Source organism: Eutrigla gurnardus, assembly GCF_963514095.1.
Source record: "Eutrigla gurnardus genome assembly, chromosome: 9".
Lineage (NCBI taxonomy): Eukaryota > Metazoa > Chordata > Actinopteri > Perciformes > Triglidae > Eutrigla > Eutrigla gurnardus.
Window position 1 is genome coordinate 28,604,277 of NC_139923.1, and position 72,089 is coordinate 28,676,365.

Genomic DNA, 72,089 nt, shown 5'->3' on the forward strand with positions numbered 1-72,089 from the left:
TGTGTGTGTGTGTGTGTGTGTGTGTGTGTGTGTGTGTGTGTTTGTGTTTGTTTTAATTACCGCCTGGCTGCGTACTTATCGTCCTGTACTGATATTATTGTGTCTCTCAGATCACAACACAGATTCTATGAATTATTATTAAAAGCATATTATAGTTCACATTAGTCCAGAGACCAGACCAGACTATGTGGAGAACCAGAGACTGTCTGTGGTCCCCAGAGGTCTAGATAGTAGCCCACATTAGTCCAGAGACCAGACCAGACTATGTGGAGGAACCAGAGACTGTCTGTGGTCCCCAGAGGTCTGGATAGTAGCCCACATTAGTCCAGAGACCAGACCAGACTATGTGGAGGAACCAGAGACTGTCTGTGGTCCCCTAGAGGTCTAGATAGTAGACCACATTAGTCCAGAGACCAGACCAGACTATGTGGAGGAACCAGAGACTGTCTGTGGTCCCCCAGAGGTCTAGATAGTAGCTCACATTAGTCCAGAGACCAGACCAGACTATGTGGAGGAACCAGAGACTGTCTGTGGTCCCCTAGAGGTCTAGATAGTAGCTCACATTAGTCCAGAGACCAGACCAGAGTATGTGGAGGAACCAGAGACTGTCTGTGGTCCCCCAGAGGTCTAGATAGTAGCCCACATTAGTCCAGAGACCAGACCAGACTATGACCCCCCCAACACTTAACAAGCAGCTTGTTCGATTCGTCTTCCTCGTGTCATGTGACCCCAGCAGGAAGTGTGTCAGTGTGAATGTTACTGTATGGGAGGCCATACAGCAGCTCCACAATATTCAAATATATTCACTTATTTACAGGCGTTTTAGTTTTGCTTTCATCACCTCGACCCCTCCTGTAAACACAGAGTCACAATATGAATCAATTATTGCTTTTTAAAATTCTGTTTCGCCAACTAAGTCCTCCTAATTCCTCCAGTGATCATCATTTTATGATGACGGATTAATATTCATGGTTCCATTCATCATTCATCGTTGAACTGTTGCCACGGTGTGTCTAATGCCTGTTATGGTAATCCGTGTGAATCAAACACGGTAATTATCAGATTTCTGATTGTTTAACGTTTCCCTCGTTTTATCAGCAGAATGTTTCCTCGCTCCACAGAACCCCTTGTTGGTGACTCTCTGCGTTTTTCTGAAAATGACGATGTAATTTTGCGCCCGACTCGCTCTCAGAAAGAAGTCGTGTCTTCGCTGCGATAGCATCGCAGAACATCATTACCTCTCCTCGCCGCCACAGCTGTGTGTCAGACGTCACTCTGTTTTCCTTTCCCCTCTTCCCCATGGTGATGGTTACCCTGGAGACAGCATCCCTGCGGTTGCCGTGGAGACAGGCTGTCAGGCTGAACGGGGCGGTGATCTGCTGTTACTTCAAATAGGTTGAGACTGCGTTGTTTCCTTTCATGTGCTGATGCGTCTGTTTGATGTGTTTGAGGTCGAAGACGGGAATCCGAATAATACCTCTCTCTCTTCTTCTGGTGCTGGAAACCCTTGAAAACCCTTGCATTTTAGTGTAGAAGGTTTGAAAAGTGCTTGGATTTAGAATAAAGGTCTATAAATGTGTGTTGTATGTGATGACATCTATGATAGAACAGAGAAAAGAAGATCTCCATATCTGAGGGACTGAAAACAGCATTTCCTGACATTTCTTTATGAAAAATGACTTTTGATGATGAACAGATGATGAAAATAGTTGGTGTTTATATTTCTGTGGATCTGTTAGTGGAATTAGTTTTCCTTTCATTTGTGGTCCTTCTGTAAAAAGCTGTCTCCAAACATCATGTTGGTTGTTTAGAGGACAATAACATCTCATTTAATGTGATGAACAAGTGACATAATAAGTAGACTGAATACTGACCATTGGATTGGTACAAAGATGGAGTTTACCACAGCTGGAAGGGGCTGGAAAAGCATGGAAATGCACCTGGAAATGCTTGGAAAGTGCTTGAATGTGACTTTGGAGAAGCTGTAGGAACCCTGATGAATGCATTCTTGGATGGCTGGGTTCAAATCGATTTTCCGATTCGTATCGATCTTTTAATATTGTATGTCTTGAATCCGCCGCTGAAAGCAGCGTGATGCTCGACGTCTGCATTCAGGATCTAAAGGGTCTGAGGAACCTCTCTGCAGACAACCTTCATTCCCGTGACCATCACAAGGTGCATTAATGTAACTGCTTTAGTGTGCATGTTTAATGCAAACCTTCATGTTGAATAATGCACCGGTTTGACAGTTTCATCCTTGTACTATGTGCAGTAATAATTCAGTGAAAATCACTTTCATAGGAAAAATTGAAATGAAAATGACATTGAAATCAAGAAATCGGTGATCCCGAGCCGTAGCCGAGAGGCAGAAAGGAGGAAATATTCCTTACTTCTTACGTTCTTCCAGCAATTACCATGGAGGCATCGGCACAAACTGCAGGTCACGGAGCATGACTCAGCGATTCTTCTATGTTCGGGGAGCAGAATTGACCCAAACGCCCAGAATGTTGGACTTAAACAGCTGTGAAAAATGGCATTTCAGCTTGACATTCTGTGACTTTTTGTGTTCCAACACCCCCAGACCAATCCAAAGTACACACACACACACACACACACACACACACGCACACACAGAGGTAAAATATTCAGCACGGAGCTGCAGGATTAACCGATTTAATGACTTTAAAGCCGAATACGTTTTTAAAAATACCAATCTTTCCTTTCATGGCATTAAGTGGAATTATTCAGGAACATTTCTCCCCATGTAAGTTATATTTATGCAAATTAACATACTGGGGTATGATATGTGTGACGATTATTCTTGTCGCTGTAATTTGGTGTCAAGTTGAGCTCCGTTGAATGAAATACATATATATATACAATATATACACACACACACACATAGTGAAGTTAAACATAGGGCACCTTTAAAGAACAGTAAAAACAACAATTGAATAACTAAAAGTGAAATGAAATGAACAGATAATAGGGTAAAATAAATAATATATAAAAATAATAATAGATATTATATAAGAAATATATGAATAAATAAATACACATATATATATGATCACATAAAAACTATAAAATGTGAGATTTAAAATAATTCACTGATAACATCGGACCCACATCAGACCAACATCAGACCAACATCAGACCAACATCAGACCAACATTAGACCAACATGAGACCAACATGAGACCAACATCAGACCAACATTAGACCAACATGAGACCAACATGAGACCAACATGAGACCAACATCAGACCAACATGAGACCAACATCAGACCAACATGAGACCAACATGAGACCAACATCAGACCAACATTAGACCAACATGAGACCAACATCAGACCAACATGAGACCAACATCAGACCAACATGAGACCAACATGAGACCAACATCAGACCAACATTAGACCAACATGAGACCAACATTAGACCAACATGAGACCAACATCAGACCAACATGAGACCAACATCAGACCAACATTAGACCAACATGAGACCAACATCAGACCAACATGAGACCAACATGAGACCAACATCGGACCAACATGAGACCAACATCAGACCAACATGAGACCAACATCAGACCAACATTAGACCAACATGAGACCAACATCAGACCAACATGAGACCAACATGAGACCAACATGAGACCAACATTAGACCAACATGAGACCAACATCAGACCAACATGAGACCAACATCAGACCAACATCAGACCAACATGAGACCAACATCAGACCAACATTAGACCAACATGAGACCAACATCAGACCAACATGAGACCAACATGAGACCAACATCGGACCAACATGAGGCCAACATCAGACCAACATGAGACCAACATCAGACCAACATTAGACCAACATGAGACCAACATCAGACCAACATGAGACCAACATGAGACCAACATGAGACCAACATTAGACCAACATGAGACCAACATTAGACCAACATGAGACCAACATCAGACCAACATGAGACCAACATGAGACCAACATCGGACCAACATGAGACCAACATGAGACCAACATCGGACCAACATGAGACCAACATCAGACCAACATGAGACCAACATCAGACCAACATCAGACCAACATGAGACCAACATCGGACCAACATGAGACCAACATGAGACCAACATGAGAACAACATGAGAACAACATGAGACCAACATGAGACCAACATCGGACGAACATGAGACCAACATGAGACCAACATGAGACCAACATCAGACCAACATGAGAACAACATCGGACCAACATCAGACCAACATCAGACCTCGTCCTGAGATGAACCACATAGAGTCACGTAGAGGAGGACGAGTCCGAGCCGAGGTAGAGACGAGGAAGCGTCCCGGGAGGCAGAGCGGAGTAGTTCGAGTCCTCATCACAATTTAATGCAGGAACGTTCGAGGCCTTGTTGTCGATTTACTTTTTCTCATGAAATATAGATAAAAAAACACATCACTAGAAAACTGGTTCTGAGATAAAATCCTATATGTGTGTTTTTCCCTTTAACTGCATTATTGAGTTGGTGACAGTGTACGGATATCTACTGTGTGTGTGTGTGTGTGTGTGTGTGTGTGTGTGTGTGTGTGTGTGTGTGAGTGTGTGTGTTGAGCTTGTGATGCAACCAACAGAAACAGAGGAGCTTTATCGTTATCGTCGTTAGCCGTCAGCTGATCCCTCGGTGCGTGAAAGCGGATAAATTGGCCGTGATGAGTGTGTCAGTTATCACATCTTGGTTTGGCTTCGTGTTTCTCTGTCTTCGTCTCTATTAAACCTGAAAAGCCCTTTTAGTTGATACGACGCTCTGCTACCTGCTAGCATCCCTTCAGAGAATAACAACAATTCAATTAGAGCAACGGATCAATTAACAGAGATGTAATAGCAGCGACCCCATGGTCTGGTCTGCAGAGGGTTTGATGCTAGAATAGAAATGTATTTAAATACAAAGAATGCATCTGTGCTGTACAAAGAGAATCACATAAATATATATATAAATAAAACTACATTACACATTAATACAATCCATGATCAGCATAATGGGATATAAAACCTACATTACACAGTACACTAATATACTGTACATACCACAGAATCAGTCCTGTGTATTATTAAATACATTACTCCAAGTTAAATCAGAGTTAATGGGCACAGCTTTGTTTTTCCGCCGTTGCTCATGTTTAATTATTTTTATTACATATCATGATGGATACGCTTCATGATCTCATCTCTCTCCCCTGCTGATTCGCTCGTAGACGCTGTTACTGGCACGCTATGAATCTTGGGATACGTTGGGTCCCTGAAGGATCCAGTTGGATCCAGGAAAGGAAGGCCGTGTTCCTCGGCTGCATTTGAAGGATTCTCGGAAACATGTCCAAAGGATGGTCACAGCTGCTATCATCATCATCATCATCATAATAATAATAAGTTTATTTGATAAAGTAGCTTTTACAGACAAGAGCTTCACATGATAGAATTGTTAAAATAAGACACAAATAGTAAAATGAGCAACACAATGAAGCAACATTCCTGGTCACAAATATGGAAAAAAGCCCACCATAGACTCTGATGAGTGATTCCCCTCCCATCGTTTTACCTTCACCTCCATCCAAGTAGTAGTTTCCTGTTCCCGACAGATGGAGGCCCTCCACCAGCTCCAGGAAACGGTTTCATGTCGGTCCTGTTGGACTAAACCCTCCTGGCTCGGGAGCATCCAGACTCCCACTGAGTCTCGTACTACATCCACGACGTCAGCGCTTTGACTCGTTACCAACACTCCCACTCCAACACAAAGGATTTATTTTAAGGGGAAAAACAGCCATTTAAACACGCTGGCACTGAAAAGCAAAAAAGAAAATCCTGTTTCCTCCAACGACTCGTCTGACAGATGACCTTAATTCATCCAGCCTTTCAGAGACGACCTCAAATAGAAGCTCAACACCAATAACTGAACCTGAATGCATCGGCAAGAATGTAATGTTAAAAATATACATATTTATTGTCAGTGAATTAAACAGATTACCAGGAAATATTACAACTACAAACTCACTGTAGAGAGAGTCAAAGTAATAATATCTAGAAAGACACTTCGGCTGGTTTACTAAAGCTGGAGGAACCCCAAATAAACTATTGAGCTGTGATTTGAAAAATGCTAGTTTTCTGAATGGAGTTTTGCATTGATGTGAGATAGGCTACGCTACCATGTTAGCAGCTCAGTGAGCTAGTTGTTAACGTTAGCATGCTGTCGGGATTGTTCCTCTCGCTAGCGGGAAACGTCGGCATTGTATGTTTCTGCAAATCATCGGGTATGCTGAACATTCCGATCCGATCCACTTTATTTTATTGATACAGGATGATTTTAACAAACACAATGAATAGTAAACAATAGAAGCACAATAAAAAAGATGAAGTAGATTATAGAAAGATAAAAGTAATACAATAAAATGAATGGGTCATGTGACACTCCTCAGTCCTGCATAGTTTTACAGAAAGAGCTCGCCCAGTACGGCTCTAAGACGGTGTTTGATAATGACCACGATGAAAACCAGACTCCTCCTGCTCACTATTTTTCCCCGTGAGTTTTCACGGAGCCGAGGACCAGCTGGCTCGGCACCGTCCTCTCACACTTCCTCGCCACCTGTGCTGCTCGCAGTCAGGGTGGCGGCGTGGATCCACTCTCGCCAACGCCACGGCCCAGTGCCGTTATATTACCACGTCACCCGGGACGGACTGGAAAGATGGCGGTGACCTGGCGAGGCTTTAAAGTGGTTGTGTTGGCATCGACCAGGGGATCCAGCAGGGCACCAGTGGGCGCCACGCCGGCGGGCGCCACGCCAGCTGGCAGCGGCACTACGGTCAATACATAACATGACACTCGGCCAAAGCCTGGTAAACGGCCCAGTGGCGCTCTGCAGCGTTCCATGTGATGATGCTCGTAATCTACCGTAAGGTGAATGTTCTCACAGGCAAAGAAACGTCCAAATACATAAAACAGCTCTGATCCACATTCATCCATCTTTAATCCACTGTGTGCTGCTAGCGTCCATCCTAACATCCATCCATCTATACATCCATCTTTAATCCACTGTGTGTGCTGCTAGCATCCATCCTAACATCCATCCATCTATACATCCATCTTTAATCCACTGTGTGCTGCTAGCATCCATCCTAACATCCATCCATCTATACATCCATCTTTAATCCACTGTGTGCTGCTAGCATCCATCCTAACATCCATCCATCCTTACATCCATCTATATACATCCGTCCTTCTACATCCATCCATTTATACATCATCTTTAATCCACTCTGTGTGCTGCTAACATCCATCCTTACATCCATCCATCCTTACATCCTTCTATACATCCATATTTAATCCACACTGTGTGCTGCTAGCATCCATCCTAACATCCATCCATCTATACATCCATCCATCCATCCATCTATACATCCATCTATATACATCCATCCATCCATACTTCCGTCCATCCATCCATCTTTAATCCACTCTGTGTGCTGCTAACATCCATCCTTACATCCATCCATCCTTACATCCTTCTATACATCCATATTTAATCCACACTGTGTGCTGCTAGCATCCATCCTAACATCCATCCATCTATACATCCATCTATATACATCCATCCATCTATACATCCATCTATATACATCCATCCATCCATACTTCCGTCCATCCATCCATCTTTAATCCACTCTGTGTGCTGCTAGCATCCATCCATCTATCCATCCATCTATCCATACTTCCGTCCATCCATCCTTCCATCCATCCATCCATCCATCCATCCATCCATCCATCCATCCATCCATCCATCTTTCTTCCCAGGGTTCTCAGAGGTCTGATGGTGGAGTCACATATGTTGCTCTCAGTCAGAGCAGGTGGTTAGCTGTCGGAGGAGAGAAACCCCCAAACAGTTCTGCATATGGTGCATTCCTCTCCATCATTCCCCTCTATCCATTCATCCCTCCATCCATCCATTCATCCCTCCATCTATCCATTCATCCCTCCATCTATCCATTCATCCATCTGTCCATCCATTTATCCCTCCGTCCATCCATTCATCCCTCCGTCTATCCATTCATCCCTCCATCTATCCATTCATCCCTCCATCTATCCATTCATCCCTCCATCTATCCATTCATCCATCTGTCCATCCATTTATCCCTCCGTCCATCCATTCATCCCTCCATCTATCCATTCATCCCTCCATCTATCCATTCATCCCTCCGTCGATCCATTCATCCCTCCGTCGATCCATTCATCCCTCCATCTATCCATTCATCCATCCATTCATCCCTCCATCCCTCCATCCATCCATTCATCCCTCCATCCATCCATTCATCCCTCCGTCTCCACCGACTCCTGAGGGAAATATCTTCATCTCCAGCTGAAAGCTCCGTTATGTTTCCCAGTTCGTCCCAACCTTCATTAGTAGTATTAGTATTTGTGTTCATCAAGGATTTCTTGCTGATTACACCTTTTATAGAAAACCAAAACAATGTGCTAAAAGATGCTAAAATGCCCTGTAGAGATGATGGGAACCGCAGTAAATATGTAGGATTATAACCTCTTATGACTTTTACACGACATATTGGCCCATTATTTATATACAAATATTGACTCCAGCTGTAATATTCCACTGATCTTGGTAATTGGAGGTCGACAGCATGTCCATTGTTTTAAGGTCCAAGTTAAAGTCTCCATCTGTTTAGAGCAAAAAAGAGACGCTCCACAGCGAAGAAATACGACGTTCCAGTGAGGTTTAACGAGCGGCCACTTCCACGTCCGTCGTTTACCTCCTTCCCGTCTCAGACAACACAAACACTGACCCCCGAAGAAGAAGATGAAATACAAACTGTCAGCGGATTAATTCCCGTCTTTTATGACACCGTGATACGACACCTGAGGAGCAGCTTGCTCGGCGGCGGTCGTTAATGGCCGGGTGGTGGGATGCTTCATAGCGGGGATGTAGGGCAGCTGAGTCCCGTAAAGCCCCGCTCGCTCACAATCACTGTCTTTTAATTAACCAACCCTCCATGGAGACGTGTGGGAAACACACACTCAACAGCTTTTTAAAGGCTTTACATTACAGTCTCTTCTTCTTTCTTGAAATACTCCGCCTGGCTCTCGCTTCCCGATCTCCCACCAGGAAAACAGAAACCCCAACCTTTCTGCCTCTGAAAGCTACGACTGTGTATTAAATCCACTGTAATAAAATAAAAACAGAGCCGAGAGAGGGGGGCAAAATTCAGAGTAAACAAGTCACATTTGAGAGTTTCAAAAGTGGCAAGCTTTCACTCGTTGTCATAGCAACATACAGTACGTTAACCTACATTAAACTTAAGTGAAAGCTACTGCTAGCATCTTAGCCCAGCCTCCAAATCAATAAACACCCATAAGATGACAGTTTGTCTTCATATGAATAAAAGCAACAATAAGCATCATCACCCTGAGGACCTTAACGGGACGGGGTTTTTTGTTGTTTTTTGGTGTTTTTTGGTGTTTTTTGGTGTTTTTTGGTGTTTTTGTTCCGACAGTGGCCCTAGCATGCAGACAGACGGTCAGCCTCGTTTTGATCTGTGTTTTTTTTCTCCTCGTCTCTCAGTTCCACTAAGGCAAGGTGCCTTTGAGACTGAATGCATTCGGTGGGATAATCGCCTCCGTCTGCCAAACCTTCAGCTTTTGTCGAGGCTGCAGAGAAGAAGATGAAGACGGTTCACAGAATAGAGATAAAGGCCAACGCTAAATGCTTTGACTGTGTGTTATCTCCGCTTGCTCCATTTTTCCATGTGTCACATGACTCATTTCACGTCAAACTGATGAATAACACAAACATAAACGACTCGCTGCTGGAAAAAATACATATTCAGTCTCATCAGGGTGGGTCTGAGTGGTGGTGTATGTTCTAGGAATAGTACATCCAGGGGGCTAGCACGGCTAAGCTAACAGATCAGATTAGTATCGCACAGCTGATTAGGCTGTGTGTGTGTGTGTGTGTGTGTGTGCCCTAATTTAAGCACTCTGGAACATCTAAATTAATTCCCTATGCTTTATCCTCCAAAACATAACTGACCTACTTTACACATTATTACTATTTTTCCACAAACGCATTTTTTAAAATATATTGTTTAATCCTTCCGGGTCTGTGTGTGTGTGTGTGTGTGTGTGTGTGTGCGTGTGTGTGTGTGTGTGTGTGTGTGTGTGTGTGTGTGTGTGTGTGTGTGTGTGTGCGTGTGTGTGTGTGCGTGTGTTACAGAGAGGAAGATAAAGTGTGTATCCTCTCATAACGAGTGTGTGATGATCTGTTTTAAATCCCCTGGCGGTTGGACAGCGGCGGCGGCATCATGAGGACTGTGTGTGTGTGTGTGTGTGTGTGTGTGTGTGCGTGTGTGTGTGTGTGTGTGTGTGTGTGTGTGCGCGTGTGTGTGTGTGTGTGTGTGTGTGTGTGTGTGTGTGTGTTTGCATGCCACATGCTCGATGAGTTACTGCAGGAACAAACTGAAGTCCTTGTCTGGCCCGTTGGACAGATGCTCACCATGTTTCTGCTTCCCAGATCTAATTAAATCACTCTTTCTGCTCTTCCTTCACCCTCCCTCCCCCTCCTCCCCCCTCTGTCTCCCCCGTCCCTCATGTGTCCTGCAGCTGAGGGCGGTCACCATGAGTCAATGAGACGAGCTGTCCTGCCTCCGGACCTCACGGTGCCCTACGACCTCTCGGCCATCCCCAGGACCGGAGACAGACCCGGGGCTGAAGGGACAGCTGCGATGCATGGGACCGATGCTGGACCCAGACCCAGACCTGGAGCTTGGCCTGAGGGTGAAGTGTTTGAGGCCCGAGCAGCGGTTTGGACTGAGACGGAAGCAGGAGTGCGTGCCGAGCTGGATGGGAAGGTTTTTGCGGGGGCTGGGATGATGGCGGGAGCCGGCGCCTGGGCTGAGGTCGGAGCTGAATGGCGTCCGGTAGACGTGGAGGAGGGGGGTCTGCCGAGTCCGGCCAGGGAGCCGGCCGCCTGGCTAGACCGGCAGAGGCTGCAGACGCCTGGAGGCGGCCAACGACCACGCTCTTTGGCCCCCACCGCACCGGCAGCGCTGGGAAAACCTTTAGCACTGCTGTCTAAAGCTGCTTGGACCAAAGCATCCTCTTCATCGTCATCCAAGGCCTCCTCCTCCTCCTCCTCATCGATGACAAAAGCATCCTCTTTGCCTTCCTCCTCGTCTCCAGTCAGTGAGAGAGACAGTCAGACAGCGAGACCAGACAACGTCTCCCTGGTTGTCGTCAACAGCAACTCCTCCCTCAGCAACATCAGCTCAGGTTATTTACTTTGACTCTTTGATTCATGACGGTCTCAGGTCATTTTCTCTGTGCCGCTAAAAAAGTTTGTAGTTTAAGTTCCTGAGGGAAGCAGTGGTGCCGCGATTATATATCATCACCATCATGTCCCGTCCCTCCCACTTCCATGTGTCCCCACTTCCTGCCACGCCATCGTCACAGTAACAATGACATCATCGACAAAGGTAATTCAACCACGTCATCGATCGCCTCCCTCTTGTTTGATCCCGCCCCCTTAACCCTCTCATCCACCATCGTCTAATTTCACCATCCACCAGGGGGCGACTCCTCTCTGGTTGTATAGAAGTTTAAGAGAAAATGGTCCTACTTCTCTCTGCTGGCCACCAGGGGGCGACTCCCCTCTGGTTGTATAGAAGTCTATGAGAAAATGGTCCTACTTCTCTCTGCTGGCCACCAGGGGGCGACTCCTCTCTGGTTGTTTAGAAGTCTACTAGAAAATGGTCCTACTTCTCTCTGCTGGCCACCAGGGGGCGACTCCTCTCTGGTTGTTTAGAAGTCTACTAGAAAATGGTCCTACTTCTCTCTGCTGGCCACCAGGGGGCGACTCCTCTCTGGTTGTATAGAAGTCTATGAGAAAATGGTCCTACTTCTCTCTGCTGGCCACCAGGGGGCGACTCCTCTCTGGTTGTATAGAAGTCTATGAGAAAATGGTCCTACTTCTCTCTGCTGGCCACCAGGGGGCGACTCCTCTCTGGTTGTATAGAAGTCTATGAGAAAATTGTCCTACTTCTCTCTGCTGGCCACCAGGGGGCGACTCCTCTCTGGTTGTATAGAAGTCTATGAGAAAATGGTCCTACTTCTCTCTGCTGGCCACCAGGGGGCGACTCCTCTCTGGTTGTATAGAAGTCTATGAGAAAATGGTCCTACTTCTCTCTGCTGGCCACCAGGGGGCGACTCCTCTCTGGTTGTATAGAAGTCTATGAGAAAATGGTCCTACTTCTCTGTGCTGGCCACCAGGGGGCGACTCCTCTCTGATTGTATAGAAGTCTATGAGAAAATGGTCCTACTTCTCTCTGCTGGCCACCAGGGGGCGACTCCTCTCTGGTTGTATAGAAGTCTATGAGAAAATGGTCCTACTTCTCTCTGCTGGCCACCAGGGGGCGACTCCTCTCTGGTTGTATAGAAGTCTATGAGAAAATGGTCCTACTTCTCTCTTGATGTATTATCTCAGTAAACATTGTAAACATGAGTTTATGGTCTCAATCTCTAGTTTCAAGTCTTCTTCAATCCAGCATGATGTTCATTTAGTACATTATGGTCCATTTAGAGTCCACCAGGTGATGAAGCAACAGTGTTGCCCGTTGCTCGTTTCATCATTGCCGGTAGTTTGTGGCGGAGCGACACAGATGGTCGTCTGTTGGAAAAGGATTTTCCTTGTTGGTTTTGGTTTTTCCGAGGGATCAGCTGACAAGCAGATGAATGTGAGAATATGTGTCGACATCCGTTTTGATTTACCGACGTCTTCCTCCCTGCAGACGAGTCGGCGAGCGGCCCGCCAGCGTGGGATCTGCCCACCGTCTCCGAGTCGCTGCTGTCCACGGCGGGCGACCACGACATCATGCTCCCCGCCAACATCACCAGCCCCTTCTCCACCCATCACTGGAACACCACCACGCCCGCACGCACCGGCAACGCCTCACGGATTACCACCACCGCCGTAAACACATCACCCACCGCCACCACCGCCGCCTCCACCTCAGCTTCACCGCCGTCCACCACAGCGAGAGCACAAACGCCGTCCACGACGGTTTCTCTCACCACGAGCCGGGACACTGTGACCGATGACGGCCTTCAGCTGACGACGGTAACCACGACGACACCCTCCACGACCACTCTGACTGCAACCGCCGCCGCCGAGACGACAACGATGCAGGCGATGACCACCGGGGGCGCTGCGACGGAATCGCTGGACGCCACCGCCGCTACAACCGTGCAGCAAAGCACGAGCCTCGAACCGACCTCCGCGGCTACGACTCAGCCAACGACCACGACGACAACCACGCCCGCCACGACCACCACCACCACGGTCCCCCCGACCACCACCACGACTCCTCCGACCACCACTACGACCACCACACCTGCACCTACCACCACCTCCACCACGACAACCACCACCACTAAGGAGCCCGCCACCACGCCGTTCATCCCCACCACGACCAGGCTGCCTCCCACCACGACCACGCCGCCTCCGTCCAGCACCGGCGCCGCGGAGAGTCCTCTACCGTGTAACGTGACCGAGAAGTTCTGGCTCAGAACCGGTACGAGACTAGAATAATAATCATAATAATACATTTATAACCGCTTTGAACACTAAAACACTGTCATTGAACACAACATAGTATATATTATATAATAATAATAACAATAATAATACATTTATGACCACCTTTCTAAACAAGCAATACAGTTAAAACAATGAAAATAAAATAATAGATAACATTAAATGAAACATATTCATTTTTTAAATGTATTTATTTACATTACATTTTAGATGTGGGGGAGATGAATTGCAAAGATTCAAGATGAATAAAACTCCATCTAAATGGAGATTTTTCCCCCATGTTTCTGGAAATATAATAACGAAGTGCTGCTACCTCCTCGCTGAACCACAATGTACTTATTATTATGTCTGAGATGTAATTACATGCACAGAAATTAATTAGATTTTCCTGCAGCATAGTTAGATGAATAGGAATCTGGAGAATCTGCAGCCTTTGACTACATTTAGCAGAGATGGTGTTCAACACTGAGGGTAATTATATATTTGATATATAAACCATGTTCTCCTTCACAGTTCTGTCCATTGAGCTGCGTAGGAACCGCCTGGATCTGATCCTCAAACAGAACCTCTCTAAAGGACTCAGCCACGCCCTGCAGAGAGCCCTGAACGACTCCACGGCCCAGGCACAGGTCAGTGTCTCTCTCTCTCTCTATATATATACACACACACTTGAACGAGTCACCTGGCGAGGACTCGTCACATGGCGAGGACTCGTCCCATGGCGAGGACTCGTCACATGGCGAGGACTCGTCACCTGGCGAGGACTCGTCACATGGCGAGGACTCGTCACATGGCGAGGACTCGTCACCTGGCGAGGACTCGTCCCATGGCGAGGACTCGTCACCTGGCGAGGACTCGTCACCTGGCGAGGACTCGTCACATGGCGAGGACTCGTCCCATGGCGAGGACTCGTCACATGGCGAGGACTCGTCACCTGGCGAGGACTCGTCACCTGGCGAGGACTCGTCACCTGGCGAGGACTCGTCACCTGACTCGTCGGAGGTGTGGAGCAGAGCGTGGAGGTTCTCCTGCTCTCTGTCAGGGTAATGGAGAATAGAGCCAGAATAAAAGACTTGACAGCGGTCGAGTGATCCTTCTAATCCGTCGCAGATCTTCTTCTTTCTCTTTGAGTCTTTGTTTTGATTTGTCTATTTCTATTCTAGTCGTCTCTTCTCCAGCGATCACTCTCTCTGCTCCGACTGCTCCTCCTCTGTCTGATTGCTCCCCCGGTTTAACTCCATTGATTTTCTGCCTCTCCCGTCTGTCTTGCCCGCCTGTCTTGCCTGTCTGTTGGCCTGCCTGTCTTGCTTGCCTGCTCTGTCTGTCCAACCTGCCTCTCTTCATCTCGCTGTCTTCCGTCTTCATCCGGCCTGCTTTTTTTCTATTTTTATCCAGTTGTTTGTGAGGCTGCACCAGGAGTGACTCAGTGTCTCTAAGCTCCAGTCCACTTTCATCTAAACCCCCTCCCTCCCTCCCTCCCCCCCACCACCACCACCACAAACAAGCACACACTCCTCACTCCTCATCCCCTCCATCACATATCCGACACTTTGATTTGGCAATCTGGATCAGCGAGGCGACAGTGAGCTCCACGACTGGCCAGCGTCTGTTGGGAACAAATATTAGCTTTCGGTTTCGGGGGTTGTCACACGGCGTGACAAATTAGCGTGGTTTAACCGTAATTGCTCGGGAAAAAAAATTAAAAATGACGGCTTCCAAAGGATGTTGGCAGGGAGAAAAGATGTGACAGCGGAGGGCGAGGGCCGATCTGGTTGGCTGCTTCCTGAGATACAAAGCTGCCCCCCCCCTCACCCTCCTTAGACTATCATACACCCAGGAGGAAACAGAAGGGCAGGGCTCGGAGGGAAAAGTTGCCGCTGCAAATCCATCTGCTCCTTCAGCACCACGGACAGCACCAGGAGTTATTAATGCACAGCTGTGGCTGATTTACACTCGTCATGCAGCCTAATTCTTCCTGCTTTGATTCATTTGGTTCGATCCTTCTAACACATAAATGTCTCCCAACACTCCGTGGATTTAATAAGGCTCTTCTTCTCACCTCCCTCCTCTAATTTGCCGTTCTGCTGCTGTATTTCACAGCGACGGTCATTAAACTCTACAGAAACCTCCGTCAGATTAAATCTACCGGTTCTTAAATGGCCGGTGGTGAATTTGTAAAAACAAAAAGTGTATTTCTAATAACTTACACTGTCTGTACATGACACTAATTTAAACTATAATTGTTAGTATGATTGTGTTCGTCTCAGAGATTAACAGGTGGAGGGTGGGTGAAGCTGGAGGGTGGAGGCAGTCTTTGCCGTGGATTTCTCCTCGTCTGAGTGTTTCCAGGACGGTTAGTCAGATTCATGACTGTCGAAGTCTCCAGCTAAGAAACGGCCTGAAGGCAGATTTACTGTGAGAATCAGAATCATAAATATCCTTTGTGTGATGCGTTCGGATCCCAAAAGCCCTGAAGCTGGTAACAAAGATGCACCTCGTTCTCGGGTACGTTCACCTGGTGGCGCCGATTTCATCTCCGATACGGTTTGAACACAAATCCTCTTCGACGCGCTTGAGTTGAGGAAACACAGTGAAGTGAATAAAGGCGTTCTCTCCGTCTCAGGTGGAGCGAGACGACTGCAGCCCCCACAACGCCACGCTGGCCTACTACGTCACCAGCGGCAAGGCGGTCTACGTGTCCTCGCTGGTGGTGGAGGCGCTGCACGTCTACGGCTTCGACAAGCTGCTGGCGGACGTCCGGCAGCACGCCCCGGCCGTCAGGGCCGTCCTGGTTCCCGTGGCAACCTGGCTGCCCGCCCCCAGCATCCACCTGCAGCTGAAAACAGGTGACTAAATTACATTTCTACACAACGAGGGGTTGGTAATTCTGGAGGTGGAGGGTAAACGGATGAAGGAGGAGGAGGAGGGAGACTCCAGGGGAGACAAAATTAGAAAATTCTGATTACATGTCTGCTCTTTGATACCCTAAATCCCATACAAACTCCCACGATTGCAGAGCAAAGGCAAATTGGTCCATTCATTTAGTCGGCCTCTTAAGCCTCTTAAAAAAAACACATTTCAACACACACACACACACACACACACACACACACACACACACACACACACACACACACACACTCAAGTCTTGTGGGAAAAGTGCAGGGAAATCACTGCACTTCACACGTTGCTATTTAGGAGATTCATTGTGCAGATTGGAAACCCATTACGTTTAGAAAAATTACAAAAATGACATGTTTGTTTGTTTTTTTACATAATCAATCAATTTCTTTTCATTTCAAGCTGCACTCTTACGTTTCTGTGTGGATTAAAGAGATCCTCCTTTTTATGGTGCATACTTGTATTTTCCTACTAGAACATGCGCTGCCCCTCCCTCCCAAAAAGCCCAGTCTGCTCTGATTGGTCAGCTGGTTTCTAACATTAATTCCAGCCTCTCGTTCTTCGGCTCCTCTTCCTCCAGAAGTCCGTTTGTCTTCAGTACTCGTGTGTTGTTTTGGTTTCATGGTCTGCAGCACCAAACAACACACAGGTGGTGGAGACCAAAAACAGAGCTAAAAACACTGCAAATGAATACTTATGTCACATGAATCCTAATAAAGGAGACAGTCGTTGGCGTCATAGTTGGAAATCTTCAAATCCCCCAAACAAAGTGGCTTTAATCACCAAATGGGGAAACAACAATCCGTGGGAACCGTCTTCTTCTTTGTCTTCCTCTTCTTCTTCGTCTTCCTCTTCGTGTGGAACGGAGGCGCTTAAGGCGAGAATAAAAAATAACTAAATAAATCCATTCCTCGTTCAGCTCATAAACCACGGGACAGATTTGCATACGATTATGAACTGGGTCGACACTGAGAGAGAGACGGGTGGAGACTCGTCTTCTTCTCTGCTTTGTCTTTGGAGACGTCGTCATGGGAACCACGAGATATACCGCTCCACCTTTTGTCCTTTTTAGAGTGGATTTAGGAGAGAGAGAGAGTGGAGGGCGACCGAGACAACATTAATAACCATTGTTTGCCCCAGTCCTCCTTCTAGACCAGACTAGACCAGACTAGACCAGACTAGACCAGACTAGACCAGACTAGACCAGACTAGGCACTATTTTAGTTCTCCTCATTCTCCATAGTGGCGATAATTCTCTCTCTCTCTCTCTCTCTCTCTCTCACAGCAGTAAATAATAATAATAATGTAGGGTTCATACGGGTGCTGGAAATCCTTGAAAACACTTGAATTTTGGTGTGGTGTTTTCAAGGAATAAAGGTCTTGAAATATGTGTTGTATGTGATGGAAAAACATGGAGATGCACCTTGAAGTGCTTGGAAAGTGCTTGAATGTGACTTTGGAGAAGGTGACACACATTCAGGGATTCATGGATAATTTATTTGTCAGAAAAACATGACGTAACAAACCAAAAGCAGCAGAGCGGATTCCTGCAGCGTGTTCCTCTTGAATCAGAAGGAACGGCAGAATCATCACATTAAATATTCAGGGAAACATCTGCATCACTGCTGTAAACACAGAGTCTGCCGGGTCCTGGATCCAGGATGGACCAGGTCTCTGTGAAGATGTGGACCAACACTCCGATTGTATTTTCCATTTTATCTTCCTGGACAGATCCATGAGTAGTGGATTCAGTTTAGCTTCCCTCTCCTCCCGATCCAGTCCTCCTGGGGCGATCCGGTCCTGCAGGTCTGGCTGGGGGGGGTCCATCATCTCAAGGTCCACTAAACTTAATCCAATCACCACACACTCCCCTCTCCGATGCTGATGAGATGTCATACGCAGTAATAAACTGGAACATAAACGCCGAGCTCCCGGTCGCCATGGCGATACAAACGTACATCGCTAACCTCTGTGTACATTACTTACTGCATGGAAGTGTGGGAAGTATACAGGACGAGAACAAACGGAAGTATTGGAAACGGATCAAGAAGCAACAAACACAGTTTATTAAATGAAAGGCTGTAAAACAGCAACTGTTTGGGTTTTTCCACTGTAATAAACTGCCATTTAAATATGAATTAAATATAATTCCCCCCTGCAGTGTTGAGGTTCGTCGGGCCGACGGATCACATCTACTCCTGCAGCTTCGTCCAGATGTTGGAGCAGCGGCTGGAAAACGCCTTCGACGAGGCGCAGGACAAAGTTCTGGAGACCTACAACCGGCTCACCGTGGAGGTGTGACACATGAAACACTCAAGTACAACATCCCTGGAAACTCTACTAGGGATTTGTACTTCCCACCTCTGTTTGGCACAAATATCCAGTTATACATGTTAAACAGTAACACAGTTTACTTCCATAATACATTAATGTTTATGTTCATTTAGAATGGGAAAAGGTGAATTTTCAGACATAGAACTAGAATAACTAGATTAGAAATGTAACTTGTATGCAAATTTTTTGCATCTGCATGACATATTTCTCCGAGGGGTAGACAACACCAATATACGACGGCGTATTAGAGCCAATGTAGAAAAAAAAGAAGAAGAAAAAAAAGAAATAAAGTCAAATTATTGCTACTTTATTACGATGCTAATCTCTGCTAGCTAACTTCCATGAATGTACGTTTATTTTTCTAATAAATCCAACGTGTGACATCACCTCGTTAAGGTCCTGAGGGTGATGATGTTTTTGCTTATTGTTGCTTTTATTCATATGAGGACAAAATGTCATCTTATGGGTGTTTATTGATCGGGGCCAGTTGCTAGTGATAGCTTTCACTTGTTGTCATAGCAACGGCAAACATCCGGTGTTAGCGGATGTCATGTGATGTATTAATTAGAAAAATAAATGTGTGCATTCATACGACGTTAGCTAGCATAAATGCTGGTTGTTAGCATCGTAATAAACTCGCAAATTTGCGACTTTCTGTTGCCCCCCTCTCTTGGCTCCGTTTTATTTTCTACAGTGGCCCTGATAACGGCGTCGTGCACAGAGCTCAGCTGGAGAACAAAAAAAAAGAACGTTAACTTTTGTGTTAGCATGCTACATGCTAATCAAGCGAATAACAAAGTTTTTGGTCAAAATCTGGACTCTTACAACAACACACCGTCTATATTTCCACTGTTGCTCTTCTGCTACATATTAACTGCAAAGTAGCACACAAACCCAGATTTGGTGCTTTTACACTTCAACACAATCAGAGCTCACGTTTCTGCAGGACTATTTCATGTTCCCATCCACCGCGCGGTTCCCTCCTGATCGCCGTGGTTCCCTCCTGATCGCCGCGGTTCCCTCCTGATCGCCGCGGTTCCCTTGTGATCGCCGCGGTTCCCTTGTGGCTGCTTGTATGGACATGCACGCCCCATCGCGATCATAAAGTAGGTCTCGTGAGCAGCGGCAGATATAGGCTCCATCCATAATTCATCCTCTGAAATATTAACACTCATGCAGGAATATGATGGAAATTCCTCGTGTCATCTTTACTCCGGTGGCTCAGTCGCAGGGTTTCAGACCGGCATGTATCTCTCCTCACAGAAAGCTCTGTTATGTATTCTTGGACACACAGGTGTGATACCTTTAGATGTTGATGTGTATGCGAGAACCTGGACGCTCGTTTGCTGTGTGTCCTCAGATCCAGAGTGTGTCCCAGGAGTCCGGCGCTCCGTCGGTCTCGCTGGTCTACGTGGTGAAGAACCAGGACGCCATCCTCAACGGGACCATCTCCAGCGGCCTCCTCAACCAGCTGACCGCCGAGCTGGTGGGATACTTCCTGTTCTACCCGCCCATGGTCATCGCTGAGCGTGAGTCAACCTAAAGGTTTCCTCCTGTAACGTTTGGATCATCAGTCAGCATAAAGGGAGAGAAAGTCTACAAACGCTGGACTTTCACCCAGGAGACCGCTGTTCATGTCCTGTGTGAGACCACCTTGTTTTTTTTTACGTAATATACACAGCCTACTTATCGCATGGTGATAAATGTAGCCTGCTTATGCTACGCAACAAACTTATTTATTTTAATCGAAACTGCAAGCTTTTCCCAAACCTAACCAAGCAGTAATGTCAGAAAGGAAGTGATGCTAAAAAGGAGGTAACGCTAAAAAGGAAGTGATGCTAAAAAGAAAGTGATGCTAAAAAGGAAATAACGTTAAAAGGAAGTAACGCTTAAAAGGAAGTAAAGCTGAAAAGGAAGTACAGCTCAAAAGGAAGTAAAAGAGGAAAAGCAAAAAGTAAAGTACAGATCTGAAAATCCTACTTCAGTACGGTAAAAAAGTATTTATGATTAGTGCTTCCCACCTCTGTTTGACACAAATATCCAGTTATAGATGTTAAACGCTGCAGTCACAGAGTTTTTTTTGTGGAAAAAGTTGAATTTATACATAGAAATCTAACGTTTACAAGCTCATTTTTCTTTTTTCATGTTTTTACATTTGCATACGGTATTTCAGCGAGGTGAAGTCCACACTAACTTGGACACGCTGATGTTCTTTTTTCCAGCTGATAAATTAATAAATAAAACACTAACGTGCCAAGAAAGTGTAACGGGGGCCATATTTGTTTCCAACCAGCCTCAGCGTTGTCCTCAGGCTGCGAAGGTTGAAAAAAAAAAAAGCACAACAAGGAAGCGTCGCCCACGTCTCAGCACAGAGCTCAGCTGGAGGCACAAAGAAAGTTTTTACATTGAAAGTTTTATTTTGGTGTTGAACGGCTGAGCAGACAGAGGAGGATGGAGGTACGTGGGATGGAGGACGGATTACAGCGCTGACATAAAGAAACAGCAGATATGTGGAAAGGGGACCGACCTGACCCGACCCGGCCACGCCCCCCTCCCATGTTTGTTGCTCCCCGCCGAGCTTTCCATTGTCATAGCCTACCACAGAGCTTAATTAAAGATCCACTAATCATCTACTTCACTTTCAAGTAGGCGCTAATCTCCAGTTCTGAGAAGTGCAGCCAAAGCTGAAGTGCCTTAAAGCTGCATTCTCTCTGCTGGCCACCAGGGGGCGACTCCTTTCTGGTTGTATAGAAGTCTATGAGAAAATGGTCCTACTTCTCTCTGCTGGCCACCAGGGGGCGACTCCTCTCTGGTTGTATAGAAGTCTATGAGAAAATGGTCCTACTTCTCTCTGCTGGCCACCAGGGGGCGACTCCTCTCTGGTTGTATAGAAGTCTATGAGAAAATGGTCCTACTTCTCTCTGCTGGCCACCAGGGGGCGACTCCTCTCTGGTTGTATAGAAGTCTATGAGAAAATGGTCCTACTTCTCTCTGCTGGCCACCAGGGGGCGACTCCTCTCTGGTTGTATAGAAGTCTATGAGAAAATGGTCCTACTTCTCTCTGCTGGCCACCAGGGGGCGACTCCTCTCTGGTTGTATAGAAGTCTATGAGAAAATGGTCCTACTTCTCTCTGCTGGCCACCAGGGGGCGACTCCTCTCTGGTTGTATAGAAGTCTATGAGAAAATGGTCCTACTTCTCTCTGCTGGCCACCAGGGGGCGACTCCTCTCTGGTTGTATAGAAGTCTATGAGAAAATGGTCCTACTTCTCTCTGCTGGCCACCAGGGGGCGACTCCTCTCTGGTTGTATAAAAGTCTATGAGAAAATGGTCCTACTTCTCTCTGCTGGCCACCAGGGGGCGACTCCTCTCTGGTTGTATAGAAGTCTATGAGAAAATGGTCCTACTTCTCTCTTGATGTATTATCTCAGTAAACATTGTAAACATGAGTTTATGGTCTCAATCTCTAGTTCCAAGTCTTCTTCAATCCAGCATGATGTTCATTTAGTACATTATGGTCCATTTAGAGTCCACCAGACCAGAAAGCAGGGGATGCTTTAGGGGGCGGGGCTTACCTGCTGATTGACAGGTCCATTTAGAGTCAAACGCGTTAATCGTTAGCACATTTCAAGAGTCAAATTAGGTTCAGAGTAATTTTTTATTCTGCATCAGTCAGGTCAAAAAGACACATCACAGTAGAAATGAACACATTATGTATTAAACGACGTCACAGACACGTAGTCGAGTCACCTCCACCGCCGTCGGGGAGACGTTGAAAGGCCAAACAGCTGTTTGCGTTTATCGGCTGAATCACGCCGCCGGCGATCCGCCGTCCCCCACAACAAGCTCATTTTATCCCCGGCAAGATTAGATGAGTATCTATTTGTTCGTACTCTCTCTCTTGACACCCGAAGGGGGCTAACACATCACTCTTCACACGGTCACATCCGAGCCCACTTGGCGTCGCCACGGAAACCCTGTCTGCCCCCCTCTCTCCTCTTGAAACAATGAGCGGCTGATCACGGCCTCATAGGGAACAATGGAGAAGATGAAGGGTCGGTGATACTCGTGTGATCAACCTTCGCCACCGCGTCGCCATTTGAACGTCCTCACTTCCCTCCCAACAGTACAGCACATTCATTCACGGCGAACACTCGATGTGAGGACAGGACGAGGCAGGAGGAAGGAAGATGATATCTGGTGTCGACGGGCAGAGGAAGTCAGCACACAAACCCCCGAAAACCTTGTGTTTAATGTGTAAAACTAAAATTAACACACACTGAAGGCAGATTTGGCACATTGAGTGTTTTTTTCTTCTTCAAACTTTACTCAGAGATAAGATGATCCTTAATTCGTCTCACAGTGGGGAGATTTCAGGCTTTCAGCAGCAAAAGATGAAATTACAATAATAGACTGTAGACAGTATAAAACAACGTTTTCTCTCTTCCTCTTTCAGCCCTTGAATACCATAATCTCAACACGTCGATGGCAATGAAGAACTATTGGGTGATAACAGGTAAATTGCTGTTTCACACACACACACACACACACACACACACACACACACACACACCGGGTGATCAGCGGTAATCAAGAGCTGCATCGATCGGACAAAACAGCAGTTAGCTCCACCGCTCGATGTTGTGCGACTCAGCAGAATAGTATTGGCTGTCTCATTTTCCCTCCTCACCCCCTCCTCACCCCTCCCCCCTCCCTCTCTGCTGAGTGTCATCAGCTGCTCTGTTCCTGGGAAAACCTATTGATGTATAATTCACAGCTTCCTGACTGGGGCAGAGGGAGAGATCACTTCAGATCACATCACGGCCGGGTGTGAATGATGCCCGTGTGTGTGTGTGTGTGTGTGTGTGTGTGTGTGTGTGTGTGTGTGTGTGTGTGTGTGTGTGTGTGTGTGTGTGTGGATTCTGGGTGAGCAGCTTTTAAATGGAAGGACAGATCATCTCCTCCCTTGTTCTCCTCAATATCAACGTCGTCCTCTGATTTTTTTCCTCCATCCCCGTCACCTGTCTCTTCCTTCTTACTCCCCTCCCCCCATCTGCCCTCACAGTGATCCAGGATGTAGACAGCTCCTCCCTGGAGGCCAACTACCAGAGCTTCGCCAGCCTGATGGAGCAGCGGCTGGCCGAGCTCTTCCTGGTGGCGGGTCGGCAGGGTCCTCGCACGGCTCGATCCCGGCGGGCCACCACCGTGGGGAGCTACACCGTCCAGGTGACGTCGCCGTGGCAACGTCCACTTCTTACACTTTATTTGTTCTCCTTTGGAAGAACCCCTTTCCACGTGACCACATCTTAGTCATATAAATGATGCCCCGGTGTTGTCGGGTTGTGATGTGGACTCGCAGCGTGGCAACCTGCCGGTGCAGCCGGTGTAGGGATGCTTAACGTGGCTAGCAGCCCAGTTTAGCGTGTTAGCATGCTCACACGCATGAGAGTATATTTGAAGGTACAACTGATGTTCATGAGCGTGAAGCTTTGCAGACAGTTTGCAGACATCATCCATGAAGGTCTGGACCTATCCATCCCAGTAAAGGTTCTAACCTCAGAATGTCTATCCAGTAAAATCAACATTTGATTACATTTACATACTGTATCATTTCAACAGTATTCATTGTCAATGTGTGAATAACATAACCAATTTTTAATTATTTTATTCATATTTGTATTAATCATTGATGAAATGAGTCCTGCCACAGTGAAAAGAAAATAATATTATAATATTAATATTTTAAAAGAATTGCAAACAAAACTTTGAGTTTTCTCTTAATTCATCATCTTTTTAAAATGTTTGTTTTATTTCTTTCTACTTCCTTCCTTGGAGAGAAAAAATGGACCAGTAATTTGTCACATCAGAAATTCTTAAACCTTCGAACATATTGCATAAATATGCAGATTAATTCATTAATAAATAATAATAATAAGACAACAAAATGAATGAATGTTTATTCAAAGTTTTCTGGGAAGTCACAGTTTTAAGACGGCAGAAACGAGACTTTTTTTATGACAAAATCAAATTATCAGACTCGATTAAAAACCATCTGAGTTTGACAAAATTCTTTAAAAAGTGTTTGATGTGAGATGAAAGGGGGGGAAGATCCGTCTGTTAAAGTCCATTATCCGTGAGCGTCTTCCCCGAGTGCCGTTATCTCACAGCGAGACGAGCTCGTCGTGATCAAAGCCACCGATCCAGAATCCCGATCCGGAGCCAGCAGGGGGGTTTAATCTGTCACTGAGGAGATAAAGAACTGTGTGTTCAATCTGCCTGCAGACGATGTGATGCTCTTTCTCTCAAATTGATATGAACATCTTTGTGTATTTGTGTATTATTAACATATAAAACTTTGTCCCGGTCCAGATGGTGAGCATGCGCCGGCTGCCGGGATCCAAGAACCCAGCAGAGATGACCTACTACGCCCAGCTGAACGGAGCCCCCGTCCCCGGATCCACGGCCGCCAAGACCCTCAGCAGCCTGGACTCCCAGACCATGGCGCTGACGCTGGGGTACTTCGTACAAGTGCAGGCTGAACGTAAGCGTGTTAATCTTTGTCTTTAGCTTCAGCAAAGATTATCGGCATCGAACGCTAACGTTGGTACGTTTGCAGCCGTGGTGAAGACGCCGCCAGGCAACCTGTGGATCATGGCCGTCCTGACGCCTCTCTTCCTGCTGCTGGTGGTCATCGTCATGGTGGCCTTCATTCTGTGTAAGAGGAACCGGGTCATCTTCAAGACCGGCGCCTTCAGGACCTTCAAAACCCGATCCAAGGTGAGACCCTCACACCAGATCGTCCAAACCAGATCCCCTTTCTCCCACTTTCATTTTGGATTTTCCTTTCCATACTCTTTGTTCTTCTTTCTGTCTTCTACTTTTATTCATCATCAGCTTTTGCCTCAACCCCAAATCATTAACACGGGGCCGAGAAAACAAGGCGATAGATCGGAGATACGTCTTTACTCTCGGAGCGGTCACCCCGTCTACGACGGCATATATTACCACTATAGGGAAGAAAACAACGGAGCTGAGAGAGGGGGGGCAACATAAAAAAGTGGCAAATTTGCGAGTTTATTACGATGCTACGAACCGACATCTATGCTAGCTAACTTCCCATGAATGTACGTTTATGTTTCTAATGAATCATCCCAACGTGTGACGACGCCTCGTTAAGGTCTTTAGGGTGATGATGTTGAGGACATTTTCATTTCATGGGTGTTAATTGATCGGAGGGCGATTGGGCTAAAATGCTAGCGGCAGCTTTCACTTGTTGTCATAGCAACGGCAAACATTCAGTGTTAAGAGGAACCAAGCCACTTGTTTATATCGGCTATATATACAGTGTGTGTATATACTGTATATATATATGTATATATATATTTCTCTGACTATTGCCCCGTCTCTGGCTCCGTTAACTTGTGGCTCCGCCTCCTGTTCTGAATAAAACAGATCAGACAAGACTTTAAAGCTCCGACCATCAGTGAGATATTCTCCTCCTCTCCTCGGAGGAGAAACAAGACGCCTCGGCGATATCCCGATGGAGTAATTGAAATCAGAATGTACCCATAATGCATTGCTGTTCTGTGTAGAAGTGGAGCAGGAAGAAATCTAGAGTATGTTAACACTAAAAGTTACTTCAATCATGGGGAGAGAGATTAGTCACTCTTTATACTCAAGGCTTCACTGTGGACACATTTGCATCCTCCGCTCCTTTCCTTTTATTTACTCTCCTCTCCTCCTCTCCTCCTCTCTTCCTCTCCTCTCTCTTCCTCTCCTCCTCTCTTCCTCTCCTCTCCTCCTCTCTTCCTCTCCTCTCCTCTGTCTTCCTCTCCTCCACTCCTCCTCTCTTCCTCTCCTCTCCTCCTCTCTTCCTCTCCTCTCCTCTGTCTTCCTCTCCTCCACTCCTCCTCTCTTCCTCTCCTCTCCTCCTCTCTTCCTCTCCTCTCTCTTCCTCTCCTCCTCTCTTCCTCTCCTCTCCTCCTCTCTTCCTCTCCTCTCCTCTGTCTTCCTCTCCTCCACTCCTCCTCTCTTCCTCTCCTCTCCTCCTCTCTTCCTCTCCTCTCCTCTGTCTTCCTCTCCTCCACTCCTCCTCTCTTCCTCTCCTCTCCTCCTCTCTTCCTCTCCTCTCTTCCTCTCCACTCCTCCTCTCCTCCTCTGTTTTATTAACCCCTCCCTGACCTTGTCCCTCCTGTTTAGACGTCATATCGAAGGGAGGGCAGTTACCACCACCAGGTATTCACCACGCTGGTTGGGTGGACGACTGGATGAATGGATGAATGGATGACTGAGTGACTGAGTGACTGGATGAATGGATGACTGGATGACTGAGTGACTGAGTGACTGGATGACTGGATGACTGGATGACTGAGTGACTGGATGACTGGATGAATGGATGACTGGATGACTGAGTGACTGAGTGACTGGATGACTGGATGACTGAGTGACTGGATGACTGGATGAATGGATGACTGGATGACTGAGTGACTGAGTGACTGGATGACTGGATGAATGGATGACTGGATGACTGAGTGAATGGATGACTGAGTGAATGGATGACTGGATGACTGAGTGAATGGATGACTGAGTGAATGGATGACTGGATGACTGAGTGAATGGATGACTGGATGACTGAGTGACTGGCTGGCTGAGTGACCTGATGACTGGATGACTGAGTGAATGGATGAATGGATGACTGGATGACTGGCTGACTGAGTGACTGGCTGACTGAGTGACCTGATGAGCGGATGACTGAGTGACTGGATGACTGGCTGACTGGATGACTGGCTGACTGAGTGACTGGCTGATTGAGTGACTGGATGACTGGCTGACTGAGTGAATGGATGAGTGGATGACTGAGTAACTAGATGAGTGGCTGACTGAGTGAATGGATGACTGGATGACTAACTGACTGGATGACTGAGTGACTGGATGAGTGGATGACTGAGTGACTGAGTGAATGGATGACTGGCTGATTGAGTGAATGGATGAATGGATGACTAACTGACTGGATGACTGAGTGACTGGATGACTGGCTGACTGAGTTACTGGATGACTGGCTGACTGAGTGACTGGATGACTGGCTGACTGAGTGACTGGATGACTGGCTGACTGAGTGAATGGATGACTGGATGACTGAGTGACTGGATGACTGGATGACTGAGTGAATGGATGACTGGATGACTGAGTGACTGGATGAGTGGATGACTGAGTGACTGAGTGAATGGATGATTGAGTGAATGGATGAATGGATGACTGAGTGACTGGATGACTGGATGACTGAGTGAATGGATGACTGGATGACTGAGTGACTGGATGAGTGGATGACTGAGTGACTGAGTGAATGGATGATTGAGTGAATGGATGAATGGATGACTAACTGACTGGATGACTGAGTGAATGGATGACTGAGTGACTGGATGATTGAGTGAATAGATGAATGGATGACTGGCTGACTGGCTGAGTAACAGTCTGCTGAGTCTCATGGACCCGTGCCGTGCTGGCTGCTGATCTGTGTGCTGGCCGTCCTTGTTGCTGGGTGAATCTGTGCATGAGGCTACTGTGCTGCTGTGGACATGACTTATTCCTCCATCCTCATTGGCTGGGAGAGATCAATAGGAGGAGAGAGGAGGGGGCAGTGAGCTAAAGGTGGGGAGGGTAAAAAACAAAACTATAATAGGGCTGTAAAAATCACAAGCACGTTCCTTTAGATTTAAATTGTTTCACTTTGAGTCGACCGGCTGAATTAACGACGAGGAGAAAAGCTGCGAACCGGACCGAACCAGATTTATTTTGCCGCCTCCATTAAAAAAGAAAAAAAGTGACTCCAGCTTGTCATCGGCCTCCTTTCTCCCTTTTAAGCAGCTCGTTTGATCCCCTCAGATGAAGAACTCTCATCCCCACAGTGGCTCAGCAGGAGTCCTGCACGGACCCTCAACACAATCCTGTTTCCACTCGCTGAATTATGTATTTCATCACGGCCGGAGCCCAAGCAGAGCACCAACAGATGGAAAGTTGAGCTGAGGTACAAAGAACCCTGCAGATGTGGATCCCGTCGATCCTGCAGGTTATTCTGGTCCAGCTCCCCCCAGACTTTATACAGCTTTATATTTACATTCTCTGAGGATTTTCTTTGCGTTTACAACCCTTTTGTAAACATTTATCATTATGCGTTTTACTCATCAAATATTAAAGAGTCCAGATATGTGAGATTTAACAAGCGGTGCCGTGAGGCCACAATCCCCGTTCATACAGAGCAGAGGCACGCCGGAGCAAACGGTATGAATATTTGACGTGGGGATTTAATTTGGGACGAGCTTGTGGTGATGTAATGAAAACAGTCTGTGTGTTTTTAAAGAGGGATGCATTTTTACTATTTTAGATTCTAAACAGACTGTCGCCTCACAGCAAGAGGGTCCGGGGTTCGATTCCCGGGTCGGCCCGGGTTCCTTCTGTGTGGAGTTTGCATGTTCTCCCTGTGTAAGCGTGGGTTCTCTCCGGGTTCTCCGGCTTCCTCCCTGCGCTGGACTGGCGTCCTGTCCAGGGTGAACCCTGCCTTCACCCAATGACAGCTGGGATCGGCTCCAGCCCCACCCGGGACTCTGAATACAGGATAAGCGGTAGACGATGGATGGATGGATTCTAAACAGTGAGAGATGTGAAGGGAATGAGGTGATAGAGGTATACTTACTTTCCGTTTTTTTTTATTTATCCATCCGATTAAATTCATTCATTTTTTCAACATATTTTCGTTCGTATTCTCAAAACTAAAGTAGACAGACTCATCCAGCAGTGAGGAACATTTTGTGATGGTCTCTTTCTTGAAAGAAGAAAAATAAGGGAAGTCCAGGTGGACTTCAGGATGTCAGATGTGGTCTAGTTTGCAGCACTACCAGGACCACCAACCTCACATCGATCAGCTGTGTGTATTAGCAGGACGAGCTAAAGCTGCCGATCAATACCAGGGTCTATAGAAGGTCTGCATGTGTGCTTAAGCATTAAAGGAGATCCTGCAGAGTCCGGCTCACTTCATCTTCACTCTGACGCCCGCTGTGCCTCCGTGTACGCCAACAGTAGAGGTGTTTTGCATTTTTGCTGCATCATGACCTCCACCTGCTGCAGCAGGCGTTCGAGCCCCCGCTCTGCTTTCCGTCCGTGGTTCACGTCCGCTCAGCGCTCCGCTGCAGCTGAATGTGGATCAATACGGCCGGCGGGGGGATCGAGCATATCTGGTCCCTCTGCTGCAGCTCGCCACGCTGCCTGTTAAAGTTAGACGAGAGGAGAAGCAGAGAAGTGTGGCGGGGTCGACGGCGTCATCCATCCCCCGATGGAGCCATCAGACCCCCCACCACAAGCCCCGCCCCCCCCCGAGTCTTCATTAGGCTGAAACAGTGAACGACGGCCGTTTGTCAAGTCCACACGCCGTCCGAGGACAGCCGGGGGAGGGAGGACGACCTTGAGCCAGTGGAGTGGTGAAATGTCAAGGTCACGCCCCTCGGCCGTCGTCTCTGGGAATCCATAATGTCTCCGCTCATGGCGGCCGTTACCCAGCAGCCACCAAGGGTCTGACGGTCGCTCCGTAATAATCCATGCACACACACACACACACACACATGCACATACACACACAGGCAGATGGGTATTTGCACTCTCCATACCTCTTTCACACGATAAAGAGTCAAACTGTCAGCATGCATCACTTCAACGGTAAAAAGTGCGTGCGCACACACACAAGCATGATCAATCCATATACTCTCCCCCCTCCCTCTCGCTGTATTCTGCAGCCACATGTGCGACGGACCATCAGTTCTGTGGTCCATCCGTATTGATACATCGGTCCGGCGGTCCATTGGTCCAGCGGTGGTCTAGCGGTGGTCCATCGGTCCGGTGGTCCATCCGTATTGATCCATCATTCTGACGGTCCGGCAGCGTCTGTATGTGAATGCTGAATTATTAACAGCGCCGTCAGCTGCTGCCTGACCTCACATGCACTCGCAGTGCAGCGTGCATCATCAGATGCATTAGGCGTCCCATTTTAAGAGCCGCTAAAAATAGAAAAAGGGGGGAGGCAAAAAAACAAAACAGAATCCGGGTTGTGTAACCTGAATGAGGCCTTTCTCTCTCCGCTCGTTTAATGTAAATGAAGAGACTTTGCAACACAAAAGATGTCTTTACCCCCCCCCCCGGACTTCGAAGGTGGCGTTTAGCTTTAATATTTATTTACTTTCTCAATGTTTTCATCAAGCATGTCAGTTCCCCGGCAGACACAATAAAAAAGAATCTGTTTGTGGTTAGGGAGGTTCATCCAATCACCTCTGTCTGAAATGGAGGCGAGGAGAGCCGGTCGCGTTGCCTTCAAGGAACCGTTGTCCGGCGGTTTTATTTCACATATTCAAGGAAACAGTCTCATGCACAGTTTAGCTGCTTTTTTTCTGTATATTGTTGCTAGGCAATGAACAAAAGTGTGCTAACGTTAGCTTAACACAAACCCTGAACTGTATGTATTTACATTTACATTTAGAGCATTTATCAGACGCTTTTGTCCAAATCAACTTCCAATACGTACATTTTTCAGAAGAAAGTGAAACAACAATATATGCCACCTAATAATACCTAATAATAGCATTTAAATTCATTTTTAAAAACTTGCAAAAAAAACTGCATAATCTTTTGTTCTGTTCAACGTTCATGTTATCTGATGCGTTTTCTCTCCCGAGGCGTTCAGGGCCATTCAGTAAAAAATTAGAATAAATGTTATGAAAGTAACTCCAGCTGTCTTCAAGATACAAAAACACCACTCGAATGTATATAAGGATGACATAAAACCACAACTGCATTACTGGTTATTATTTCTAATTCTGCAGTTTATGTTGTGAGATGAAGCGAAGTGTATTCGGGGGGAAACAGAAAGGGTTTTTTATGATTAGGATCGGCTGTAGTAAATCACAGAAGGTAGAAATATTGTTTTTTGACAGAAAACTTGTTTCATGCAGCATTTTCCCAGAATGTGAATACCATTCACATGTGTGTTCATCCGTGCTGTTGTGTGGTTTGACCGTTGACTCTCGTGGTGCTTCATGTGTTGTGGCTGCTCGTTAATGTGGCTCATCAGTGCCATTGACTTCTGCTGCAGCCTGTGAATGTGTGATGGGTGAGATGAGATCCCGATGCAGAGGCGGCTCCATCACTGTATGAATGTATGTTAACAGGGTCCATCTACCATGATCTGTATCTTGTGTGGCTTTGTGCTTTGTTCTGCACGTGCTCTGTTTCCTGAAAACGGCCGTCGGTCCGTCAATCCAGCCGGGAACCGAACACACAAACAATCTGCATTCAATGAGGACCACAAGGCGGTTTCTGGGTGAACTGATTGACGTGACCTTGTGGAGGTCTCCTCTGACCCCCGTTGTGTGTCTTGTCCCCCCCGGCAGCCCGTCCAGGGCTTCGACTACGCCAAGAAGCACATGGGCCGAGTGGGTGAAGAGGCTGTCTCCGTTACCAAGGAGACGCTGGCTCTGGGGCTGCCGGTACGAGACGCTCCGCTCGCGCTGTCGCTGGACAAGAAGGTCCACCAGGACGGGACCGCCAGCAAGAGACCCCCGTCAGCCGACATACACAAAGGAGGGTAAGACCTAGTTCTGAGCTCATGTTTGCTGCTGATATCCATATATAGACACATATCTCCCCCCCCCCCTGATTGCAGAGAATATCAAGAATGTCCTGTAGTGGATTTACCATATTATGGTGTTTACTGTAGTTTCCACGTTCACATTCACTTGGTTAATTAGATAAGTTCAATGTAAAAAGGACCAGAAGAAGAGGCCGCTGTCAGTCATCATAATGGTTGGCATGGCGACGGTGTTGAAGGAATACCAATCGTCACTTCCTCGCATGACCGACGCCGATCAGCTATCACTGGAAATACCAAAATATCCACAAGGGATCTTATTGGCCCGTCATATCAGAGGAAATGTTTATTGGGGGAGCTGAGGAAATTGGTGAACCCTTTAAGTTTTGGGGGAAATTGCTTGCATTTGGCATATTGCATCTTCCAACGCTCCCTTCACCTCCGTTTTGGTCTCCTCCTGAGGGAAATATTCAACACCTAGCAGGTCGTGTTCAGTCCAGTAGATTTCATCGCTTTTTCACGGAGAAACAGATTGGATGATTGTGGTGGAACTGAACCACATCACTGTTGTTGTTGCTGTTTCAGTAAAACAAAGACAATTAGCTAAAAATCACTAAAACACTCAGGTGTCGGATGATAATTCACACTTGTTATGTTATTCAAATATAATTATTAACTAGTGTAGCTGAAAGCTACCAACATAAAAAACACAGTCACGTGTGTCAGCTTTACATCGTTTGCTGTAATTTGGTTGGGAAACATTACGAAACACCGCTTCATGAATTCAGTTCAACACAAGCTGAACGTGAGCTTGTGTTGAGTTGAACGAGCCGAGCAGACGTGTGAAGACTCCAACTGAACCCCAACATCCGTGTCTTGTTTACGTTGGCGGCGTTGAGCCGGGAGATAAACATGGCCGACTCCGACAGACTGACTGGATGAAGATAAATCCGCTGTTGACACCAAGCTGTTTGGTGACAAAACAAACTAGTTAGCAAACATATGTGGATGAAGCCGAGGACAAGGTCTCCAGATCTGCTGAGTCGGGAGTTTCTGTCCTCCGTACGGCATTTCTATCCTCCGTACGTAGTCTCTATCCTCCGTACGGCGTTTCTATCCTCCGTACGTAGTTTCTATCCTCCGTACGTAGTTTCTATCCTCCGTATGTAGTCTCTATCCTCCGTATGTAGTCTCTATCCTCCGTACGTAGTTTCTATCCTCCGTACGTAGTCTCTATCCTCCGTACGTAGTTTCTATCCTCCGTACGTAGTTTCTATCCTCCGTACGTAGTCTCTATCCTCCGTACGTAGTCTCTATACTCCGTACGGCGTTTCTATCCTCCGTACGGCGTTTCTATCCTCCGTACGTAGTTTCTATCCTCCGTACGGCGTTTCTATCCTCCGTACGGGGTTTCTATCCTCCGTACGGCGTTTCTATCCTCCGTACGTAGTTTCTATCCTCCGTACGGCGTTTCTATCCTCCGTACGTAGTTTCTATCCTCCGTACGGGGTTTCTATCCTCCGTACGGCGTTTCTATCCTCCGTACGTAGTCTCTATCCTCCGTACGGCATTTCTATCCTCCGTACGTAGTTTCTATCCTCCGTACGGCGTTTCTATCCTCCGTACGTAGTTTCTATCCTCCGTACGGCGTTTCTATCCTCCGTACGTAGTTTCTATCCTCCGTACGGGGTTTCTATCCTCCGTACGGCGTTTCTATCCTCCGTACGTAGTCTCTATCCTCCGTACGGCATTTCTATCCTCCGTACGTAGTTTCTATCCTCCGTACGGCGTTTCTATCCTCCGTACGTAGTTTCTATCCTCCGTACGGCGTTTCTATCCTCCGTACGTAGTTTCTATCCTCCGTACGGCATTTCTATCCTCCGTACGTAGTTTCTATCCTCCGTACGGCGTTTCTATCCTCCGTACGTAGTCTCTATCCTCCGTACGTAGTTTCTATCCTCCGTACGTAGTCTCTATCCTCCGTACGTAGTCTCTATCCTCCGTACGTAGTCTCTATCCTCCGTACGTAGTCTCTATCCTCCGTACGTAGTCTCTATCCTCCGTACGGCATTTCTATCCTCCGTACGTAGTTTCTATCCTCCGTACGGCGTTTCTATCCTCCGTACGTAGTCTCTATCCTCCGTACGTAGTTTCTATCCTCCGTACGTAGTCTCTATCCTCCGTACGTAGTCTCTATCCTCCGTACGGCATTTCTATCCTCCGTACGTAGTTTCTATCCTCCGTACGGCGTTTCTATCCTCCGTACGTAGTCTCTATCCTCCGTACGTAGTTTCTATCCTCCGTACGTAGTCTCTATCCTCCGTACGTAGTCTCTATCCTCCGTACGTAGTCTCTATCCTCCATACGTAGTTTCTATCCTCCGTACGTAGTCTCTATCCTCCGTACGACGTTTCTATCCTCCGTACGGCGTTTCTATCCTCCGTACGTAGTCTCTATCCTCCGTACGACGTTTCTATCCTCCGTACGGCGTTTCTATCCTCCGTACGTAGTCTCTATCCTCCGTACGGTGTTTCTATCCTCCGTACGTAGTTTCTATCCTCCGTACGTAGTTTCTATCCTCCGTACGACGTTTCTATCTTCCGTACGTAGTCTCTATCCTCCGTACGGCGTTTCTATCCTCCGTACGTAGTCTCTATCCTCCGTACGGTGTTTCTATCCTCCGTACGTAGTTTCTATCCTCCGTACGTAGTCTCTATCCTCCGTACGTAGTCTCTATCCTCCGTACGTAGTTTCTATCCTCCGTACGTAGTTTCTATCCTCCGTACGTAGTTTCTATCCTCCGTACGACGTTTCTATCTTCCGTACGTAGTCTCTATCCTCCGTACGGCGTTTCTATCCTCCGTACGTAGTCTCTATCCTCCGTACGACGTTTCTATCCTCCGTACGGCGTTTCTATCCTCCGTACGTAGTCTCTATCCTCCGTACGGTGTTTCTATCCTCCGTACGTAGTTTCTATCCTCCGTACGTAGTTTCTATCCTCCGTACGACGTTTCTATCTTCCGTACGTAGTCTCTATCCTCCGTACGTAGTCTCTATCCTCCGTACGGCGTTTCTATCCTCCGTACGTAGTTTCTATCCTCCGTACGTAGTCTCTATCCTCCGTATGTAGTCTCTATCCTCCGTACGGTGTTTCTATCCTCCGTACGTAGTTTCTATCCTCCGTACGTAGTTTCTATCCTCCGTACGACGTTTCTATCTTCCGTACGTAGTCTCTATCCTCCGTACGTAGTCTCTATCCTCCGTACGTAGTTTCTATCCTCCGTACGGCGTTTCTATCCTCCGTACGTAGTCTCTATCCTCCGTACGTAGTTTCTATCCTCCGTACGGCGTTTCTATCCTCCGTACGTAGTTTCTATCCTCCGTACGTAGTCTCTATCCTCCGTACGTAGTTTCTATCCTCCGTACGTAGTCTCTATCCTCCGTACGTAGTCTCTATCCTCCGTACGTAGTCTCTATCCTCCGTACGTAGTCTCTATCCTCCGTACGTAGTTTCTATCCTCCGTACGTAGTCTCTATCCTCCGTACGTAGTCTCTATCCTCCGTACGTAGTCTCTATCCTCCGTACGTAGTCTCTATCCTCCGTACGTAGTCTCTATCCTCCGTACGTAGTCTCTATCCTCCGTACGTAGTCTCTATCCTCCGTACGTAGTCTCTATCCTCCGTACGTAGTCTCTATCCTCCGTACGGCGTATCTATCCCCCGTACGTAGTCTCTATCCTCCGTACGTAGTCTATATCCCCCGTACGTAGTCTCTATCCTCCGTACGTAGTCTCTATCCTCCGTACGACGTTTCTATCCTCCGTACGGCGTTTCTATCCTCCGTACGTAGTCTCTATCCTCCGTACGTAGTCTCTATCCTCCGTACGACGTTTCTATCCTCCGTACGGCGTTTCTATCCTCCGTACGTAGTCTCTATCCTCCGTACGTAGTCTCTATCCTCCGTACATAGTTTGATTTTTGTACCTACATCTTCCTCGTTCCCGTCTTCCTGTTTTTTCACATGTGAGCGATGAATGCGATTCACAAATGTCCCAGTTTTAAACGTATTCAACGTTTCTTCCCCAAACTGTGGATTACTGAGTTCTAATCTGTTTCTCTGCATGAAACAGGAAACATTTAGGACAGAATGAAGAAGCAGCTACGCCCACGCTCACCCGCCTACACCCAGCGGGTGTCACCGTTCCCTCGGGGGAAGTTGGGAGTCAGGATTGAGATGCATCACGCCGCCTCGCACGCAGGGAAAAACAAAAATGCAAATTCAGACACGCGAGCGCTGCCAAGACAGTGTCTCATATTTACACGCTCCTAAACGGAAATGAATGGAGGAGGGATTAGTGCTCCGCTCCTCCAGGACGTAAACACATGTTTATTTATAAGACTCACCTTCAATAAAAACGTGTCCACACGAGTTATTTATTCATCATCTTCAGCAGTGAAGTTCCTCTGGTTCAAACATGTTAATACGTAAAAGAAGAGGGAGATGAAAATGAGCTCTCAGCGGTGTGATTATTGATTCTGCTGCTCCTCTCTGGCACACACACACACACTCACACACACACACACCGTTACATGGCCAATCTCTGACCCACCTGTAGACCGACCGCCATGTTGTCATGCCACAAGGCCGCGGACATGTTTCTGCTCTCTGCATCTTCTGTACTTTATTTTTTATGGGATTCATTTTATTAATATTACAAAAGTAGGATCACACAATAACTACAAACTTATTACCATTCTGAAAGATATGGCAAAGAGCTACGATGTAGCATCTAGGAGCCAGAATCGCATCTTCGTCAAAACTCATTCAGTTGTCTTGACAACCAGGGGGTGAGACAGGAGGGGTTGTGAGGTAGAGTGTGTGTTGTGTGTGTTTGTGTTCATGTTCCACACAGACACACACCACGTCTCTCCTGTGATTCTCTAACCTCGTCAGTGTGAGACCATGCAGTCGGGTTGTGTTGCTCAGATGAACGAGCCTTCACCCCTCTCTCTCTCTCTCTCTCTCTCTCTCTCTCTCTCTCTGTTGCCATGGCTACCACAGGCGGTTGCCAAGCGAGGAGGACGGCTCGGTGTCGAGCGGCGGCTCCGGGAAGCTCAACACCAGCAAGAGCTCGTCGGCCCGCCGGACGGCGACCGGCGGCAGCAGCAAGAACGGCAAGGAGGAGCTCCACAAGAGGAACGCCAACGGTGAGGCAGCAGACAGGAAGTGGGAGGGGCTAAGAGAGATACACTCTGTCTGTTTGCACACACCAAAGAGTGTGTCAGTGGTACACACACACACACACACACACACACACTACATCACAATGTTCTATTTGACCTAAAGGATAATTAATATGAGCTAATGAACACATGCAGTGACTCAGCCTGCTGTCGCATCATGTAACCGTCTGTGACCACGTATACTATACATTATACACTACACACACACACACACACACACACACACATATATATATATTTATATATATATATGGCAGCACTATATCTGCTCACAGACAGATGACATCATTCTGACATCGTTGGTTATTTTTGACTTTGAGTTCAAATGAAGCTGCAGGTGTAAACATTATTATAATCCCATTCATGAATCGATATGCTGTTATCTGGGCTCCCTGCTGTGAGCGGTGTCGGTGAACGTGCTGCATGTCGTCCCAGCAGATCCCCGATCACATTCCTGCAGACTCGCTTTCATAAAGGGGGCTCTGATCGCCGATAACGCTGCAGCCTTCTGTTCCACGACATTCAGCACGCTGTGCTTATTTTCAATCTCCCTTCTTTTTGCATCAGCAAAAGTTCACCGTCATTTGTGTGATTTATAGTGTTTATGCAGGCGAGTGAGTGAATGCCCCGAGGAGCCTGTGAATAATTGTTCCGTTTTTTATCTCGCCGCTGAGAAGCCGAGACGGACAGAAAACAGCAGAATAAAAGCAGAAAAAGAAAAGGGCGGATCGAATACAAGTGTACATGCAGTACACAGGTACTTGTACACTGAATACAAAGTCATAGCGAGGACAATAAAAAGACTTGAGACCGGCGGAGGAAGAACACAACCAGTTACCTTCAGTGAGTCTGGAGCTCAGGTTCCTCTTCTCAGATTTAATTTGATTTGGAAGCTTTTGTTCTCATGTGATCAGCTGTTATGTGACGTGAAGGTGAAACCAGAGACTGTCTCTGGTCCCCCAGAGGTCTAGATAGTAGACCACATGAGTCCAGAGACCAGACTATGTGGAACCAGAGACTGTCTGTGGTCCCCCAGAGGTCTAGATAGTAGACCACATGAGTCCAGAGACCAGACTATGTGGAACCAGAGACTGTCTGTGGTCCCCCAGAGGTCTAGATAGTAGCTCACATGAGTCCAGAGACCAGACCAGACCATGTGGAGGAACCAGAGACTGTCTGTGGTCCCCCAGAGGTCTAGATAGTAGCTCACATGAGTCCAGAGACCAGACTATGTGGAACCAGAGACTGTCTGTGGTCCCCAGGGCTGGACTGGGCCGGGCATTTTCAGCCGAGAACCAAAATATGACATTAATCACTGACCAATTTCTTACAAACTGCTGGTACTAATACAAAATGTTGACATACTAAATGGGGTTGAGGAGTTTAAGCATTCAAGAAAAGAGGAAAAGAAAAATGACTAAAACACAGTGCTGAGCCTTCCAGGGTTCCCCAATTAGTTTTCACTGAGGGCCAAATTATGTCCAGGTTGGTTGTAGTAGCAGACAGTAGTAGTAGTCATAGCCTGTGTTGAGGGACAGATAAAAATGTACGCTTGAAAGAAAATAAGTCCAATATCAACGATTTATTTATTTGAATGCCCCTGGAGAATATTTTGATCAACAACAAAAAACAACAGCACTAGTGGCGCACAAGAGGAAAACAATATTGTATAACAGTGTTATACAATATTGTTTTCCTCTTGTTTGCAGCGTCTTGCTTTTGTCTTGTAATTTGCAGACGGTCCCTGCGCACTCGCCCGGCTGTCACTGCGCATATAGATCAATGTTCTCCGTTCAGCTCGGAGAACAGCTGATTTTTGTAAAAAATCTGTGTTTTGGTGCTTGTAGCTCGTAGTCTTTGATATTACGGTGGGGAAGAGGCATCATTTGTGTTTGAAAACGTTTCACTTCAGATGTATTGATCCCGAATCTGTGAATATATTTTCAACTTCACCGACTCTTTATTTCACCTTATGGCAGGTTATTAGTTAGTCACTGGGTCCGCACGGTTGGGGATGGCTGCTTTATACTATTAGTTTATTATGACTATTATTATTATTAAATTAAGTGGGTGACTATTCCTCAGCCTTCCTTGGTGTTTTGGTTTTGACAGACGCGCACGCACTGTCAAACTCGCGCAGCTAAAGGGGGGTCGGCGGGGGGGGGACGCCTTGCCATGGCGACGGGGGTAAACAGGACGTTGATGAACCAAATCAGCCGCGAGGATTTCCCCTTATAATAAGCGCTGCTGCCCTCCTGTTTAGGCCTATTATTAGAGCCGCTAGTTAAGTCCATTCAATGTGTGGGAAACACTGAATATGTATCATGACTAATACCATTAATAACACTAATACCATTAGTTAAAATTTTTTTTAAAAAAGGCTCGGCCCATAATCGCCATCGGCCCTTCGGGCAAATGCCCGATATGCCCGATGGCCAGTCCAGCCCTGGTGGTCCCCCAGAGGTCTAGATAGTAGCTCACATGAGTCCAGAGACCAGACTATGTGGAACCAGAGACTGTCTGTGGTCCCCCAGAGGTCTAGATAGTAGACCACATTAGTCCAGAGACCAGACCAGACTATGTGGAGGAACCAGAGACTGTCTGTGGTCCCCCAGAGGTCTAGATAGTAGCTCACATTAGTCCAGAGACCAGACCAGACTATGTGGAGGAACCAGAGACTGTCTGTGGTCCAAACAACAAGGTCTCTGCTGTATTTATGTCTAGATGACCTTATTTGGAGTGTTGATGGAGCAGCTACAATGTTAGCGTAGCCTAGCACCATCAACCAGACTCCATTCAGAAAACCAGCGTTTTAACAGTAGTTATCTTGTGGTCTTGCAGACAGACCTAACAAAGCATGACTCAGCACTTTTTACTGATCACCATCATGATGGAGTTATTTCAGCATCCTTTACATCTGGTTATTGATATTAAATCATAGATCAATACTTTATCCTGGTTCATCCAGCTGTGGGGAACCAGCCCACGTGGGTCCTGCTGGATCCAATGAATCCAGCTTGGTGAAATCCACTGAGCACCTCTGAATGATGTCATGATGATGTCATGAACCCAGACAGGACGGGGTCTGGTTTCCTGGTGGATCTGGGACTTCAACATGTAGAAAGCAGCAATAGTGGTGATTCCAGCCGTGATGGAGGAGACCTGATTTTGGAGTCTACGTGGAGATAAGCCCCGCCCCCTCCTCTTAGGTGATAATCCCCTCCTCTCTGGAGCATCTACAGTCACAGCAAAATACCTGAGTCACTATGATCTCCTTGTGTCCAGAAAACAAGATAAAAGCAGTGAACTGTGTTGTGGTCGTCATGGAAACACGTGGGCCATCTGTGGCGACCGGACCTGACCTGGTCTCAGGGCAGCTGCTGGTTTTCAGGGTACATGTTATTTACACGTGGCGTCCGTGGTTTCACAATCTGGTTCACAGCCGCCGCTGCTGCTGCCAGCGGCAACCGGCTGACCTCCACGCATCAAGACAGACTAAAAAATCCTTCACCACGGGACCCCAGATATATCATGTTTATTGAGATACAGCACAACATACATCATTTTCTTTTAAAGATATATATAATAAAAGAAAAGAAATGATATATACCTACTTATATCTAACTACCTTATCTACACATATATAAAACTGACGGGATTTGAAAGAATTTGCACTTATGTTTTTGAGTTCCCATCCGACTCGTGCTAACCCGTTGGTTCGATTCCCTCTCAGACCCGTACGAGGACTCCGGCTCTCTGCGTCTCATCACCATCAAACCCATGACCGCCCAGCCCACCTACTCCTACCCCTCCTCCTCCTCCCACAGCCAGGACTCGGTGGTCCTCAACGGGGAGGTGAGTCTGCACACACACACACACACACACACACACACTGACAGAACACAGAAGTCACCCAGCAGATGTTTCCCAGCCGTGTTCTTCTTCTTATTCTGCTTATTTAATCATCAGTGTGGTCGTTTATTTCCTCCATCAGCCGGCGTCTGCACCGATACATCCGTGACAGGGCGATACCGGGATATATGGGATTAAGGGACATTCAGATTAAAAAGGCAAAGAATGTTCTCAGCCTGATTACGCTTTGTCTCGTCAGTTCTCTGTGATGCCTTCAGGCCGCCGTTATCGTGTTCCTCTGAGGAAACACCAAATATTTTATTCCTTCTGCCATCGGGCTGCTACATTCAGAGAGTCGCCATTTTAAATAATGACATTTTGAGGTTTTTTTTCATTATATTCATTATGCATTTTAATAGGATGGCATTTTGAAATGTCTTGATTAAGTGATTCGCAGAAATACATCTCTGATTATCAAGCTGCAGGGGAAAGTTTGATGTGACTTTATTATATATATTTATTATACTTTATTATATTATTATAAATTAAAAACAAACATGTGGATGTGAGGAAACGTTGGTGTGTTACTGCAGGCGAACCACGGCGGGCTGAAGCAGAAGTCGGACATCGAGCACTACAGGAACAAGCTGCGTCAGAAGGCCCGGAGGAAAGGCTACGGCGAGTTCTCCCTGTCCGAGGGCGGCAGCCACGGCTACGGCCACCGCGACGCCAGGCACGGTCGCCACGACAACGGGGTCAAGGAGCCAATGACGGCCGAGGAGAAGAGGGCCTCCTTCGCGGGATGTCACAAGAGGTGTGGAGCTGTTTGATCACAGTCACACAGTCGGCTGTAAGTGCAAGAGAAAAGATTCCGACGTCTCCGAGTCTCTATTTTTATCGTCGAAGCGTCTGAATGTTCTACTTTTTGATCGATTTCATTTTCATCATTATTTAAGCAGCAGCCAGTAAAGTGCTTTCAAAGTGCTTTACAACTTTTCTTCCCAGCGAGGATTATAGATGTGCTGCAGACGTGTGGCTGTGGAGCTTAGTTGCTAAGCAACACATAAAGAGAGTTGCCAGGGGTGATGTTTGATAAGCACATTCATGTTTTACACTTCGTACACGTGTATGAAGTGTCTGTTTGGCTTCTTTCTAGGCATTAAAAAAAAAGATTCACGTTCAACCTTTGTGTTGGATTTAATATCGAATTAAAGATTAGATTACAGAGTACTTGATTATTTAAGTTTGATTAAATTACTATAAAATGTTACGATTATTCTGCTAACTTGTAGACGTAGTCGATTGTGTGAATAGTTAAAGTTTAATCAACTTAAATGACTACGTGTTAGTGACCTCACCTATTTATCTTTTTACCTATTTCACAGTGGCAGCTGCGTCTTTTAACCGAATACCGAACTATTTGTTCACGATAAAAAAAGTGTCTAAAGTTGTTGTTTATTTAATTTAAGAATTTGGTGAAAATAAGGAGTGATTAATCCAGCAAAAGTAGCTAGAAATGGAGACGTGGAGTAAATTGAGGGTGAACGTTATTAACAGACACCCGGTCTAGGACCCTGAATGCTCTGCGGTTACAGTGTTTCCTCTCCGGGGCCTCCAGGTACTCCCACCCCCGAGAGCCCACCTACTGGAGCCGCCAGTCCCTGAGCAGCCCGAGCCCGGTGGAGACGGAGATGGACCTGCTGGTGCTGAGGGAGCGATCCCGGCGGGGCATCCGGAACAACGGCTACGATGTGAGTAACGCCGTCGGGTCACCATAGAGTCTATCGGGTCACTGTCGAGTCTGTCGGGTCACCGTCGAGTCTGTCAGGTCACCATAGAGTCTGTCGGGTCACCATAGAGTCTGTCGGGTCACCGCGGCCGAGTCTGTTGGGTCACCATAGAGTCTGTCGGGTCACCATAGAGTCTGTCGGGTCACCATAGAGTCTGTCGGGTCACCATAGAGTCTGTCGGGTCACCATAGAGTCTGTTGGGTCACCATAGAGTCTGTCGGGTCACCATAGAGTCTGTCGGGTCACCATAGAGTCTGTCGGGTCACCATAGAGTCTGTCAGGTCACCATAGAGTCTGTCGGGTCACCGCGGCCGAGTCTGTTGGGTCACCGTCGAGTCTGTCAGGTCACCATAGAGTCTGTCGGGTCACCATAGAGTCTGTCGGGTCACCGTCGAGTCTGTCAGGTCACCATAGAGTCTGTCGGGTCACCATAGAGTCTGTCGGGTCACCGCGGCCGAGTTTGTCGGGTCACCGTCAAGCAGGGGTCTCAAACTCGCGGCCTGCGGGCCAATTGCGGCCCCTGGAACGATATTTTGCGGCCCCCTACCTGAAATCAAAGCTTGGTGTTGGTGCGGCCCACACGTTTTTTTCTTCACATTTTCTGCGTGAGTCGTTGCCCTGTGCGTTTTGTATTTTTTATCACTTGTGGGCTACCGTAGCTCAGGCTCGTGACAACAACACAAATTAGCAACTTTGGTCACTCGACCGTAATTTCCAGACTATTGAGCGCACCTGAATGTAAGCCGCACCCACAAACATTGGTCCCCCTTTTTTTGTGGAATACTTGATGTGACCCAGCCTCACCCAGACTTTACCTCCAGCGGCCCACAGGTTAGTTGAGTTTGAGACCCCTGCCATAGAGTCTGTCGGGTCACCATAGAGTCTGTCGGGTCACCATAGAGTCTGTCAGGTCACTGTCGAGTCTGTCAGGTCACTGTCGAGTCTGTCGGGTCACCATAGAGTCTGTCGGGTCACCACCGAGTCTGTCGGGTCACCATAGAGTCTGTCAGGGCACTGTCGAGTCTGTCGGGTAACCATAGAGTCTGTCGGGTCACCGTCGAGTCTGTCGGGTCACCATAGAGTCTGTCGGGTCACCGTCGATTCTGTCGGGTCACCATAGAGTCTGTCGGGTCACCACCGAGTCTGTCGGGTCACCATAGAGTCTGTCAGGTCACCATAGATTCTGTCGGGTCACCGTCGATTCTGTCGGGTCACCATAGAGTCTGTCGGGTCACCATAGATTCTGTCGGGTCACCGTCGATTCTGTCGGGTCACCATAGAGTCTGTCGGGTCACCACCGAGTCTGTCGGGTCACCATAGAGTCTGTCAGGTCACCATCGAGTCTGTCGGGTCACCATAGAGTCTGTCCGGTCACCGTCGAGTCTGTCCGGTCACCATAGAGTCTGTCGGGTCACCGTCGAGTCTGTCGGGTCACCATAGAGTCTGTCGGGTCACCATAGAGTCTGTCCGGTCACCGTCGAGTCTGTCGGGTCACCATAGAGTCTGTCGGGTCACCATAGAGTCTGTCCGGTCACCGTCGAGTCTGTCGGGTCACCATAGAGTCTGTCCGGTCACCGTCGAGTCTGTCGGGTCACCATAGAGTCCGGCGCTCTCTGTTTCTGCATTTTAAAAAAACGACGCAGCGAGGAACGGGGTCAGTCGAGCAGAGCGGCATAAATGAATAAAAACCGCTATGAGTCATCCGAAGCAACGACCTCTGTGACCTTTAAGCTCTAACCAGGACTCAGTGAGTGAGTGGAGGGGTTTTACTGTGGGGGAGATGTTCAGCTCCTGATCCTGTGACGACCTCTGACCTCTGACCAGGTGAGTCACAGCAAGCGATGATGAAACAAAGTAAAGCTGCACCGTTTTGTCGAATTGAAAAAAATCAATCATCTTCGGAGAGCGTTTTTAAAACTTTAATCCTCTCACTTCCCTCCTCTTCCTCCTCTTCCTCCGACGCCGCGAAGCTCACAACTATCTCATGAACACTGTTAACCAGATAGGACAGACAGACAGACAGACAGACAGACAGACAGACAGACAGACAGACAGACAGACAGACAGACAGACAGACAGACAGACAGACAGACAGACAGACAGACAGGTAATGACAGACAGGTAATGACAGAAAAGGATTAGAGACAAAGTGATTCCTTCACTTTAACGACAGCAGAAGATGGAGAGAGAGAGAGAGAGAGAGAGAGAGACTGCAGCACGGTAACCACGGTGACCGCGGCGCTGTAGTTGAATGTCAATGGCTCTGAATGTGATGACAACCTATTCATGGCTTCAGATGAGAGGTGTGATCGTGGTAAATGGCCTTGGATATGTGTGGAAATGCTACGTGATCATTTAATATCATTATTATCACCTTTTTGGGAAACAGATTACACTATTTGTTCTCGCGTCCAAATTAATATATTAATTAAGATTTTAATTAAAAAAGTGACATCAAAAGTTGTTGTTTTTTTTTACACAAATATCAAAGAAATGAAGCCACATAATAAAATATTATGTACTATTTCTTCTATTTGGGGTAAATATTAAATATATTAACGGGCACCATGAGTGGCATGTTTACTAGTTGCAAAGTGTCGGATCGTGAACACGGACCGGACTGAACCTGCTGGTGAACTCTGCTGGTCTCTGCTGGTCTGTGGTCTCCAGGCCGGAGCGGAGCCCTTCGAGGAGACCAACATGGACCGCCTGATGAGCTCTCTGGGCTACGGAGGCGGGTCCACCGGCACCGGCAGCCTGGGGGTGAAGGCTCACCGCGGCTCCGACTCCTCCACGCTCAGCTCCCAGCCGTCCATTGACGAGGTCCGCACGCAGATGCACATGTTGCTAGGCAACGCCTTCAGCCTGGCACCGCCGGACCACGACCCCCCTTCTCCTCCGACCAGGTAGGTGTCCTGGTTTTCCTCCACCAGTATTCATGTGTCTGCGGTGTGTGTTTTAACGCTCCTCCTCCTCCAGCCGCCACCATCACCACCACCACCACCACCACGCCCACCGCGCCTACAACCCCTCCCACACCAGCCACTACAGCGACGGCGTGACCAGCGCCCCCGGGACCATGAACCACCCGTGTGGCGGCCGGCAGAGGAGCGCCGGCTACGAGGACATGCACCAGTGCAGCCTGCCCAAACCGGTGAGCACGTAGTCCTGGTCCTGGTTCTTCTGTGAGTCCTGGTTCTTCTGTGAGTCTGGGTTCTTCCAGATCCCTCAATACAAAGGAGGTGAAGGGAGTTATACATGTGATGGGCTTAATAATAATAATGTGATTGAAATGAAGAAGCAGGGCTTTAAAGTAAGTTTAGAAGGTAAACATTGTAGCGTTTACGTGGCGTGGTGATGTCATGCTTCCTGCTGGCGGTGAATACGAGTCTAACTTCCGTTTCCTTCCGCAGGGCTTCCGGTTCACCCAGCTTCCTGACATGGGCATCGGGTCTCCCCCGCCACTGATCCCCTCAAGACCAGGACCGCCACCCGGGACCTCATTACGACGGTACCACCAACCACTACATTCAGTATTTATTCATGTAGACACGACTCGGGTCTCCAGTTGTACTTATTTCTGGGAACAAGCCTCCCACCGGTACCGGTTTGGAGTCTCTATGACCTTCCCTACCTGAGATCCACCAGGAGGACCAGCAGGAGGACCACCAGGGGGACCAGCAGGAGGACCATCAGGAGATCCACCAGGAGGACCAGTATGAGGACCAGCAGGAGAATCATCAGGAGGACCAGCAAGAGATCCACCAGGAGGACCAGCAGGAGGACCATCAGGAGATCCACCAGGAGGACCAGCAGGAGGACCAGCTCTGAGGCTGATCTCTGATCAGATTTATGACAGAACGCAGAATACAGAAGTCCAGAATATTAATGAGCTTCATCAGAAGGACCGCCCTCTCTCTCTCTCTACCTCTCTCTCTCTCTCTCTACCTCTCTCTCTACCTCTCTCTCCCTCTCTCTACCTCTCTCTCCCTCTCTCTCCCTCCCTCTCTACCTCTCTACCTCTCTCTACCTCTCTCCCTCTCTCTCTCCCTCTCTCTACCTCTCTCTACCTCTCTCTACCCCCCCCCCCCCTTCATCTGGATGCTGTCGACCGACCGTGTTGCCGGGTGAGTTAGTGCTGCAGAGTAATGGACTGCCCCATCACAGAGGAGCGCCGCTGCCATCTAGTGGACGAACCGAGGAATGACACAGCTGAAGAGTAAACACGTTCCTGCTGCGGCTCCCAGCTCTCAGATGGTGTAGACCAGGTCTACGGTCCCCCCGTGTGGTCTAGAGAGGCTAACAGGGTTGTGGTCTCTCCACCAGGTCCACCCCCGATGTGAGCCTGAAGCCCCGCGTGTCTGAGGCCTCAGACCTGCAGGCCCAGCAGCACAACGGCGCCCCCTACCTGCCGCTGTCCAGGGCCCCCTTCCCTGCCGTCACCGTAGACCAGTCCATCTCCACCTACTCAGGTAAGGACCCGTCTCACACCTCGCCGTGTGTGCTGATGTCACGTTTCAGCTTAAATCCATCTCCCGGTCCGGCAGGAAACCCGATCACGGCGGTCTACGCCATCTCCGCCAACCGGCCGGGTTACTCAGACTACTTCGTCATGACGCCGCCGTCCTCGTACCGCAGCCCGTCCTGGATGTCCTACCCCCCCGAGCCAGAAGACCTGCCCCGGCAGTGGAACGACACGCCGGTGAGACACCCCTTTAATTACCTGACGCCTCCTGTACCTGTCTGTCTCTCTCAGTGTGTGAACCCGGCTTTTCTCTTCTCCCCCAGAACTCACGTCACCTCGAAACCATCTGCTGAAGTCGCCGAGGGGAGACGGCCGGCAGCTCGGTGGGTCTTCAGTGGTCTTCAGTGGTCTTTAGTGGTCTTCAGTGGTCTTTAGTGGGTCTTTAGTGGGTCTTTAGTGGGTGTTAATGGATCTTTAGTGGTCTTTAGTCCTCAAGAAGTCTGGTAACATTAGAGGAATAATGAACCTGCAACGATGAAGAGATATCTATCTGCCCGTCTGTCTGTCTGTCTGTCTGTCTGTCTATCTATCTATATCTCTATATCTGTCTGTCTGTCTGCCTGTCTGTCTGTCTATATGTCTATCTGTCTGTCTATCTATCTATATCTCTATATCTGTCTGTCTGTCTGCCTGTCTGTCTGTCTATATGTCTATCTGTCTGTCCGTCTGTCTGTCTGTCTGTCTATCTATCTATATCTCTATATCTGTCTGTCTGTCTGCCTGTCTATATGTCTGTCTGTCTCTCTATAGTGCCGTTTACTCCCCCTTGCATTTAGTTTGCCGTCACCATGACGACGTCCCCTTCCTCTTCCAGCAGTAAAACAGTGATGTAATAGAAGTGCGGTTCAGTCATATGTGCTGCATGTGTCTGTCTGCAGGTGTCTCACTCTCTGGAGCTTCATCCCCCCTCCTTCCCTTCCTCCTCTCCCCCCCCCCCCCCTCGCTCCTCTTCCTCTGCAGTTCAGAGCGACTTCCCATCAGCCCCTTCACCTGAGCCCAGCCCGGATCCTGTCTCTTTCTGTATTCTCTCTGCTCCCTGAGCCCCCCCCCCCCCTTTTAGTCACGATCTCTACGTAGACCGCCAGCAAGAGGACCCCCTCCTGACCTTCAGGGCGACCTTTCACCTCGCCGTCCAGTAGCTGCCGTCTGCCCAGACCATGATGGCACACAGCCCCCCCCCCCCCCCCCCCCCAGCTGTGGCCAGGAATCCTCCTCTGGACCGGACCCTCCTGGTCCCTCCTGGTCCCTCCTGGTCTTACCCAGGATTCTCCACCATGAAGCCAGGAAAGCTGGATTGACTTAAAACTGTGCTATTTTGTTTTTTTGAAGAATCCTAGAAGTTCCTACTGATGTAAACAATCTCCAGCTGGTTAATATGTGTATTTTAAACATTCACGTGAGAGAAGAAGAAGAAGAAGAAGAGGAAAAAAATCAAAGGAAAAGGAGAAAAAATCTCTTTGTCTTGAAGTGTCTCAATTTCCGTTTTTGGATATTTGTGTGCTTTTGTCTTTTTCTTTGTGCATTGATTGTTATCAATGGATTATTGTACAAAAAACAAAGACGTAGTGAGTGTTTTCTCGTTCACTCACATTATTTCAAAAGCAAAAAATATAGATATTCCATTCTTCAAAGAGCAGAGCGATCGGCGGCTCAGTGTCTGTGGTTGCCATGGTTTCTGTCCTTTAAAAAGAAAACAGACAAAGAAGGACGTTGTTGTCTTTTTCCCTTCGTCACATTCAGTAAACAGGAAACAGGAAGTGGTCACCGCGTTCTGTCATCTGATTACGAGGTTTTTTTTGTCTGCTAAATCATCGGGCAGACCCGTCACCACGACAACAACAACAACATGACGACGGCTGATCTACTTGAACAGAGACTCCTGTGTTTGACACAAAAAGGAAATCTGACTCTTTCTGATTTTTGTTGTTATTTGTGGGTGTTGATGAAGAAGAAGGATGAAGATCGAAGAGATTAAATGTTTTAAATGTATATAGAAGATGATTTCATGGAGAGATTTATGCAAAGTGACTTAGTGGGACATTTCATTCATTTGTTGTCATCGTTTTTCTTCATGATGTTTCTGAAGGATCTGGATTTTTTTTTCATATTCAGGAAAAGTTAAAAAGCTACTACAGCCATAATAGTTGAAATAACTTTTATTTCCCCTCATTTCTTTGTCCTTAGGAGGAGAACTGTGTCCCTCCTCCTCCTCCTCCTCCTCCTCCTCCTCCTCCTCCTTGCTTCGATGACGGTACTAAAGGAGATTATAGCCATATGTTACCTTCAGATCTACAGTTGTTGTGTTCAATGTTGGCAAATGAAAAAACCAAACGAGCTGGTATCGGACGGAGGAGAGCGATCGCTGAGATAGAAATATAATAAAAATAAAGAGCCCAATAAAAGAGCCGAATCAATGCAAAACAATAAAGATGCTGTCGTACAGCGGGGAATATTTAGATCCCATAAATCTGCAAAATGTTTGAAGTTACGTTCAACTGAGCCCGAAAATGTAAATGCATCATTCAAGAAGTTTATAATATTGTGTTTTTTTTGTGAAATACGCTAGACAGGGCCGTAGCTACCGGAGACCAGGACCCAGGAACCCGAGGGTTGAAGTTACTTATAATAGAATAAGACACAAATTAATAAACGCCATATAAGGGCCATTATAGGTACAAAAAAATAAATAAATAAAAACAAGTAGGGTGAGGTGGGAAAAAACGTGGAATTTTCAAGATTAAAATCGTGAATTTACGATAAAAAGAACGTTTTTCTTTTTTTTTTTTTCTGAAATTTGAATTGTAAATTTTCGACAATCGGGCCTCTTCAGGAAAAACAAGGTGAAATGTGTGAGCTTTTTTTGGATGTGTACCACTTAAATCTTACCACTTAAAATATCTCATTTTCTTTTCTTTCTCGTAAATGTACGACTTTAATCTGGAAAACGTTTTTCTCTGAATATTGCCCCCTCCCCCCGGCTCCATCCTTTTTTTTTTTTTTTTTTTTTAAATGGCCCAAATTACGTAAATTAAACACAGCCAAGTTGATATTTTGCAAAATAAAAATCTAAAATATAACTATATGCTTTTGGTGGAAAAAAGAAGAACAGAAACAGCTCGAAATCGTGAGATATTTACACAAAAATCTATTTTAAGAAATGAAAAAAATGTACAGAACATTACATAAAGGGACGGTGTTGCAATCGTGTACTTTGTACTCTTGACCTCAGTCTTTCTACAGTCTCAGCTACGGCTCTGCCTCTTCATTTAATAACTACCTACATTTAATACGTCCACACAAAGTCGTAGAAATCCCTCCCGTTTCTGAATATACGATATTTAGTAGATGGAAAATGAAGGTGTGAGATAACGGCATTAAAAGCGCTAACGTTGCTACGAGCGCTAATGTCGCTACGAGCGCTAATGTCGCTACGAGCGCTAATGTCGCTACGAGCGCTAACGTTGCTACGAGTGCTAGCGGTGCTGTCGGTGTTCGGGATCATCCGTCACGTTTGAACTCATTCTCAGTGTAGAAACTCACTGTTCACGCGTTTTATTTGAGTCATTTTCGGGAGGAAACTCGACGCTGTGCTATAAGTTGATGTGCAATGTTTGTGCTTTACACGGGTAGCGGCGAGACGCTTTTAACCGACGACGGACCGACAGCCAGCAGTCTTTCTCTGCCGTTTGAGTCGCCGCCATGATGCTGCGACTCATAGACTTCTATACAACCAGAGAGGAGTCGCCCCCTGGTGGCCAGCAGACAGATGATGTCACGCTATCGCCACTAAGGGACGTTGATGAGGGTCACGGTGACGGCGACCATGAATGCTGTTGGATGTAGTTATGCAGAAAAACGTTTTGGTGAATTTAAACAATAAAGAAAAATTACAATTTTCTTTGTTTCTTTTTTTAGTGTTATTTTTATTTTGTTTTATTATTTGATTTAATACATTTGTGCTCAAACAGACATGTGATCCATATTATGGACGAATGAACAGCTGTGCATGTCCAAGAGGACTCTGTGTTGTAACCACTAGAGGGCAGCAGACATACAGTACAGACAGAAGGGTCAATTATATATACCTTTACCTATATATATATATATATATATATATATATATATATATATATATAAAAATCTCCTTCTCACTTCTGGGGTGGTATCTGTGTCATCCTCAAGCTCCATAGGCCTGGGAGTTTGAGGGTTCTGCGCAGTATCTTGGCTGTTCCTAGGACTGCACTTTTCTGGACTGAGGCTTCAGATATATATATATATATATATATATATATATATATATATATATATATATGAGACTGAGGACGTAATCAGAAGCTGACTGGAGTCACACGGCTGAAGTCACTTCGGTGGGATGAGTTTGGGGGCGGGGCTTAGAGCTGCCGGGGTCCATTAAAAGCCTCCCTGGAAGTGCTCAGCATTGATTTGACGTTTGGCCGTCTCATCCACCTTTTTATTTTAGCAGCGACGACTGCAGCTTGTTTTGAAGTGCATTATTATATATTATATTATATATTTCTGCACTTCCTAAGCTTGCATTAGAAAACAGCATCACTGTGTTTACAACATGTGATTTTGACATCTTGACAAACATTTTCCATATTCATGTTGAGATCAACTCTCTGACATCACTTCTTGAATAATCTCCTCCATATCCATTGCACATCATAAAGAACACGTCCACACTTTGCTGCATTTCTATGAGCAGAGCTCGTCTTTCCTCCATTCACTGTTTGAAGAAGTAGAATTCTCCTGTTGCTGAAATATTTAGCAAACTTCCCATTTCTTTCTATGACTTGAGTTTCCAGAGCTCTCGCTCCTGTCAGGACCGGGACCGGGACCGGGACCGGGACCGGACCGGACCGGACCGGACGGAGTGAAGTTTAGGCTCCGTTATAAAGCGTCAAGTGGCTCAGATATGCCATCAGCTGCTGGCAGCGGGGCGGCGGCGTCGCTCAAGCGGCTGCGGGTTGCCTAGCAACGCTCGTAGTCTAGGTTCGGTGACGGCGTGACGAGACGGCGTGACGTGACGGCGTCGTGGGGTGACGGCGTGACGGTCTGGCTTTGATCTGTGAATTCGATGAGCAGAACGCTTTGATGTTGGGTCCTGGCTTTGTTTGCTTTGATCTGTGACGTCATGTTTTAGATTCTATATATACTGGTAGTTCACAGATATAATCAGGATCACAGACAGAGGAGACAATGTACGGGTCACAGACAAAGACAATGTACGGGTCAGAGTCTGAGACCGAGGACACGTCAGAGTCTGAGACCAAGGACACATCAGAGTCTGAGACCGAGGACACATCAGAGTCTAAGGCTATGGTGGATCTCAACAGGAGTGTCCTCTGCCTCATCAGAACCTTCACTCTAAGGGTGAAACTTGAAGGGTGGGTTCTGACCAATGACAGACACTCGCACCATGGCGCCAAAGTCCTGTTGGCGGAGCTGATTCTGGACATCATAAAGACCGTTTCCGCTGCAGTTCTGAAGAACATGGATGACACAGACTTTGAGTCCAATCTGGGCAAAATGGTCATGCAGCATTTTTCAACAGTTCTGAAGTTTAAGTTCAATATAATGAGCGTGTGCTACGAGTTTCCATGGCTGATGAACAAAGAGGTCAAAGCCACCGTAGAAGATGCCCTCTCCAGTCCAGGAGAGCCGTCCATCACGCCCCCCGAAAGACTTGGTCACTTGGTATATTACGCCATAACCATGTTTGAAGAGGCGAGATTCTTCCAGAATGCAAGCAGCACCAAGGAGGAACAGCAGGAGCCATGTGGAAACCAAAAAAGACTCATCTGGTCCATCAGGAAGACCATTGAGAAGGAGATAATTGAGTTAATGGATCCTTTCGTGGTTGACATGTCACCCACGGAGTACAGGAAACTGGAATTTGAAAGATCTCAGAAGATCAGAGAGCTCGCAGAGGTGATCGCAAAGGACATCGCTGCACAAAAAATGAAAAATAAAACGAAACACGAATCCCCCCAAAGGGCAAATAGCAAGATTAAGAAGTTCTGTGCAAAGCAATTTGTGGAAGTGTTTCTGCATCATACGTTGGGAGTCCTGAAGACCAAATACCACCAGGACCCTGAAGGGGAAAGCAGCTCCCACAACGAGGACATCGTGGGGGACATCGCGAACGTGGTCCATGAATTACCCCAGGGGTTTTGGAAAAAGAAGTCATTCCGAAAACGTCAACAGCTGATGTTCATGCGGCGACTGACTGACTTCCTCTACGCCCGCTTGACACATGGGGAGGTTGCGCCCGAGCTCACCTTAGAACCGATGTGCGGGGAGTCGAGCGGGGAAGTGGTGGTTCCTCAGGCACATGGTCCCATGTATGCCGACATCCAGAACAGAGTGCAGATTTTCATGGTCATTATCAAGTGGTGGTTGGAGTCAGAGGTCGACTGCGTCAGCAAGATCATTGCACTGAATGCCAAGACCTCTGAAGAACCGGTACTGGAATGCACACAGGAAGCGAGGACGGCGAGACAATCTGTTGAGTCATTCGTGATGCAGCTGTTCACGCGGCTAATCAAGAAATCAAAACTGCAGTTGACCATTGCCCACCCAAACATTGTGGCCATTATGCAGCATCTTGTTGAAATAATATGGGCCACAGTGAAGAATGCCAATGTAATTATCACCCCAGAAACCATAAATAACTGTGACAAGGTGGTTTTCCAGAACCTTTGTAAGAAGTGGAAGGATGCAAGAAATGTGCTGCTCTGCCTTCAACTGGAGGAACCAGCAGTTGAATCCTACATAGTCTCCTCCGTCACAGATCATCTGACGCGAGTCACGCAACCAAAAAAGACCAGCGCCATCGGCAGGTTCTTCTCGTCTGTGGGCAACGCCTTCAGAAACATCCGCATACGGGTAAAACGCAGTCGGGCCTAAGGGTTTTCTCACATTCGGTGAATCTTAACATCCGATTCACTAAGTGGACAAAAAGCCCTTAAATGTGGCGTTCAGCTCAAGGTCTGATTTTACCCTCAAGAGGTGCTAGAAACGGGTTTTCTCCGGGCGCTCCGGTTTTCCCACATTCATTGTTACATTGAAAAAAAAAACGTCATCACTCGGCCGATCTTGAGCACTCGTTTGCTGTTCTGGGTAGAGATGACAGAAGAGTCGGTTCTTTGAACCAAGTTAATTCACTGAGCCGGCGGAATCGAGCGTTGGCAGTAAATGAGTCGGTTCTTATTAAAATATAATTTTCCTTTCGCCTAGTGTCCCAGTGGCCGCATATGCTTACCGGCTTGGCAGCAGGAAACCCGTCTTGTTCTATGGTGTTTAACATGAGATTCCTGGTCCACTAGCGCCTCTACTGGCGATATACAACTGCTGTGAACCGGTCGTATGAACTGCCACTCACAACTGACTTCATGACCGAGACATAAGCAGCAACCGGTAGCATCCCCCCCTCCCCACCTGCCCCCGCCCCCGCTGAACCGGAGATCGAATCAAACGGCCGGTTCTTCAGAGAGACCGACCGGTCCGATCGGTTTGTGAGACGGAGTCGGTCGTCCCATCTCTGGGGGGACTGAAGTCTGTGGTCTGATGTGGCCCTGGTGAATCCTGTCCTGCTGATTAAACTCCGATCTGAGGCCTGTCCTCCTCAGTGAGTTCAACATACCAGGTATCTTTCAGTTATCCAGCTTCAGTAACCCGAACAAAGGCAGTCAGAGATCAGAGGTCACACGCGCACACAACTGTTTTGTGATTGATGAGAATTTTTATGGTAGATTTGAATTTCCGTAAACATCTCAGAGTAGTCCCACCTGGCTTCATACTTCAGATTTTCATGGTAATTTTCAAGTGGTGGTTGGACTCAGAGGTCGACTGCGTCAGCAAGATCATTGCAAGGCATGTCATGTCCTCTGAAGCACCGGTACTGAAAGCACAGGTACTGGAATGCACACAGGAAGCAAGGACGGCGAGACGAAGTGTGCTGCTCTGCCTTCAACTGGAGGAACCAGCAGTTGAATCCTACATAGTCTTCTCTGTCACAGATCATCTGACGCGAGTCACGCAACCAAAAAAGACCAGCGCCATCGGCAGGTTCTTCTTGTCTGTGGTCTACACCTTCAGACACATCCGCATACGGGTAAAACCAGTGTCTGTTCCGTGTTGCTAGAAAAGGGTTTTCACACATTTGGTGAATCTTAACATCCGATTCACTAAGTGGACAAAAAGCCCTTAAATGTGGCGTTCAGCTCAAGGTCTGATTTTACCCTCAAGAGGTGCTAGAAACGGGTTTTCTCCGGGCACTCCGGTTTTCCCACATTCATTGTTACATTGAAAAAAAACCTGTCATCACTTGGCCGATCTTGAGCACTCGTTTGCTGTTCTGGGTAGAGATGACCGAAGAGTCGGTTCTTTGAACCAAGTTAATTCACTGAGCCGGCGGCAATCAGAGATCAGAAGTCACACGCGCACACAACTGTTTTGTGATTGATGAGAATTTTTATGGTAGATTTGAATTTCCGTAAACATCTCAGAGTAGTCCCACCTGGCTACATACTTCTTAAAATCCAGCATGTATGTAGAATGCTAGCAGTCATTGATGACGCTAGCTAAAGCTGAGCTAAACCCTGGACGTAAACGAGAAGGTTAACGTAACGCGTCAACTGCAACGAGAGTGCAGCAGTCTGCTTTGCGTTAATATTTCTTTTTGTGACAGTGGTAAGTAGCTCCGCCCCCGAAAGCATCCCCTGCTTTCTGGTCTGTTGGACTCTCAATGGACCATAAAACAAAATGAACATCATGCTGGATTGAAGAAGACTTGAAACCAGAGATTGAGACCATAAACTCATGTTTACAATGTTTACTGAGATAATACATCAAGAGAGAAGTAGGACCATTTTCTCATAGACTTCTATACAACCAGAGGAGTCGCCCCCTGGTGGCCAGCAGAGAGAAGTAGGACCATTTTCTCATAGACTTCTATACAACCAGAGAGGAGTCGCCCCCTGGTGGCCAGCAGACAGATGATGTCACGCTATCGCCACTAAGGGACGTTGATGAGGGTCACGGTGACGGCGACCATGAATGCTGTTGGATGTAGTTATACAGAAAAACTTTTTGGTGAATTTAAACAATAAAGACAAATTACACTTTTCTTTGTTTCTTTTTTTAGTGTTATTTTTATTTTGTTTTATTATTTGATTTAATACATTTGTGCTCAAACAGACATGTGATGCATATTATGGACGAATGAACAGCTGTGCATGTCCAAGAGGTGTTGTAACCACTAGAGGGCAGCAGACATACAGTACAGACAGAAGGGTCAATTATATATACAGGTATATATATATATATACACTCACCGGCCACTTTATTAGGTACACCTTGCTAGTACCGGGTTGGACCCCCTTTTGCCTTCAGAACTGCCTTAATCCTTGGTGGCATAGATTCAACAAGGTACTGGAAACATTCCTCAGAGAGTTTGGTCCATATTGACATGATAGCATCACACAGTTGCTGCAGATTTGTCGGCTGCACATCCATGATGCGAATCTCCCGTTCCACGGCATCCCAAAGGTGCTCTATTGGATGAGATCTGGTGACTGTGGAGGCCATTTGAGTACAGTGAACTCATTGTCATGCTCAAGAAACCAGTCTGAGATGATTCGCGCTTTATGACATGGAGCGTTATCCTGCTGGAAGTAGCCATCAGAAGATGGGTACACTGTGGTCATAAAGGGATGGACATGGTCAGCAACAATACTCAGGTAGGCTGTGGCGTTGACACGATGCTCAATTGGTACTAATGGGCCCAAAGTGTGCAAATACCCCCCACACCATTACACCACCACCACCAGCCTGAACCGTTGATACAAGGCAGGATGGATCCATGCTTTCATGTTGTTGACGCCAAATTCTGACCCTACCGTCCGAATGTCGCAACAGAAATCCAGACTCATCAGACCAGGCAACGTTTTTCCAATCTTCTATTGTTCAGTTTTGGTGAGCCTGTGCGAATGGTAGCCTCAGTTTCCTGTTCTTAGCTGACAGGAGTGGCACCCGGTGTGGTCTTCTGCTGCTGTAGCCCATCCGCCTCAAGGTTCCACGTGTTGTGTGTTCAGAGATGCTCTTCTGCATACCTCGGTTGTAACGAGTGGTTATTTGAGTTGTTGCCTTTCTATCAGCTGGAACCAGTCTGGCCATTCTCCTCTGACCTCTGGCATCAACAAGGCATTGTCGGCCACAGAACTACCGCTCACTGGATATTTTCTCTTTTTCGGACCATCCTCTGTAAAACCTAGAGATGGTTGTAGGTGAAAATCCCAGTAGATCAGCAGTTTCTGAAATACTCAGACCAGCCCGTCTGGCACCAACAACCATGCCACGTTCAAAGTCACTTAAATCAACTTTCTTCCCCATTCTGATGCTCGGTTTGAACTGCAGCAGATCGTCTTCTTGACCATGTCTACATGCCTAAATGCATTGAGTTGCTGCCATGTGATTGGCTGATTAGAAATTTGCATTAACAAGCAATTGGACAGGTGTACCTCATAAAGTGGCCGGTGAGTGTATATGTATATATATATATATATATATATATATATATATATATATATATATATATATATATATAAATCTCCTTCTCACCCCTGGTGGGGTGGTATCTGTGTCATCCTCAAGCTCCATAGGCCTGGGAGTTTGAGGGTTCTGCGCAGTATCTTGGCTGTTCCTAGGACTGCACTTTTCTGGACTGAGGCTTCAGATATATATATATATATATATATATATATATATATATATATATATATATATATATATATACATATATATGAGACTGAGGACGTAATCAGAAGCTGACTGGATTCACACGGCTGAAGTCACTTCAGTGGGATGAGTTTGGGGGCGGGGCTTAGAGCTGCCGAGGTCTATAAAACGCCGTCTCACTGGACGAGCTTGTCGTTAAGAAGCATCTCGTGGAGTGAACATAGTCTGAAAAACAATGCAGACCTTAAATAGAGGCTCCAGCTGCTGATTTCTATCAACTATATGAAAGACTTTAGATCTCCTTCAGTCAGACTAGTGGTCTCTAAGTGGAGATGGTTCACCTCCATTCACTAATCAAGCTGAATGAAACGCTGCAGAGGGGCTGGACAAACTAAGAAAGTGGACAAATGTTCTACAATAAATGACCTTGAACACTCAAACAGTGGATGGGGGACCCTGAAGTCTGGTCTGATGTGGTCCAGGTGAATCCCGTCCTGCTGATTAGACTCCGACCTGGTCTGCAGAGAGAAAACAAAGACGCAGCAGAGAAATGAACAGATTCTACACATGGACACATTTAGTTTCATGGAAAAATGTACATATTTTACACAATCTCATGACCTGCTATGCAAAAATAAATCATAACTAACACATATCCATATCAAACGTTTCCTATGAATCATTAACTCTAAACCCCTGGACATCAAACAATCCAAAACTTTTTAAATTAAATGACAAAAGTTGATCTTTCCCTCTAAAAATACCTCCTTTTTGTTTGGGATTCTTGTCTAAATGGGGTTTGCTTTATTAAAATGCAGCGTGGTGTTTTTTGTCCAGCTCACTGAATATATCCTGAATATATCAAACATTCAACAAGTTTCATCCATTTAGGCCTGATTGATACCAGAGTTCAGCTGGTGTAAAGTAACTTTGTGTTAACCTCGAAGACGAGGACACTTTTCTTGTTTTAGTTGATGACGCTGGATTTAGAAACATTATTCAGGATGTGTTTTGCTGAGTGATAATGAAATCCTTTTCTCTTAATCCCATGCCAAATAAATGTAAACGTACGTAGAAATTGGAAGTGCTCAGCATTGATTTGACGTTTGGCCGTCTCATCCACCTTTTTATTTTAGCAGCGACGACTGCAGCTTGTTTTGAAGTGCATTATTATGTATTATATTATATATTTCTGCACTTCCTAAGCTTGCATTAGAAAACAGCATCACTGTGTTTACAACATGTGATTTTGACATCTTGACAAACATTTTCCATATTCATGTTGAGATCAACTCTCTGACATCACTTCTTGAATAATCTCCTCCATATTCATTGCACATCATAAAGAACACGTCCACACTTTGCTGCATTTCTATGAGCAGAGCTCGTCTTTCCTCCATTCACTGTTTGAAGAAGTAGAATTCTCCTGTTGCTGAAATATTTAGCAAACTTCCCATTTCTTTCTATGACTTGAGTTTCCAGAGCTCTCGCTCCTGTCCGGACCGGGACCGGGACCGGGAGCGGGAGCGGGGGCGGGAGCGGGAGCGGGGGCGGGGGCGGGACCGGGACCGGGACCGGACCGGACCGGACCGGACCGGACGGAGTGAAGTTTAGGCTCCGTTATAAAGCGTCAAGTGGCTCAGATATGCCATCAGCTGCTGGCAGCGGGGCGGCGGCGTCGCTCAAGCGGCTGCGGGTTGCCTAGCAACGCTCGTAGTCTAGGTTCGGTGACGGCGTGACGAGACGGCGTGACGTGACGGCGTCGTGGGGTGACGGCGTGACGGTCTGGCTTTGATCTGTGAATTCGATGAGCAGAACGCTTTGATGTTGGGTCCTGGCTTTGTTTGCTTTGATCTGTGACGTCATGTTTTAGATTCTATATATACTGGTAGTTCACAGATATAATCAGGATCACAGACAGAGGAGACAATGTACGGGTCACAGACAAAGACAAAGTACGGGTCACAGACAAAGACAAAGTACGGGTCAGAGACAAAGACAAAGTACGGGTCACAGACAAAGACAATGTACAGGTCAGAGTCTGAGACCGAGGACACGTCAGAGTCTGAGACCGAGGACACATCAGAGTCTGAGACCGAGGACACATCAGAGTCTAAGGCTATGGTGGATCTCAACAGGAGTGTCCTCTGCCTCATCAGAACCTTCACTCTAAGGGTGAAACTTGAAGGGTGGGTTCTGACCAATGACAGACACTCGCACCATGGCGCCAAAGTCCTGTTGGCGGAGCTGATTCTGGACATCATAAAGACCGTGTCCGCTGCAGTTCTGAAGAACATGGATGACACAGACTTTGAGTCCAATCTGGGCAAAATGGTCATGCAGCATTTTTCAACAGTTCTGAAGTTTAAGTTCAATATAATGAGCGTGTGCTACGAGTTTCCATTGCTGATGAACAAAGAGGTCAAAGCGACCGTAGAAGATGCCCTCTCCAGTCCAGGAGAGCCGTCCATCACGCCCCCCGAAAGACTTGGTCACTTGGTATATTACGCCATAACCATGTTTGAAGAGGCGAGATTCTTCCAGAATGCAAGCAGCACCAAGGAGGAACAGCAGGAGCCATGTGGAAACCAAAAAAGACTCATCTGGTCCATCAAGAAGACCATTGAGAAGGAGATAATTGAGTTAATGGATCCTTTCGTGGTTGACATGTCACCCACGGAGTACAGGAAACTGGAATTTGAAAGATCTCAGAAGATCAGAGAGCTCGCAGAGGTGATCGCAAAGGACATCGCTGCACAAAAAATGAAAAATGAAACGAAACACGAATCCCCCCAAAGGGCAAATAGCAAGATTAAGAAGTTCTGTGCAAAGCAATTTGTGGAAGTGTTTCTGCATCATACGTTGGGAGTCCTGAAGACCAAATACCACCAGGACCCTGAAGGGGAAAGCAGCACCCACAGCTCCCACGACGAGGACATCGTGGGGCACATCGTGAACGTGGTCCATGAATTACCCCAGGTGTTTTGGGCGAACAGGTCATTCCGAAAACGTCAACAGCTGATGTTCTTGCGGCGACTGACTGACTTCCTCTACGCCCGCTTGACACATGGGGAGGTTGTGCCCGAGCTCACCTTAGAACCGGTGTGCGGGGAGTCGAGTGGGGAAGTGGTGGTTCCTCAGGGACATGGTCCCATGTATGATGACATCCAGAACAGAGTGCAGATTTTCATGGTCATTTTCAAGTGGTGGTTGGACTCAGAGGTCGACTGCGTCAGCAAGATCATTGCACTGAATGCCAAGACCTCTGAAGAACCGGTACTGAAAGCACCAGTACTGAAAGCACAGGTACTGGAATGCACAGAGGAAGCGAGGACGGCGAGACAATCTGTTGAATTTTTCGTGATGCAGCTGGTCTTGCAGCTAATCAAGAAATCAAAACTGCCTGTGACCATTGCCCACCCAAAAATTGTGTCCACGATGCAGCATCTTGTTGAAATAATATTGGCCAAAGTGAAGAATGCCAATGTAATTATCACCCCAGAAAATATAAAAAACCTTCACAAGGTGGTTTTCCAGAACCTTTGTAAGAAGTGGGGGGGTGCAAGAAGTGTGCTGCTCTGCCTTCAACTGGAGGAACCAGCAGTTGAATCCTACATAGTCTTCTCTGTCACAGATCATCTGACGCGAGTCACACAACCAAAAAAGACCAGCGCCATCGGCAGGTTCTTCTCGTCTGTGGTCTACACCTTCAGACACATCCGCATACGGGTAAAACCAGTGTCTTTTCCGTGTTGCTAGAAAAGGGTTTTCACACATTTGGTGAATCTTAACATCCGATTCACTAAGTGGACAAAAAGCCCTTAAATGTGGCGTTCAGCTCAAGGTCTGATTTTACCCTCAAGAGGTGCTAGAAACGGGTTTTCTCCGGGTGCTCCGGTTTTCCCACATTCATTGTTACATTGAAAAAAAAAACGTCATCACTCGGCCGATCTTGAGCACTCGTTTGCTGTTCTGGGTAGAGATGACCCAGAACAGTTTCCATTGCTGATGAACAAAGAGGTCATGGCCACCGTAGAAGATGCCCTCTCCAGTCCAGGAGAGCCGTCCATCACGCCCCCCGACAGACTTGATCACTTGGTATATTACACCATAACCATGTTTGAAGAGGCGAGATTCTTCCAGAAGGCAAGCAGCACCAAGGAGGAACAGCAGGAGCCATGTGGAAACCAAAAAAGACTCATCTGGTCCATCAGGAAGACCATTGAGAAGGAGATAATTGAGTTAATGGATCCTTTCGTGGTTGACATGTCACCCACGGAGTACAGGAAACTGGAATTTGAAAGATCTCAGCAGATCAGAGAGCTCGCAGAGGTGATCGCAAAGGACATCGCTGCACAAAAAATGAAAAATGAAACGAAACACGAATCCCCCCAAAGGGCAAATAGCAAGATTAAGAAGTTCTGTGCGAAGCAATTTGTGGAAGTGTTTCTGCATCATACGTTGGGAGTCCTGAAGACCAAATACCACCAGGACCCTGAAGGGGAAAGCAGCTCCCACGACGAGGACATCGTGGGGCACATCGCGAACGTCGTCCATGAATTCCCCCAGGCGTTTTGGGCGAACAGGACATTCCGAAAACGTCAACAGCTGATGTTCATGCGGCGACTGACTGACTTCCTCTACGCCCGCTTGACACATGGGGAGGTTGCGCCCGAGCTCACCTTAGAACCGATGTGCGGGGAGTCGAGCGGGGAAGTGGTGGTTCCTCAGGCACATGGTCCCATGTATGCCGACATCCAGAACAGAGTGCAGATTTTCATGGTCATTATCAAGTGGTGGTTGGAGTCAGAGGTCGACTGCGTCAGCAAGATCATTGCAAGGCATGTCATGTCCTCTGAAGCACCGGTACTGAAAGCACCGGTACTGGAATGCACACAGGAAGCGAGGACGGCGAGACAATCTGTTGAATTTTTCGTGATGCAGCTGGTCTTGCAGCTAATCAAGAAATCAAAACTGCCTGTGACCATTGCCCACCCAAAAATTGTGTCCACGATGCAGCATTTTGTTGAAATAATATTGGCCAAAGTGAAGAATGCCAATGTAATTATCACCCCAGAAAACATAAAAAACCTTCACAAGGTGGTTTTCCAGAACCTTTGTAAGAAGTGGGGGGGTGCAAGAAGTGTGCTGCTCTGCCTTCAACTGGAGGAACCAGCAGTTGAATCCTACATAGTGTTCTCTGTCGCAGATCATCTGACGCGAGTCACACAACCAAAAAAGACCAGCGCCATCGGCAGGTTCTTCTCGTCTGTGGTCTACACCTTCAGACACATCCGCATACGGGTAAAACCAGTGTCTGTTCCGTGTTGCTCGAAAAGGGTTTTCACACATTTGGTGAATCTTAACATCCGATTCACTAAGTGGACAAAAAGCCCTTAAATGTGGCGTTCAGCTCAAGGTCTGATTTTACCCTCAAGAGGTGCTAGAAACTGGTTTTCTCCGGGCGCTCCGGTTTTCCCACATTCATTGTTACATTGAAAAAAAAAACGTCATCACTCGGCCGATCTTGAGCACTCGTTTGCTGTTCTGGGTAGAGATGACCGAAGAGTCGGTTCTTTCAACCAAGTTAATTCACTGAGCCGGCGGCAATCAGAGATCAGAGGTCACACGCGCACACAACTGTTTTGTGATTGATGAGAATTTTTATGGTAGAATTTCCGTAAACATCTCAGAGTAGTCCCACCTGGCTTCATACTTCTTAAAATCCAGCATGTATGTAGAATGCTAGCAGTCATTGATGACGCTAGCTTAAGCTGAGCTAAACCCTGGACGTAAACGAGAAGGTTAACGTAACGCGTCAACTGCAACGAGAGTGCAGCAGTCTGCTTTGCGTTAATATTTCTTTTTGCGACAGTGGTAGGTAGCTCCGCCCCCGAAAGCATCCCCTGCTTTCTGGTCTGTTGGACTCTCATTGGACCATAAAACAAAATGAACATCATGCTGGATTGAAGAAGACTTTAAACTAGAGATTGAGACCATAAACTCATGTTTACAATGTTTACTGAGATAATACATCAAGAGAGAAGTAGGACCATTTTCTCATAGACTTCTATACAACCAGAGAGGAGTCGCCCCCTGGTGGCCAGCAGAGAGAAGTAGGACCATTTTCTCATAGACTTCTATACAACCAGAGAGGAGTCGCCCCCTGGTGGCCAGCAGAGAGAAGTAGGACCATTTTCTCATAGACTTCTATACAACCAGAGAGGAGTCGCCCCCTGGTGGCCAGCAGAGAGAAGTAGGACCATTTTCTCATAGACTTCTATACAACCAGAGAGTCGGCGGCCCCTGGTGGCCAGCAGAGAGAAGTAGGTACAATCCAGCAGGAATTGGATTCACTTTTTTGAACCGAATGTTGCTGCCTGGATCCATCCTGATGTTGGATTATAAGACCCGGCTCAGAGTCTACTGTCCAGTTTATTACATTTGGGTCATCTGAATTTGGGTTTGGAGATTACGAACATAGAACACAAAGTATGTGGGCGAATAACGAGGTCTCAGGAAAAGATTGTATCCAGCTGCATTGTGGGAGATGGAGGCAATATCACTCTGCTAGGCTTTTAGAAATAGTTTTGCTGCAACTTCATGCAAGTATACACTAATCACAAACAGTAAAGACACAATGAAACAAGCTGCAGTGGGACCATAATAACATAGAAACCAGTCCCCTCTTTGATTCTCAGGCACTGAGGTCCTTTGTCATTTTGATAGCTAATTTTTTTGATTATAATTATATTGTACCTGCAAACAAGCTGAAGCTCCTTGGGGGGGCATTTGCTCAATTCACCCAGCTGTCACAGAAATCCACAGATACAGGGGACCACCAGTAGATGGCACTGTGTCATACACTTGGAGGAACATATACCCACTTCACCACTCAGAAAAAGTCCCCCCAAACTCTGATTTCATTATGTCAAACAATACATCCAGTGGTTCACAATAGATTAGATTAAATTCCGTTTTTATTGTGTCTTGCCTTTAAAAAAAAAAATCTGCATTTTTCTGTAAACCCCCTCCCCAAAACGGATAAACAGTAATACACTCCACATGCTACACAACACGAGAGACCATGGGGCTCCGAAAGGTCTATTTGTTGAATCGGTGTCATCATGTGTCATTATCCGATGAGTGGGTGTGAAATCCCCCAGAGTCAGATAAGCGGCTCCAGACGCTGATGGCTATCACGAACATCGAACTCTGAAGTAGCTCGGGAGTCGGGGGGAACTTTAGCCTGGTTGGACCTCCAAGTGTTGTGGAAAGTCATCATTCACTTCCCCACCGTTGTCATCCTCCGCCCCCTGACTGACAACATGCTACAGTTCATCCATTGTCATGCTGTGACTGCCCCATCCAAACCAGCCTTTATTTTCCCATGATGCCCCTGAGCCCCCGCCCCACCCCACTCCATGTATAACCACACTCCTCCACCTCTCACCCCCTATTAATCTACCAAATCTCCTATATTTCCGTGTCCTCGGTCGGACTTTGCTGCCGTGACAACAAGACGGCGGTGCGATCCTGTTAATTGGTGTCATATCGTTACCTTCCGGTCGCTCGTCAACCCCCCCCAGACTGCAATCTTCGTGAAACGCCAGATCAACGGCAGGGAACACCACGCCGCCGCGTGCCAAATGTCACACAGTCAATTAAAAAAGAGAAAATCAAGTCTCGTTAACTGAAATACCGCTCCGTTTTCATTACTCTGCAGTTTAATCGTTTTCGGGGTAGTGGAGTTTAATTCCAGTTTGTGTGTCGGACAGTGACTCTGGAAAAGGTCGCCATGGCGCCGACACACACAGACGTTCACTCACTCATATGAATCCACCTGACCTGAAGTCAGTTTGGACTTTGGAGGAAGAAAAGATAAGACAGTGTGAACTCCACACACACTGTCATATCAAAAAACATAACAGCGCCATAGACTTGTAAGAAGTGGATGTCATCATGGTGAAGTAGGACCATTTTCTCATAGACTTCTATACAACCAGAGAGGAGTCGCCCCCTGGTGGCCAGCAGAGAGAAGTAGGACCATTTTCTCATAGACTTCTATACAACCAGAGAGGAGCCGCCCCCTGGTGGCCAGCAGAGAGAAGTAGGACCATTTTCTCATAGACTTCTATACAACCAGAGAGGAGTCGCCCCCTGGTGGCCAGCAGAGAGAAGTAGGACCATTTTCTCATAGACTTCTATACAACCAGAGAGGAGTCGCCCCCTGGTGGCCAGCAGAGAGAAGTAGGACCATTTTCTCATAGACTTCTATACAACCAGAGAGGAGCCGCCCCCTGGTGGCCAGCACATAGAATGACAGTGTAAGGCACTTGAACCTTGGTTCACTGTTTCAGACCCGGAGGTCCCCAAACTTTTCACCAGTTTTGACTTGTGGATTTGTGCTTTCAACTAGCAGCAAACCGTCTGAACAAAGCCGACCTATGAGGGATCAGAGACCCTGGGGGGTCTTGGCTGCTTGGATTTCTGCCATTCTTTCTTAAGTGTCTCTTTATGAAAGTGCGATGCTTGATGTCTGGAGAACTTTTCCATTGTGAGAGGGCCGTCTGGTGCTCTGGTCCTCCCATAATTCCCATCAGGAGCATCACTGATGGAGGGGTGTAACAGGGGGATCATCATCTTCCTCGGCGTTACGGAGGTTCACGACTCCAGCCAGAACGTAGCAGAGAGGATGAACAACCAGCTCCAGTAATGAGGGATTATAACAGAGTGTGTGTGTGTGTGTGTGTGTGTGTGCGTGTGTGTGTGTGTGTGTGTGTGTGTGTGTGTGTGTGTGTGTGTGTGTGTTCGAGTCACCAGAAACACAAACAAACATTCAGATGGACTAAGAGAGGAAACAAGACCTCATAATTGCAGGAAGGAGGTAAACGGATTCCTCTGGAGAGAGTTAAGCGATCCCCCCCCTCTGAACCACATGAACTCCGAGTCCCGCCCCCCTTTTTGTGGTTTCTAAGGAAGGAAGGAAGGAAGGAAGGAAGGAAGGAAGTAATGAAGGGCGGGAGGAAGGAAGGAAGGAAGGCTATAAATGAGACATGAAAGACGTTTTCATCTCCACAAAGCAGCGGTTTTCTCGTCTGCTGTGATTTATGTGCAGATGTCACCATCAGGCCGTCGTCAGCTGGTAGAAGGTCACGTTCAATAATGCAATATTTCCCTCCTCCATTCACGATTTCTTATTTACTCGCGTTCTCAACCCTTTCTCGGAGCTCAAAGAGTCCAAATGGAGAAATGATCGTCCTGCTATGACTTCACGGTGAATCCTTTTGTGGATGAACTCTACTGTTTAACGGCATGTTTTCAGGAGGTGATTGTGGTTGTCAGAGGGGATGATGGATGGCAGCCGACACGTGTCTGAACAACGCGTTAGCACTAGTTCATTCAGTGAAGGTAATTACACAGTTCACGTGAGCGTTCGCTCAATGAGATTGCATATCACATTCTATGGAGACTAATTTCATTTCTTACTTAACGGCATCCTTGTGTGTCTGGATGAATTTCACACTCGCTCTTCCTCGGCGACACTTAAGGCCTTTCCCGCTGTTTTTTATCCTCCCACAATTGTCGCAGGTTAGAAAATAAATACCATCTTGCATTTTGTCGATCATATTTGCACACCGGCTCCGAAACTTTTGTCCGTCGGGATGAGTTTTCGGGAAAAACAAACTGCAGCCGCTGTTCAATCGGATTGCACAGATCGGAGGTCTTCTTTCTAACGTGCGGTTCCAGCGGTGCTAGCATCGTAGCAAACTGGACCCCTGAGATCCCGAAGTCCACCTGGAATCGATCGGGATAGTTTCTTTGTTCCCTTCAAAGACGGGACGATCACCAATTATTCCTCACTGCTGGATGACTCCCTTTTTTTTTTTTTACATTTTGCGAATTTTCGCAAATGAAAAAAAAAATGCATTGGACTCAGTCTGTGCGTAAACAAATGTTCTTTGATGATGGATAAAGAAAACGCATGCGAAAAATCGGCTCAGTGTGGAAAGGCCTTTAGAGTCAGCAACTGTGAGCGTGTCACATGTAGCATTACGATGCTAACGTGCTGGTGTTAGCATCGTCATGGTTTCCATGTTCACGATGGTTGTGTCCAAAATCACTCACTAAACTAGCCTTTATAGTGAGATCACCAGAATTATTATACCCTATAGTGAACTCAAAGTATCCCACAATTCAACTGGAAAGTAGTGAACAACCACTAATCACTAACCGAGCGACTCAAAAGCAGCTAGTGTATACTTTAAGTAAACGCATTTTCTTCGGAGTGGCCATGTTGTTTTTGCGCATTACAACTTAAAATTTGCAACTTAAAAAAGTATTTTTTATAGGTGTCTCTTTCCAGTAGTTTTAATATTTCATGTAAAGCATTTTGAATTGCCTTGTTGCTGAAAGTTACGATAGAAATAACATTGCCTTGAACGCACCGCTGCCATTTGCTTTACTTTGAAATGTGAAATGAAAAAGGAGCTGCCGAGCTGCCGAGCTCCATAATAACCACAATTATTACTGGAATTGTTCAGCGACGGTGGGACAGTCCACATTAATGGAGAGCGTGGCGTTTAATGACCGTTTGAAAAATGGTCCAAACAAGTCGCTGCATTATTAATAGTGTTTGTGCTGCTGGGGAGTCAGAGCTTTCGGTGGAAGGAAAAGGGAAAAGAGGACTCTATTATTTGGCTACATTTGTAAATGTTAATACATCAGAAAGTACCTCGTTAGTGGACATAACGTTGTCTTTATAGATTCTCTTACTTTCCAGTGACGGTTTTCCTTTAGAAGCTGCAGAGGAAATGAAGCTGGTGTTTCCAGCCCCGGGTGGCGATGCCGGTACTCACTCACCTCCCCGGCTGAGTCCGGCTGATATTCCTGGTGTGGGTCTTCGTATCGACTCTAACTAATAAGCAGCTTTCACCGGGTCCTTTACTGCCCACGGGGCCGGCTCCATTCACATTAATGTCATTTAGAGTTTCGCTTGGAGTCGGGTTCTGCATCAATGTGACACTTCCGTTTAAAAAGATAATAGGACTTTTTCTTGGAAAAGGTTTTTTATTTGTGTGTGTTTAGTTTGGTTATGCAGCAACAAACAGATGATTCCTGCAGAGCAACACAGGAGGAGCAGGTTTAGGAGATGCCCACTGTGAAGTGAATGTGAGGCTATAACTATTAAAAAATGATAATCTACTCATATATATTCTACATAAGCAGGGCCTGCTTTCACATGTTGGGCCTTTCTATCTCACAGAATTAATGCAAGGACAACTTATGCCCTTGAAATATTTCAAATGTGTCCTTGAGCCTTGAAGAGTTTTGAGAATTGTTTTTATCTCATTTAAACTCTGAAAGCAAACCTTTGCATTCAAAGCAAAGAAGGTTTAGGAGGAAGTACCTGAACCATGTTTAAAAAGCATACCTGATAACATCATGTTACGTGTTCATACTGTTTGCAGGTATAGATGTTTAGAATGGGATAGAAAAAATAAGTATAGAAGGGGACAGTATACGTCCATGTCTATGGGGGACAATCAGATTGGGGGTACCTCAGGGTTTTGTCCTCCAAACCTGTTCTTATTAAACACCAATGACTGCAATGTTTACCTTCCTGCCACAACTCCGCCTGGCTCATCATCATAAAATTGAAGCCCAAACATTCAGGATTCGATCCGTGGTCAGGCTTGTAGACTCATCAGCATTCATGGAGAGGAATCCACCGCCTTCCCTTTTAAACATATCGGAGGAGCGGCGGCTGAATCGAGGGCCACGAGTGTTAACGTAGCATGCTTGAGTATCGGAGGCATCGGCCTTGACAGAACATTCTTCCTCGGAAAGCTCATTCCACAAATGGAGCGGAGGTTATTGTGAAGGAGAGGGTTAGTGTGGTAGAAGATGCTAAAAACAAAGCCATTTCAGAAATCTACCAAATCTATCTCATTCACGTTAACTTGAAAGGTCCGAATGACGGTTAAAATGCATCTTTACCACCCGAACATCATTTCTGTACACAGTGACATGATACTTTTCGAGGCCGGCGGTGATGCGACGGCATTTTAATCAGCATTCTCGTCCCAGAGCTGCTGATTCGAAGCATGTTTGATCAGTCAGCTTCTTTTCTTTATTTCTCCTCCCAGCATCCAATATGTCAAGAGGCGATAACGGTCTCCCATGGAGCCGGGCCCTTATCTGGACCAGCACGGATCGAAGGTTTAAAAAAGGGCAGCCCCCCTCTCGCTGCAAGACAAAGACAAATCAATTCTTTTTGTCCCAATCACAGATAAGATTCAGATCCCAGATCAGATATTCAAAGTTCTGCAGCGTCGGGCTGGAACGCCGATGAAATGCTGATGTGTGTTTCTGTCCGAGATGTAGTTTAGTGGTTAAACTTCCTCCTCGGTCCACGACTTTGTCTCCCGCGTCTTTACTTTACATTACATGACTTTACATTACGTTTACATTACATTTACATTACATATACATTACATTTACATTTAGGGCATTTAGCAGACGCTTTACACATTACTTTATATTACATTATTTTATTTTACTTGACATTATTTTACTTTTACTTTACTTTACATTATTTTACTTTATTTTATATCATTTTTACTTGACTTTACATATTTTGTACTTTGCATACATTAATTACTTAACTTTACTGGCCTGAACGAGGAACAAAAGGAGCCACTTGATTGTAAAACAGCTCCCGAGCAGAAGGTAAAAGGATTCTGGCTTCAGTGGTAGATTATAGATTATCAATCACCCGTAGTTTCATTTGAGGCTTTAAACTGTAGTTTATCTTTTCAGGCTGAAATCAAACCAGAAACATCCTGAGTCATCGGTGACGTGATGCGAGTGTAAATGTTGTTTGTGCAGCTTTAGATGAGGATGATACATCCCATAGTCTCACACACACACACACACCACATCACGCTCACACAAACATCATTTTCCTTTTACACAATCAGTTATTGTGCAATCAAACCATCCGCATGCTGTTTTAATAAAAAAAAAAATCACTACTTTCTATGCAGTCGTTTGTGTTCGATGGTAAAAACTTGATGGTAAAAATGAATCCCAGCTTTTGAATCTCCCTAGGACTGAACTACGAAGACAAAACAACATCAACAACAAAATGACATTAAAGAAGCATAACTCTCAATCTGACATCATCATCTGATTCATCAACGCGTCGAAACGGCATGAATCCGGTTTGTTCTCTGCTGCCCTGAAGAGAAACGCTGTAAACATTCATATCTCTCTGCATTCATCTCGTTTCTCTCTTTACCGCCTCCCCTCCTCCCCTCCTCCCCTCCTCCCCTCCTCCCCCACCTCCCCCTCCTCCCCCACCTCCCAGTCATCCCTCTCTTTGCAG

General features: G+C 46.7%; 1 protein-coding gene across 2 annotated transcripts; it reads left to right on the plus strand.

Moving 5' to 3' along the window:
- Positions 1–10,683: 10,683 nt before the first annotated feature.
- Positions 10,684–48,880, plus strand: kiaa1549la (KIAA1549-like a). Of its 2 annotated transcripts, XM_084017362.1 has the most exons (23): positions 10,684–11,347; positions 12,862–13,644; positions 14,181–14,296; positions 16,291–16,513; positions 18,730–18,863; positions 20,263–20,431; positions 23,357–23,416; positions 23,966–24,126; positions 25,270–25,441; positions 25,517–25,677; positions 27,100–27,135; positions 32,331–32,524; positions 37,590–37,735; positions 41,505–41,626; positions 42,217–42,437; positions 43,242–43,374; positions 46,084–46,319; positions 46,393–46,567; positions 46,827–46,924; positions 47,740–47,885; positions 47,961–48,115; positions 48,202–48,261; positions 48,817–48,880. In XM_084017362.1, the coding sequence occupies exons 1-22, from the start codon at positions 10,702–10,704 to the stop codon at positions 48,229–48,231; spliced, it is 4,317 nt and encodes a 1,438-aa protein (XP_083873488.1). In that variant the 5' UTR covers positions 10,684–10,701; the 3' UTR covers positions 48,232–48,261; positions 48,817–48,880. The 2 variants fall into 2 exon arrangements, with proteins under 2 accessions (XP_083873488.1, XP_083873489.1); XM_084017363.1 differs by lacking the exon at positions 27,100–27,135.
- Positions 48,881–72,089: the final 23,209 nt, after the last annotated feature.

Bases quoted from the DNA above. Each gene is read 5' to 3' on its own strand.
- kiaa1549la (XM_084017362.1), top strand. From the start codon at position 10,702: ATGAGACGAGCTGTCCTGCCTCCGGACCTCACGGTGCCCTACGACCTC. The intron at 18,864-20,262 runs GTGTGACACATG...GTGTGTCCTCAG, and splicing joins ACAACCGGCTCACCGTGGAG to ATCCAGAGTGTGTCCCAGGA. The intron at 23,417-23,965 runs GTAAATTGCTGT...CTGCCCTCACAG, and splicing joins GAACTATTGGGTGATAACAG to TGATCCAGGATGTAGACAGC.